Below are 59136 nucleotides of genomic sequence, written 5' to 3' on the forward strand. Positions count from 1 at the left end.
ATCATGAATGAACTCCCATTCACAATCACTACAAAGAGAATAAAATACCTAGGAATACAGCTAACAAGGGATGTGAAGGACCTCTTCAAGGAGAACTACAAACCACTGCTCAAGGAAATAAGACAGGACACAAATGGAAAAACATTCTATCCTCATGGACAGGAAGAATCAGTATCATGAAAATGGCTACACTGCCCAAAGTAATTTATAGATTCAGTGCTATTCCCATCAAACTACCATGGACATTCTTCACAGAATTAGCAAAAACTATTTAAAATTTCCTGTGGAATCGGCCGGGCACAGTGGCTCATGCTTGTAATCCCAGCACTTTCAGAGGCCAAGGCAGGTAGATCACTTGAGGTCAGGAGTTTGAGACTAGCCAGGCCAACATGGTGAAACCCCACATCTCTACTAAAAATACAAAAATCAGCCAGGCATGGTGGCGTGCACCTGTAATCCTTGCTACTGGGGAGGCTGAGGCAAGAGAATTGCTTGCTCCCGGGACGTGGAAGTTGCAGTGAGCCGAGATCACGCCACCACACTCCAGCCTGGGCAACAGAGTCAGACCCATCTCAAAAAAAAAAAAAAAAAAAGTATATGGAATCAAAGAAGACCCCATATAGCCAAGACAATCCCAAGCAAAAAGAACAAAGCTGGAGGCATCATGCTACCTGACTTCAAACATACTACAAGGCTACAGCAGCCAAAATAGCATGGTACTTGTACCAAAACAGACATATAGACCAGTGGAGCAGAACAGAGACCTCAGAAATACCACCACACATCTAAAACCATCTGATCCTCGACAAACCTGACAAAAACAAGCAATGAAGAAAGGATCTCTGATTCAGTAAATGGTGCTAGGAAAACTAGCCAGCCATATGCAGAAAACTGAAACTGGACTCCTTCCTTAAACCTTATACCAAAATTAACTCAAGATAGGTTGGTTGAAGATTTAAATGTAAAATCCAAAACCATAAAAACCCTAGAAGAAAACCTAGGGAGGCCAGGCACAGTGGCTCCTGCCTGTAATCCCAGCAGTCTCGGAGGTCAAGGTGGGTGGATCACGAGGTCAGGCATTCGAGATCAGCCTGGCCAACATAGTGAAACCCTGTCTCTACTAAAAATACAAAAAAAAAAAAAAAAGAAAAGAAAACCTAGGGAATATTACTCAGGACATAGGCGTGGGCAACAACTTTAGGGCAAAAATGCCAACAGCAATTGCAACAAAAGCAAAAACTGACAAATGGGATCTAATTAAACTAAAGAGCTTATGCACAGCAAAATAAACTGTTCTCAGAGTGAACAGGCAACCTACAGAATGGGAGAAAATTTTTGGAATCTATCCATCTGACAAAGGTCTAATATCCAGAATTTACGAGGAACTTAAACATATTTACAAGAAAAAACAAGTAACTCATCAACAAGTGGGCAAGGGATATGAATAGACCCTTCTCAAAAGAAGACATTTATGCATCTAACAGACACATGAACAAAAACTCAACATCACTGATCATCAGAGAAATGCAAATCAAAACAATGAGATACCATCTCATGCCAGTCAGAACGGCGATTATTAAAAAGTCAGGAAACAATAGATGCTGGTGAGGCTGTGGGGAAATAGGAACACTTTTACATTGTTGGTGGGAATGTAAATTAATTCAACCATTGTGGAAGACAGTGTGGCGATTCTTCAAGGATCTAGAACCAGAAATACCATTTGACCCAGCAATCCCATTATTGCGTATATACCCAAAGGAATATAAATCATTCTACTATAAAGACACATGCACACGTATGTTTATTGCAACACTACTTACAACAGCAAAGATGTGGAACCAACCCAAATGCCCATCAATGATAGACTGGATAAAGAAAATGTGATATACATATACACACACACATATATACACACACACACATATATATATTAAAAATACTATGTAGACATATATAGAACACTATGTAGACATATATAGAACACTATGTAGACATAAAAAGGAATGAGATCATGTCCTTTGTAGGGACATGGATGAATCTGGAAGCCATCATCCTCAGCAAACACAGGAACAGAAAACCAAACACCACATGTTCTCACTCATAAGTGAGAGCTGAACATTGAGAACACATGGAAACGGGGGGGAACAACACACACCAGGGGCTGTTGGAGGTTGGGGGGTGAGGGGAGGTAACTTAGAGGACAGGTCAATAGGTGCAGCAAACCACCAAAGCACACGTATACCCATGTAACAAACCCACGTGTTCTATACATGTATCCTGTTTCTGTTTTTTTTTTTTTTAGAAGAAATAAAAGAAAAAATAAAAATTCTGTTCTAATTTAAAATGAACAATTCTCCGATCAATCATATGGCAAATCCTTGCCCCAAGAGTGCAGAGAAAGAAAGGTACATACATAGACCCAAAACTTACTAGAGTAGAAACTCATGAGCACAACATCTTCATGAACCAGTACATCTATAGGAAAACTGAAAAGTGTAATTGGCAAATTGTTTAAGGCTCAGTGTGAACATGATTGACAGTAAGAAATAACAGGAAGTGTCAAGCTGGGAACTGCTTAGGGCAAACCTGCCTTCCATTCTATTCAAAGTTACCCCTCTGCTCACTGAGATAAATGCATATCTGATTGCCTCCTTTTGGAGAGGCTAGTCAGAAACTCAAAAGAATGCAACCATTTGTCTCTTACCTACCTATGACCTGGAAGCTCCCTCCCTTCAAGTTGTCCTGCTTTTGCTTTGAGTTGTCCTGCCTTTCTGGACTGAACCAATGTTCATCTTACATATGTTAATTGATGTCTCATGTCTCCCTAAAATGTATAAAACCAAGCTGTGCTCTGACCACCTTGGGCACATGTTGCCAGGACCTCCTGAGACTGTGTCATGGATGAGTCTCCTCAACCTTGGCAAAATAAACTTTCTAAATTAACTGAGACTCATCTCAAGTTTTCATGGTTCACACCACTATGTAATACCCTTGTCATTTTAAATCTTTGTTGGTTTAAATCTGTTTTGTCAGAAACTAGGATTGTAACCCCTGCTTTTCTGTTTTCCATTTGCTTGGTTGATTTTTCTCCACCCCTTTATTGTGAGCCTAGGTCACTGCACAGGGTCTCTTGAAGACAACACACCATCAGGTCTTGCTTTCTTATGCAGCTTGCCATTGTGTGCCTTTCAAGTGGGGCATGTAGCCTGTTTACATTCAAGGTTAGTACTGATATGTGCGGATTTGATCCTGTCGTGTTGTTAGGTGGTTATTATGCTGGCTTGTTTGTGTGGTTTCTTTATAGTGTCACTGATCTGTGTATTTATTGTATTTTATTGTATTTTATTTATTTTATTGTATTTATTGTATCTGTGTTTTTGTATTGGCTGGTAGCAGACTTTTCTTTCTATATTTAGTGCTCCTTTCAAGATCTCTCGTAAGATAGGTCTGGTGGTAATGAACTCCCTCAGCATTTGCTTGTCTGAAAAGGATCTTATTTCTCCTTCACTTAGGAAGCTTAGTTTGGCTGGGTAGGAAATTCTTGGTTGAAGAGTTTTTTCTTTAAGAACGTTAATATAGGCCCCCAGTCTTTTCTGGCTTGTACGGTTTCAGCTGAGAGGTCTGCTGTTAGCCTGATGGGGTGACCTTTGTAGGTGACCTGCCCTGTCTAGCTGCCTTTAATAGTCTTTCTTTCATTTTGACCAGGAAAATCTGATTATTATGTGTCTTGGAGATGATTTTCTTGCATAGAATCTTACAGGGGTTCTCTGGTTTCCCTGAATGTGACTGTTGGCCTCTCTACCAAGGTTGGGGAAGTTTTCATGGATGATATACTAAAACGTTTTCCAACTTGTTTGCCTTCTTTCCATCCCTTTCTGGGATGCCAATAATTCATAGATTTGGCCACTTTACAAAATACCGTATCTCTCAGATGTTTTGTTCGTTTTTTATTCTTTTTAATTTTTGTCTGTCTTATTTCAGAGAGCCAGTCTTCATGTTCTGAGAGTCTTTCCTCCACTTGGTCTATTCTGCTGTTAATACTTGTGATTGCATTATGAAATTCTTGTAGTGTGTTTTTCTGCTCTGTCAGAACCATTAGATTCTTTTTTATATCATTTATCTTGTCTTTCAGCTCCTGCAGTTCTTAGTTTTTTTGGATTGGGTTTTGCATTCTCCTGAATGTTGACGATCTTCATTCCTATCCATATTCTGAATTCCATTTCAGTCATTCCAGCTAGCTCAGCCTGAGTAAGAACCCCTGTTGAAAAAATTGTGTGGTCATTTGGAGGACATGTAACACTCTGGCCATTTGAGTTACTGGAGTTCTTTCAATGGTTCTGTTTCATCTCTGCACGTGGGTGTTCCTGTAACTGCAGTGTAGATTGAGTACAGTCAGTACACTTTTTTTTCTTGATGTTTTCACAGAGCCGAGGCTTTGTGCAGCATCTTCATTTGTAGCTCACTTGTCTTTGGTCTCACAGAGGGGAATGACAGCAAGGTGTTTTTGGTGTTGGAACTTTGGGATGTGATCCAGTAGGTGGTGCTTAGGCATACTGGTTAGTTGGTAGGCTCTTGCTTGGTCATGTGGCTCCCCTATATTTTCTGACAGTTGCAGTCATGCTCCTCTCGATGTTCTGAAAGTGCAGGCTTCTCTCCCACTTGAATGCTGGCTATAAATTGCAGCTTGGCACCCTTGGGCTGCCCACCACAGCTCTGGGGCACTCTCAGGGTTTATGTTCCTCCTCTGGCTTGGAGGCAGCAGAGGAAGGGACCTTAATAGTGGTTGTGGCCAAAGGTCCTTTGCTTGTCTCCTGGGGGCTCCACCCCAGAGGTGGCAGTTAGCAATTGCTAAGTGCAATCAGCCCAGGATGGAGGGTCTGTGCTGTGGGCCCAAGCCCAGGGTTTCCTGTCTGGTGACAAGCAGGGGTGTGGGTGGAACCTGTGGGAGATGAACTGGCCTTCTCTCCTTGGGTCAACTGCAGTTTGTTGTAGGTGTGGATAAGGCACTTAAGGTATTTGTTCATTCATTTGTCTGAGGATAGCAAGGGCAGTTCCACTGCAGTGGTAGAAAGGCTTTTGGTTGCTCCTGGGGGCTCCGCCTCCAAGAAATACAGAACCACAGTTACTGGCGGTGTTCAGCTGGTGGGTGGGGCAGCTGCACTGCTGGCATAAGCTTGGGGTTCCACTTGTTGGGGAGCAATGGGATGAAGGCTCACAGGGAGAAAAGACTAGTCTCCTCTCGGTATGGTGGCTGTGGTGGTGTGCTGCAAGCTTGGGTGTAGCTCTCAGGTTCTTTGTTTCTTCCCCAGACCAAAGGCAGCAGGGATAGAACCATTACTGTGGCAGTGGCAGAGGGGCTTCCATATGCCTGTCGGAGCCTCTCCATGGGGAAACTCCAGGCCACTACTGGTGGGTATGCTCAGCCATGGGAGAGGTGACTGTTCTGTGTTCATGAGCTGGGGGCCCTACAGCAGGAAAACTGAGAAGACCTGCGATGCCTGCCATAGTGGATGCCCAAGGGTCTGCACTGGGTGCAGCAAGCAGCCCATATCTCAGTCCCCAGGAGATCACCTGCTGCCACTTCTGAAAAGCCTGATGACCTCTATGCTAAGTCTGAGGCCACTTATCAAGACCTAGCTCAGACACAAGCACAGTAGGTCCATTCTCTGCTGACCTGGGAGCAGCTCTCTTAGCTTGCCAGCTCTGGGGGCCTCTGTGCTGCAGTACAGATCTTCTACACCATGGACTCCCAGGTGGCCTGTGTTCCCTGCTGAGGGCTGGGAATCTCAGCCACACTGACTTGTCCCAGGGTCCAGCCCTGGCTGGAGAAGTGCAGAGCTCCTTCTGGGAGAAAGACAGGCCCAGCCCTTTTTTGGACCGAAGGTAACTCAGCCTATCTACAGATGAGAAGAAGCTTGACCGGGGGGTCTCCTGACCCTATTCAGCAAAGAAAACAGGTCTGGGAGTGAAAACAAAGACTTGCTGCTTCTCAGATTCTTCCGGATGACCAGCAGTGACAACTTCAGACACACCATGTTAATAACAGAACCTGCGGTGGTTGTAGAAAAGGAACTTGAACAATACACTGAAAATGGTAAACCCCATTTTCTTTAGGGCTGATTACTGACACATTTTGTATTTCATATAAGACATCTCACGTCTTATGACAGTCACGCATTTCTGTAAATCAGAAAATACATTAGGGTGTAATCATTTGTATATTAAAAGAGTAGCAAAATGAATCTATATTTATATCCTCCCTACTGGAACTCAGAAAAGGCGGTGGCTCTTCACTCTCCCAGGCCGAGTCCTCAGAAGCCTGATATTCACCAACCTTTAATAGCATATTCTCTCTGCAGAAATGCTTCTATTTGTTCAGTTTGATGAAATCGCCATGCCATTGTTATTTACTTTTCATTTTCTTACATAGAATCTAAGACAAGGTATATTAAATGCTTATTGATCCTATTCTTTTTTGTTGTTGTTGTTGTTGAGACGGAGTCTCGCTCTGTCGCCCAGGCTGGAGTGCAGTGGCCGGATCTCAGCTCACTGCAAGCTCTGCCTCCCGGGTTTACACCATTCTCCTGCCTCAGCCTCCCGAGCAGCTGGGACTACAGGCGCCGCCACCTTGCCTGGCTGGGTTTTTTTAATATTTTTTAGTAGATACAGGGTTTCACCGTGTTAGCCAGGATGGTCTCAATCTTCTGACCTGGTGATCCGCCCGTCTCGGCCTCCCAAAGTGCTGGGATTACAGGCGTGAGCCACCACGCCCAGCCCATTTGCCTAATTTTAAACTTTCTTCTACTCTAAAAATTTCAATTCATTTTTTTTTTTTAATTATTATACTTTAAGTTCTAGGGTACATGAGCATAACGTGCAGGTTTGTTACATATGTATACTTGTGCCACGTTGGTGTGCTGCACCCATCAACTCGTCTCAATTTATCTTATGTATTGTAGGAGATTTTAAATCTAATACAGATACTGTCTTTTGTTTTTACATATATTCTATTGGCATTTTACACTGGGATCACACAATATTTCATTATATAAATTATTTAATGTTAATGTAGAAAAAAGAAAAGTATTTTGGTATTTGTTTTGTTCTTTGCTCTGTAATTTCCATTACACACTGATTAGATAATTTTTTGAGTATTTTACATTTTAGGTAATTATGCATTTTATCCATAAAGAATCTGCATGTGGTATAGAGAGCTGTTTTCTCCACTCTTCTATTTCATCTCCATCCTGACCTCCCCAGAATCCTCAGCTCTTGGTGTAGTTGGAGGACAGCAGTTGATAATTCCAGTAAATGGGCCTAATTCAATATACCACAAATCAGTTTGAAGCAGGACACGCCTTCAAAACACACCCAAATGCCTACATATGTATAATAATACCAACTTATAAGTTACAATTGATGTGAAAAATAAAATTACAAAAGGATTGTAAAAGTAAATTCAAAGGGAAATCAGGCCTAAAAAAATCCCTGAGGAAATGTGTGATCAGAGGCTTTCCCAGGCATACACTGCTCTACAGCCCCACCACACAGGTTTAACCAAGAATCTGACCCTGGAAGGTGACTCAGGAACGTGTGTCCTGGGATTCTGATCTACAGAAATCCTGCCCTCTCTTAGTGATCCATCCAGAGCTTAAGATCGTTTCTAGATTTACTTACTACACACAGACTGGAAGCTTTTGACAGAAGCTTTGAACTGGGACCCTGCCCTGTTCCCCCAGCTTCTCTAGAATACAATGTTCTAATCACTCCTGAGAGACTCCATCTGAGGGGATGTCTCTGAGCCAACAAGATTTCAAGTGAGAAGAGGAACAAGGCAAGAGTCGGGCTATGTCTAGGGTTCCCTTACCTGACTTACGTCTTTGGTTTACCCAAGTATTGACAAGATTCGTCTCTAGATGGTAGAAACTAGATGGAGGAGCTCTAGCTCACAGAAGTAGACAATGGGATCAATGCTCCATAGATCCAGCTTAAGCTCGGCCATGATACACTAAATCTCTCAGAAAAAAAAGTAATAGTTCCCTATCGTCTACACCTGTAGCCTCAGTGAGGCAGTGAGCATGCACGCTCAACAAAACTCCACATCCACATCACAGAGAGACGGAACAGTCCCAAAGGACCTGAAGGGTGATGTGGAGAGACCAAAAGGATATGAACCCACAGCGCCTGCCCTACCATCTGCTCCAATACCAACCCTGTCCTTTCCTAAGATGATTTCCAGATTTTTCTTTGGCCCTCACTAAGGGTGATTCAGAAAGACAAAAAGTTATTAATGCCCTCCATTCTCCATATCTCCTGAGGTCTGAGTTGTGTACTCTGCAGGTTTCGGGTAGCTATCCCTCCCCAACTATACCCACAAAATTAGTGTATCTCATTCCAGCACCAAGAATTTTACCTTGATTCTGGTCACTTCCTACCTTCTCCTAGACATTTTATCTAGAAAAGCCAGATGAAATAGGGACAAAAATGTTCACATAAAACTCAACCACAACTAAGTTGGAGTATCATAATCCCACTTTGGGCTAGGCTGCCGCTCAGCCTACTACAAACTAGGCTTGGAGCAGTTAGGGGAAAGCTAGCGTTTAGTTAGAGTGATGTGGAAGTCAGCTAAAAGCTTGTTACAGAGCTCCTGTCAAGCTGAATCCTAACCCAAGGAGGACTGAGGGCTGTGTAGCTCTATATTCCACGTTTGAGGTGGGTCAATTGGATGGAACTCTATGAAAGGCTGCAAAAGACTAGCTCTAAACCCTAGTCTAGTACAAACTAAGCTAGGGCTGCATTTAGGGGAAAGGAAGATGTATTCTCCTCCCCTTCCCTCCCCTCCTCTCCACTCCCCTCCCCTCCTCTCCTTTCCCTTCCCTTCCCTTCCCTTCCCTTCCCGTCCCTTTCCTTTCCCCTCCCCTCCCCTCCCCTCCCCTCCCTCCCTCCCTCCCTTCCTTCCTTCTTTTTCTCTTTCCTCTCTCATCTCTTTTCTTTCTTTTCTTCACTCTGTCTCCCAGGCTGGAGTGCAGTGGCCTGATCTCAGCTCACTGCAACCTTTGCCTCCCAGGTTTAAGCAATTCTCCTGCCTCAACCTCCTGAGTAGCTGGGACTACAGGCGTCCACCACCATGCCTGACTAATTTTTGTATTTTTAGTAGAGACGGGGTTTCACCATATTGGCCAGTCTGGCCTCGAACTCCTGACCTTGTGATCCACCCGCCTCGGCCTCCCAAAGTGCTGGGATTATGGGCATGAGCCACCGCGCCGGGCCAGTAAGATGTATCTTTTCAAGTAGTCAGCGTGGAATCTCAAATTTGGGAAACAGATCTCTACAGCCCTCAACCATTTCATTCTTATCCTGGAGACAGTCAGAAAGAGATTATTCCTTTTTAGAAAGAATTACATTCAATCAACAAATTGTAACATATGGATCAGGAGAAGGAAAAGATTTTGGTAAAACCAGTCAGCCAATTTCTAGTAGATTTGATGATAAAAGACACAATGTTGTCAGTGCAAATGGTTCTGAAATTTGAAAAGGTGACAGAGATTAGTTTTGAGGGACACACGGTGTGTCTGGAGTCAGTTTTTATGCTGATGGTGTGAGCAGTGATGAGGTATTAACAATACCTTCTGAAGTGAGTCAAAAGGTCGGTGAAGTCATTCTGTTGAGAACAGTCGGGGGCCCCACATATTGTGAGCTAGAAAGATCACCTTTCACCAAGAACTACAAGTCTGGCCGCGGTGATGCCCTCAGCATTAGAGATGGATTCAGACTCAATCCACAGCCTGGTAATAGTCAGTCTCTTCAGAGAACAGGCTCTTATTAAAAACTTCTGGTTTTTTTTTTTTTTCTTTTTTGAGACGGAGTTTCACTCTTGTCACCCAGGCTGGAGGGCAGAGGTGCATTCTCGGCTTAGTGCAACCTCTGCCTCCTGGGTTCAAGCGATTAAGCGATTCTCCTGCTTCAGCCTCCTGAGTAGCTGGGATTACAGATGCCTGCCACCATGCTTGGATAATTTTTGTATTTTTAGTAGAGACAGGGTTTCACCATGTTGGCCAACTCAAACTCCTGACTTCAGGTGATTCACCCGCCTCAGCCTCCCAAAGTGCTGGGATTATAGGCATGAGCCACCGCGCCCGGCCTAGGTGCAGGCTCTTTTTGTCAAAGGCTCCAAATGGCAAAGTGATCACGTTTTTCTTGACGGTTGGAAGAATTGAGCAATGAAAATATGCCCACTTAGCTTCACTAAACCTTATTTGGAAAGCGGAACTCTGGATTTTTTCAGGTCTTCTTGTTATTGAGAAAACAGGGCTTACTACCCAATATGCTAGGGGCCAATACATTCAGTTGTCATTGGTTTTTTGTTTTTGAGAAAAGCTTTATATTGAAAGTTTGCTCCCAAAGAGACAGGAGTCCCAAGCTCGAATCTGTCTCCCTCTGTTGGCATCCAGGCAGAATTTCTACTAGAGAAGCTACGGGGGTAGCTTCTGAGCTTAGGAGGTGACTAGCAGATGGTAACGGGAGGTCTGGAACACCCATGGGCATGCCCACTTCTTCATTCTTGCTCATGAGTCATATGTGCAAATTTTGGGGGAGTTAGTAGGAAACGTGGTAGAAATTCAGGCTATGATGTCAGCAAGCTCATTCTGTGCAGAGTCCCATTGGTTATATTTGTTCAAACCAATTTCAGCCAGTTACTTTATCTCATAAGTGGAGAGAATTTCAGTGTTTTAGGAAGTTGTGTGTGTGTGTGTGTTTTATTTTGTTTTGTTTTAATTTGCCATCCTGTAAACTCAAGGATTTCTGTTAGTCATCGGCTTAACTTTTTTTTTTTTTTTTTTGAGACAGAGTCTTGCTCTGTTGCCCAGGCTGGAGTCCAGTGTCCTGATCTCGGCCCACTGCAGCCTCCGCCTCCTGGGTTCAAGCCATTCTCCTGCCTCAGCCTCCAGAATAGCTGGGATTACAGGCACGCGCCACCACGCCTGGCTAATTTTTGTGTTTTTATTAGAGATGGGGTTTCACTATGTTGGCCAGGCTGGTCTCGAACTCCTGACTTCATGATCCATGTGGCTCGGCCTCCCAAAGTGCTGAGATTACAGGCGTGAGCCACTGCACCTGGCTGCTTCTTTAACTTTTTGAAGCACAGTTTCAATTATCAGCTACATCTACTAGCAGAGAGATATTACCATTCTAGACAGGAGCACTGAGACAGAAACCTCTGTCTTTGCAGCTAACAGCTCATGCAGGGTGAACATTTTGGACATCAGAGTGTAAAGGTTCTCATGATAAAGACTGACCTGCCCTCTGTGGCAAATGGAGAAGTCTGTCTCTCCCACACTCTTCCACCTGTCTCTCACGCAGGCTGGAATAATCCCCTCCGGCACTCAGGGGACAGGGAAGCACAAACACAGGTAACACAATTCTAACTGTAAAGTTTGGTGTAGAAACACAGAGGACATTGAGTTAGCCCCACAGGCCCCACCTCCATTGTTCTGTGGCATTTCTGCCTTCATGATGAACCCTGCCCAAGCCCTGTCAGTGGAGTTTTGGTATCAGCAAGTACATAGAGTGACTCTCTGCTTATAAGCAAGGTACCAACACCCACATTTTCTTTTAGTTGCTAGCAGCCTGTTGACTGCTTTCAGCAAAACCACAAGAACTTACAATATTTTCTATTTATCCTAAGTCCTCTATCAGCTTCGGGGACTCCTCATTGTTTCCTACTTTGGCTAGGAGAATGAACATATGAGGCACATTTAGACTGCTCCTTTCAATTCTCCCTCTCACACAACAGCCTCGCTAACAGGTTGGAGAATGGAGGGATCTTACTCTCACTTCACTCTCATTTGGGTGAGAGAATTTGCTGCTTGTTCCAGGAAGCCTTCTCATACGCCCTGGCCAGGTCTGGGAAGAATCTTTCTACGTTCCTCTTAAACAAACTTACAAGGTTATACATCTCTCAGAATCAATCTCATCATCACCCAAGCTGTCAAAAATGTGAACATTCTTGGATTTTTTTTTCTATTTGCAAGCCAAAAAATTAAGACTGTCAACTTCATGGATATTAGAAGAAGGCATGAGATTCCTGGGCCTGACGAAAATATTTGATGACTCACCACACTAACGAAAGCAAGAGCTCCATATTTGCCTTTGTTCCCCATTCCACTCCAAGTGACAGGGATGATACAAAGAGACCCAACTGGATACTTTCTGCGCCTTAGATTTTGATCACAGCTGAGGAATCTCAAGGTTAAGAAATCCCAGTGCTTTAACATGTGTTTCAAAGAAAACCTGCCAACCAGTGCCTCAGAGAAAGGCATAATCTTTATGCAGTTGTCCAGGTATTTATTTCCAGACCTGACGAGACACATCCTTCAAGCCTGTTTCTTTCATTTAAAAAAATCCTGAAAAAGACAGCCCGGAAGAAACGCTTACACAAGATGCGGGAAAATGAAGTGAGAGATCCACGAAGAATTGTCTCCCAAAAGGGAGCAACATTCCCTTACATATATGAGAACATTGATACAGCTATTATAAAAAACAGTAAGGCAGCTCATCACAATACTAAAATAGAACTACCATATTATCCAGCAAGCCCACGTCTGGGTATTACATCCAAGGGAAATAAAGTCAGTATCTCAGAGAGACTTCTGCAATCACAGGTTTATTGCAGCATTTTTCACAATAGTCAAAGACATGGAAACAACCTAAATGCCCATTAATAGGTGAATGGATAAAGAAATTGTGAGATGTACATATACACACACACAATGAAATATTATTCAGCCATAAGAAAGAATAAAGTCTTGTCATTTGTGAAAATATGGATGAAGCTGGAGAATGTTAAGTCAAATAAGTCAGATACAGAAAGGCAAATGTTATATGATCTTACTTACAGATGGAGCTTAAAAACATTGAACTCATAGAAACAGACTACATAGTGGTTTCCAGGGGCTGGAAGGTAGGGGATATGGGGAGACATTGCTCAAAAGGTACCAACTTTCAGTTTTAAGATGAATAAGTTCTGGCAATCTAATGTACGGCACGGGTGGCAACAGATGTTGTCTCAGTCCATTCCTGCTGCTTTAACAAAATACCTGACTAGGTAGTTTATACATGACGTACATTCATCGCTCACAGTTATATAGGCTGGGAAGTGCAAAATCCAGCCATCGGCAGATTGGCTCTGGTGAGGACCTTGCTCTCTGCCTTCAAGATGACTCCCTGAATGTTACGTTCACAGATAGCAGAAGGTCAGAAAGGGCAGAACTCACTCCCTCAAGTCCTCTGATGAAGTCATTAATCTCAATGATGAGGGCACAGCCTTTATGACCTCACCACCCGCTAAAGGCCCCACTTCTTAATATTACTGTTTTGGAGTTTAAAGTTTCAACACGAATTTAGGTGGAGGACAAACTTTTAAGTCATGGCAGACATTGATTTTGTATCAATTACCACACAATGTGTCTTTGGAGATAGCTTGAATATATCCAATATTATCTGTCAACTAATATTTTAAAATTAAACATACAAATAAATAAAATATGAAAATAATTTATCCATTGAGCAAAAAAGGCCCACTGAAGATTTCTGACCAAAACCAATGAGTTATTTCAAACCAATGACTCTGGTGCTGTGGGGCTGCTGAGAACTGAAAGACAAAGAAAGGAGCAGGATTATACGTCTTCACCGAAAAGCCAGCTCTGAGGGTGAGATGATATTAACTTGGGTGAGACAATGACAGGTGACAGCAAATAAAAAAGAATTAATTATATTTTGTTAGCTTATTGGAAAAAAATTCCTGGCCACAAAAAAAAATCTCAATTCTGAATAAACTGCTAAATCAAATTTTAAATATACATCCTGATTAAAAAGACAAAAACAAAATTTCTGTGGCCTTAAATTAGAGAAAGATTTCTTAAATAAAACAAAAAAATTTAATATGCTGGGGGAAAGAACAAATAACATTCTATTACAATTAACAACTTATCAAAATACAGAATAAATTATATTTTGTTAGTTTACTGGAAAAAACGGAATTCCTAGCCACAAAAACACTAAATTCTGAATGAATTGCAAAATAAAATTTTAAATATACATCCTCATTTAAAAAACAAAATCTCTGTGGCCTTAATAAGAGAAATATTTCTTAAATAAAAAATATTTAATATACTGCGGAAAATAACAAATACAATTTATTAAAATTAAGAGCTTATCAAAATACAGAAAGAGAGACTGAGAGGAACACCAAAGAAAGGACTCTTACCCAGCTTCATGTAAAGAACTACCATAAATCAAGAAAAAGAGACCCTTAAAATAGTGGGAGATAAGCAAAATAAGTCTTCAAAATAGAGGTTATTCAATAACTAAAAAGTGTGCTGAAATGTTCAAGTCTGTTAGCAATCAGAGAAATGTAGATAAAGCCTGAGACCATCACACAGCAACCAGAAGACTAAATGAAAATGACAGAAAATACCATGTGTTAGGCTGGGCACGGTGGCTCATGCCTGTCATCCCAGCACTTTGGGAGGCTGCGATGGGTGGATCACGAGGTCAGGAGATCGAGACCATCCTGGCTAACACGGTGAAACCCCGTCTCTACTAAAAATACAAAAAATTAGCCGGGTGCGGTGGTGGGTGCCTGTAGTCCCAGCTACTCGGGAGGCTGAGGCAGGAGAATGGCGTAAACCCGGGAGGCAGAGCTTGCAGTGAGCCAGGATGGCACCACTGCACTCCAGCCTGGGCGACAGAGCGAGGCTCCATCTCAAAAAAAAAAAAAAAAGAAGAAGAAGAAAAAGAAAATACCATGTGTTGGCAAGGATGTGGGTACCCTAGTAAATTCACACATTACTTGTTGTACACCATTTAAAGTGTTGCTGCAATGTATTCATCACTGTTATGATGAGCAGCCATGTAGTAACTTTCTATTCTTCACAAATCTATGAGGTAGGTGCTGCCATTATCAGGATGAAAACTTAAACATGGAGAGGGTAAGTGATTTGTCTAAATTCAGACACTGGACAGGAGTAGAGTGGGGACTTGATCCTGTCTGGACTGAAGTCACGGAGTGCCTTTAACTGACATGCTCTATTATGATTGGTGAGTCATCTGCTATTAGATTTTTGGATGTGAGCACATCACATAACTAGCCTTCTCCTTTCTCGCTATAACAATTGCCTTATAACATTTTGGATTTCTACTCATGTAAAGTTACAGGTTTCAGGTACTATCGCTACCTGGTAACAGACAGTGTAGACCATCTGTGTGGTTAAGGGAAAGAGTTCAGAAGCCTGGCAACCCACGGTGGAGAAGATCACCTAAGCCTCCAGTGAGGTCTACTATATCTTGCTGAAGTTAGCGTCCATAAGAAGGTCATTTTGTCTAAGTTCATCAAGCCTTGTGGTCACAGGAGAATGCTGGTGAGCAGCAATGCTAAGGAAAGCCCACACTTTGGCTAGGAGTTTACTATTGGGAGGGGTACTCTCCCATACTTTGGGAGGGGATAATATAAAATGATTATTTCCCTTCTCTTTGCTCATCTGCACCTAAACCATGAGAAACTATGGATATGCACCTCATCAGAAGAGTGCACATAACGGCAGCAAGAGAAAAAGCAGCACAGAAAACACAAGGTCACTAAGTTTTCCTACACAACAATCACTTGTCAGGCAACTGTCTGAGATACATAATTCTCCCCAGAGTGGATGTCTCCTTGTACACGCACATGTGTGACACACACACAGATATAGTTTGGCTCCGTGTCCCCACCCAAATCTCACCTTGACATGTAATAATCCCCACATGTCAAGGGCAAGACCAGGTGGAGGTAACTGAATCATGGGGATGGTTTCCCCCATGCTGTTCTCATCATGAGTGAGTCTCATGAGATCTGATGGTTTTATAAGCATCCGGCATTTTCTCTGCTTGTACTTCTCCTTCCTGCCACCTTGTGAATTTGTGAAGGTGCCTTGCTTCCCCTTCACCTTCTGCCAGGATTGTAAGTTTCCTGAGGGCTCCCTACCATGCTGAACTGTGAGTCAATTAAACTTCTTTCCTTTGTAAATTGCCCAGTCTCAGGAATTTCTTCATAGCAGCGTGAGAATGAATAAACTACATATATACGAAATAATACTATATAGTACTATACAGTATACTATATAGTATACACCACTATCAACTACGCTACGGTACCCAAATTTCATTCAATATAGATGCAAAAAGTCTCAAAAGATACTACAAAACTGAATTTACCAACACATAAAACGACTTATACTTCATTACCAAGAGAGATTTAATCCCCCAAAAAAGCAATGTTGTTTTTGCATGTAAAAGTCAATTTGGCTGGGCACAGTGGCTCACATCTGTAATCCCAACACTTTGAGAGGGCAAGGCAGGAGAATCACTTGAACCTAGGAGTTTGAGACCAGCCTGGGTGACAAAGTTAGACCCAATCTCTTACTTTAGAAAGTCAATTAATGTAATACACCATGTTAACAGAATAAATTTCAGAAACCACAAGATCATTCCAATAGATGCACAAAAACCATGAGAAAAACTTCAACAATACTTGACAATGAAATATTCAATAATAATGGACAGCAGGAAACTTTCTCAATCTACTTTAAGGAATTTATTTTAAAAATCCTCAGCTAACATCATACATGATGGTAAGACTGGATGCTTTCTTTCTCAGATGAGACACAAGACACTGTTCGATCACAGGTCTCTCTCCTTAAACCAATGTGACCGGTGCAAATAGCCAAAAATAATGACAATGTAAAGAACAACAGATGAAAATAATAATTCACGTGAGAATATACTCTATAATAAACTTTACATACTTACAAATGGACAGCAACTCTATTAGCAAAGAAAATAGACTCATTTATCAATTAATAACAAAATAATTAACTATACAGAAGTTAAACCTACATACATGTTACACATTTCACACATCTACTATGTAACCCACAAAAATTTTTTAAAAATATTTTTAAAATATTTTATATTTTAAATATTTAAAACATATTTTTTAAAATGGCTATGCAAGATAAAAAAGGAAAAGAAATACATTTCAATTTACCCATATAACCAACATACTTTAAAATGGGGAGAAAAAGGAAATTTATTTACCAGCTTAAAAAAGAAGAACACATATTAACTTGTACTACTGCTTGAAGATTACTTACAGAAGTCTTGCCTCAGCCGGGCGCAGTGGCTCACGCCTGTAATCCCAGCACTTTGGGAGGCCGAGGCGGGTGGATCACGAGGTCAGGAGATCAAGACCATCCTGGCTAACACGGTGGAACCCCGTCTCTACTAAAAATACAAAATATTAGCCAGCTGTGGTGGCGGCGCCTGTAGTCCCAGCTACTCAGGAGGCTGAGGCAGGAGAATGGTGTGAACCTGAGAGGTGGAGCTTGCCATGAGCCGAGATTGTGCCACTGCACTCCAGCCTGGGCGACAGTGAGACTTCATCTCAAAAAAAAAAAAAAAAAAAAAGAAGTCTTGCCTCAATGTTTTTTTTTTTTTCAAAAGAAGTGAAAATCTATATTCTAGAGACTCTCTTTAAAAATTAGCAACTGATACATTCAATTTATTCATAGCTCCTAAAACATCTCATTCACATAGTGAATTTTCTTGAGAACTGTACTATAATTATTTTACATAAGGTTTTGCGTAATACTTACATTTACAGGATTTATTTCCAGTGGGAGTTTTCACACGACTTTTAAAGTAATTGTTAAAATTCAGAATTTTCTGTATTTCCCAAACTACCAGGGTTTCAATCTGGTGGGCATTCTTTTCTTTGTAAGGTCAAACTGCAGTATGTGTTACCATGTGTCTCTGAGTGAGTTATAGGATAAATGAAGGCATTCCCACATTCAATACATTCATAAAGTTTTTCTCTAGAATGAGTTATTTTATACCATCAGATACCACTGGAACAACTGCAGGCCTTACCACATTTTATACATTCATACGGATTTTCTTCAGTGAGTCCTTTCAAGTTTTCAAAAAGAAATGGAAAATTGAATGCTTTACATTATTGCTTATAGTCACAGGGTTTAGCTCCAGTTTGGTTCCTTTCATGTATTTGAAGAAATCTGGGGAAATTAAGTACTTTCGTACACTTTACATTCAGAGTTTCTCTCAAGTATGTGATCGTTCATGTTTTTGACAAAAACTGTAGTGATTAAAGCCTTTATATTTTTTTACATTTATAGGGCTTTTCTCCCGTATGACTTTTTTTATGCTTCCAAAGAGTACTAGCACGACTAAAGGCTTTACCACATTTCTGACATTCATAGGGTTTCTCTCCAGTATGAGTCCTTTCATGGTCACGAAGGGAACTGGAACATCTGAAGCCTTTACCACAACTGTGACACACATAGGGCTTCTGTGCAATATGAGTTTTCTCATGTTTCTGAAGGGAACTGGCATATCTGAAGGCTTTCCCACACTGCTTACACGGATAGGGTTCTTCACCAGCATGAGCCTTGATATGTCCTTGCAAGGAACTGAGACAACTGAACGCTTTGCCACATTCCAGGCACACGTAAGGTTTCTCTCCAGTGTGAGTTCTCTCATGGTAGTGAAGGCAATTGGAATAACGGAAGGCTTTCCCACAGTGCTGACATTCATAGGGTTTCTCTCCAGTGTGAGTCCTCTCATGGTCTCGAAGGTGACTGGAACGACTGAAGGCTTTCCCACACTGCTTACATTCATAGCGTTTTTCTCCCGTGTGAATCCTTTTATGTCTATTAAGAGAACGGGAAAAACCTAAGGCTTTCCCACATTCCATACATTCATAGGGTTTCTCTCCAGTGTGATTTCTCTGATGCATCTGAAATGAACTGGGAATATTAAAAACTTTCTCACATATTGTACAACTATAATGTCCATTTCCAGTGTGCATTACTGTGTCTCTTTGAACCCTTGTGACAGAAAGGGAAGTTTTCTGACATTGTTTACATGTATATTGCTTCTTTCTGCATTCCTCACACCCATACGGGTTGTTTCCAGAGTGAGAGATGATGTGTCTATGAAGGGATGAATGACGTACGAAGAATTTTTCACACGCACTGCATTCACGTGGTTTTACTCCAGTAGGAATTATTTTGTTCAGATTAAAATTTGGCATCTGAAGGTTTTTCTACACTGACTGACTTAATTTTACATAGTATGTCTATCATATGACTTCTACGAAAAATGACAACCCCATCATTAATGGCTTATTAGTTATTTTCTTTTATTACTAAGTCTGAACTTACACTGCTACCAATATCAGAGAAAGTGCACTTAAGTTAGAAAGTGGTTTTCTAGGCCGGGCGCGGTGGCTCAAGCCTGTAATCCCAGCACTTTGGGAGGCCGAGACGGGCGGATCACGAGGTCAGGAGATCGAGACCATCCTGGCTAACACGGTGAAACCCCGTCTCTACTAAAAATACAAAAACTAGCCGGGCGAAGTGGCGGGCGCCTGTAGTCCCAGCTACTCAGGAGGCTGAGGCAGGAGAATGGCGTAAACCCGGGAGGCGGAGCTTGCAGTGAGCTGAGATCCGGCCACTGCACTCCAGCCCCGGCGACAGAGTGAGACTCTGCCTCAAAAAAAAAAAAAAAAAAAAAAAGAAAGTGGTTTTCTAACATAAACAAACTGAACATAAATGGATTGATGAGTCTACAGCATAGTTCCCTCCCCTATAGCTATTAACAAAACAGTAACATTCTTATATGCAGTTTCTTAGTATTGAATACAGTTTGAGCATTTACTCCCTTCCAATTTCATGCTGAAATGTGATCCTCATGTGGGAGGTGTGACCTGGTGTGAGGTGTTTGGGTCATGGGAGCAGATTCCACATAAGGAGTGACTTCTCACTCTATTAGTTCCTGAAAGATCCGATTGCTTTAAAAAAAAAAATGGCCGGGTGCGGTGGCTCACGCCTGTACTCCCAGCACTTTGGGAGGCCAAGACGGGCGGATCACAAGGTCAGGAGATCGAGACCATCCTGGCTAACATGGTGAAACCCCGTCTCTACTAAAAAATACAAAAAACTAGCCGGGCGAGGTGGCGGGCACCTGTAGTCCCAGCTACTCGGGGGGCTGAGGCAGGAGAATGGCGTGAACCCGGGAGGCGGAGCTTGCAGTGAGCTGAGATCCGGCCACTGCACTCCAGCCTGGGCGACAGAGCGAGACTCCGTCTCAAAAAAAAAATAGCCGGGTGCGGTGGCTCATGCCTGTAATCCCAGCACTTTGGGAGGCCAAGGTGGGCAGATCACTTGAGGTCAGGAGTTCAAGAACAGCCTGGCCAACATGGTGAAATGCTGCCTCTACTAAAAATACAAAAATTAGCTGGGTGTAGTGGTGTGTGCCTGTAATCCCAGATACTTGGGAGGCTGAGGCCAGAGAACTGCTCGAACCTGGGAGGCAGAGGTTGCAGTGAGCCAAGGTTGCACCACTGCACTCCAGTCTGGACACCAGAGTGAGACTCCATCTCAAAAAAACAAAACAACAAAAAACAAAAACTGTGGCACTTCCTTTCTCTCTTGCTCCTTCTCTCCCCATGTGACACGTCAGCTCCCCTTCCCCTTCTGCCATGACTGGAAGCTTTCTGAGGTCCTCATCAAAAGCAGATGCTGGCTCTATGCTTCTGATAAAGCCTGCAGAACCATTAGCCAAATAAAACACTTCATTACAAATTACTCAGCCTAGATACTCCTTTATAGCAATGCAAGTAGACTAAAACAATACTGTTTTCAAGTGAACTATTTTGCAAACACTTAACATCTATGTTACATTGACGTATGTATTTTTGGTAAAAACTTTGGGAATAAACTGATGTTGTCTTTAATTTATTTTGTTTGCTTGGTTATTTTTTTCCCTGAGATGGTGTTTTGCTCGTTTCCCTGGTTGGAGTGCAATGGCGCAACCTCGGCTTGTTGCAACCTCCGCCTCCCAGGTTCAAGTGATTCTCCTGCCTCAGCCTCCCAAATAGCAGGGATTACAGGCATGCGCCATCACACCAGGCTAATTTTGTATTTTTAGTAGAGATGGGCTTTCGCCATGTTGGTCAGGCTGGTCTCAAACTCCTGACCTCAGGTGATCCACCCACCTCAGCATCCCAGAGTGCTGGGATTACAGGTGTGAGCCACCATGCCTGGCCTTGTTTGCTTTAAACATATGATTATATACTACAATTGTCCCCAAAGGGGACTGCTTCCTTTTATGAGTGCAAATTACCTTAGATTTCTTGAAGAATTTTTGTACTGATCTTCAATGCTCTGGTCTTTCCCTTTGTTTCCTAAAATGTAGACCCAGAAATAGATTACAAATTATTTGAAATGATAGAAAAATTACAGATTCTAGGTGCCATGTTGGGGATATGGTTTGTACCCACCAAAGTGAATGCTGTCATTTGGTCACCAATGTGGCAACGTCATTCGTGTTATGGGTACAGGTTCCTTATTAACAGATTAATGTCCTTGCTTGGGAATGCATGGTTTCTCTCACTCTTGCAAGACTGAATGAGCTGCCAGAGGGCAGGTTGTCACAAAAGCAAGTTCAGCTGCCAAGCATTACTCTTGTTTTCTCACTGTGTGATCCCTTTGCAGATGCCCACTCGCTTCTGCTTCATGCCCTGAGCTGAAGTAGTACCAGGTCCTTACCAGACACAAACCTGGACTTTCTAGCCACTAGAATCATAAATCATTATAAAACTATTTTTGTAAATTACCCAGAATCAGGTCTTGTTAGAACAATTAAAAAACAAACTAAGAAACAAGAGTCACTGCATGCTGGGTCCATGCCTCATTCATTCATCAACGTGTTCCCTTTGCATATTCCAAATCATGGAATGACATTGCAAACCATAAAACACTTATTCTCTGATTGAGTAAGTAAAGAAATACTGTGACTCTTACCTATGGAAGCCAGATTCCTGAAGGTTTCCTGCATCACATCTCTATAGAGGTTCTTCTGGGAAGGATCCAACAAAGCCCACTCCTCCTGGGTGAAGTTCACAGCCACATCCTCAAAGGCAACCGAGTTCTAAAACATTTCACATTTTTGTAGAGATGGATGAGACTGAAAGCACTGGAAATCTGTAGTCAATTCATAAGATGTTAACCTGATTCTGTGGTGAACACTGATTCCACAATTTGGTCCCTAGAACTATGACTCCGTCTACACTTACTTTCTCCCACACAGCAGTCCTTTTTTTTTTTTTTTTCTTTTTTTGAGATGGAGTCTCACTCTGTTGTCAGGCTGGAGTGCAGTGGCGCGATCTCAGCTCACTGCAATCTCTGCCTCCCGGGCTCAAGTGATTCTCCTGCCTCTGTCTCTCAAGTAGCTGGGACTAGAGGCACGCATCACAATGCTCAGCTAATTTTTGTATTTTTAGTAGAGACGAGGTTTCACCATGTTGGCCAGGATGGCCTCAATCTCTTGACCTCGTGATCCGCCTGTCTGTGCTGGGATTAAAGGCGTGAGCCACCGCACCCAGCCAGCAGTTCTTATGCTAAAGTTGAATTATTCAGCAAGGCAGCAGCAGAGAAGGAACACCCTTCTTGTTGGTGGGTCCAGGGAATAATATTTGCTGTTATGATTTTTCTTTATAGAATATACCTGTAGCACATATCATAACAAAGTCTTATTATCTGGTGTGCAGAAGAGAGTTAATATTAGCAGTCACAAGATTACTTATCCTTAGAAATACCTGCTACAGAGTTCAAACTTTGCTGGTATCAGGGCACTTACATTTTAAGAGGCATCCCAACAACCTAAGTGATAAAAGTGGCTCACTGTTGCTAAATAGTTTATTTAAACAATCTGGAATTTGCTAAACTCCTGTTTTCCTTCCAAAAGTCTATTATTTTGTTTTACTGTAGCAGTGGTGCCTCAGGGATCAGCCTCAATAAACAAACAAAAACACACTGTGAGCACTCAGTATCTGATGAGCTTCCCTGGGAGACAATATCTCACATATGATGTCACAACTTTTTAATTGGGAAATTGAGCCCAGGCCATGTGGTTACACCAAGAGAAAACGTGTAGAAGCTTAGAAGTGGTTCACTCAAGCCCAAATTTAATCAAGAGGTAATTAACACTAATAATCAACATTCAATAATCTAAAAATAATTATTTTACAATTTCTATTGAAAAATGTCAAAGCAGAATGGAATAAGTGAAAAGGTATGTGTTCAAAGAAAAAAGCTCAATGTCATCTAGATGTCACCTCTTACAAATGATATTCATGTAAAATTTTGTAGATGCCTGAAACAGACTTTCTAGCAGTTCAGCAGAAACTACTTTTCAAAACCTACAGAAATAATAAACGCTTAACAACCATCAAAGTCTTCTGAATAACAGTATGATGGCTTGCCTAATATACATCAATGATTTTCAAATGTAATATTCAGGGCAGTGTAGTATAAGCAGAGGATAAAGAACTAGGCCAAGAGAAAGGCATATAGTCTTTAATGAGCTGAAATTGATATGGAAAGTTGACTAATAACAGAGGAGGCATTGCAGGACAGTGAAGGAACTATCAAGCACTTTAAACATGGAACAAAGCTGTTATTTAATTGGAAAAAAAATGGATTGCATTGCCCTCTATTAGGTGGACAATAATCAATTTGTTGTATATTCAAACGTAAGAAGTACAAATAGCCCGCTTGCAGAAGTCACAGACAAGGTTTCTTCTGACAAATGAATAGGAGAAAAGGAGCAAACAACAGAGACTGACAAATTCTAATATATTAAAATTAGGGGAATTAAAAGACAAAAAACAGCAAAATAAAAATCTGCAATACATGTAATATAAAATAAATTAGTGTGCACAGTAAAAATGAATGAAAACATGATTTAAAAATGGGGAAAAAATAAGCAAAAGACACATAACAAGATAAAAGACCATTTATGGAAAGAGATCCATTTCCTTGGTAATAAAATAGCCAAATCATATGGCATATAGATTACAGTTCACATTCTTTAGAAGAATGAAAATTAGACCATCTCAAGTGGTGATTACCACACCAAATAAATACGCAGAAATGAAGGCCAAGGCAGTGGATAGACACCATTGCTATTTCCAGTCATTTGAACTTTATCACAATCTACAGTCCAGTAATATTTCTCTAATGTCCAGAAAATGTATTGTGCCTTATCAGGGTTTATATTCGGCATTCTTAAGGAAAAGCAATTCCAACCATGAATTTCTCATCCAGCCAAAATAAGCTTCATAAGCGAAGGAGAAATAAGATCATTTTCAGACAAGCAGCTACTAAGATAATTTGTTACCACTAGATCTGCCTTATAAGAGGTCCTAAAGGGAGTGCTAAATATGGAAAGACCATTACCAGCCACCACAAAAACACACTTAAGTACATAGACTAGTGACACTATAAAACAACCATTCAAACAAGTCTGCATAATAACTAGCTAATGACACAATAACAAGATCAAATCTACACATATAAATAGCCCAGGAGTTCCAGACCAGCTTGGACAATATAGTGTAGTGAGATAGTGTCTCTACGAAACAATAAAAAAATTAGCCGGGCCTGTTAGCACCTGCCCATAGTCCCAGTTACTCGTGAGGCTGAGGTGGGATGACTGCTTGAGCCCAGGAGGCAGAGGCTGCAGTGAGCCGAGATCATGCCACTGAACTCCAGCCTGGGCAGAACAAGACACTGCCTCAAAAAAAATAATAAAGTGAAAAGAAAATAAAACAAAACAAAAAAAAACAGATGCTGGTAAGGTTGTGGAGAAAAGGGAATGCTTATACACTGCTGGTGGGAATTCAGTTCACTCATTTTGGAAAGCACTGTGGCGATTTCTTAAAGAAATTAAAACAGAACTCCCATCAACCCAGCAATCCCATTTATTGAGTATATATCCAAAGAAATAGAAATCATTCTACCATAAAGAAATGCACATGCATAGGTTCACTGCAGCATTGTTCACAAATGTGTATACACCACATTTTCTTTGTCCAGTCTACTGTTCATGGGCATTTAGGTTGATTCCATGTATTTACTATTGTGTACATGTACCCCTGAACCTAAAACAAACATTTACAAAACAAGCAGAATACATATACAAGAAGAGTAAAACACATATAAAACAAATCTGTGTCTTAAATCTTCTGTAAAACGTCTCTAAGGGCACACCAGCAAGCTGGATAACATTGATGAGGTGAACGAACGTCTAGAAACACAGTGTACCAAGACTGAATCATGAAGAAGTAGAAAATCTAAACAGACTCACAGTTATATGACATTGACGTAGTAATCAGAACCCTAAATTACAAAAACCCAAGACCAAATTGTTTTACTGACAACATCTATTGAACATTAAAAAAATTAATACCTGGGAGCGGTGGCTCATGCCTGTAATCCTAGCACTTTGGGAGGCTGAGGCAGGCAGATCATGAGGTCAGGAGATCAAGACCATCCTGGCTAACATGGTAAAACCCTGTCTCTACTAAAAATAAAAAAGAAAATTTGCTGGGCCTGGTGGTGGGCACCTGTAGTCCCAGCTACTTGGGAGGCTGAGGCAGGAGAATGGCGTGAACCTGGGAGACGGAGGTTGCAGTGAGCCGAAATTGTGCCACTGCACTGCAGCCTGGGCGACAGAGCAAGACTCCATCTCAAAAAAATAAAAAAAAATTAACACCAAGCCTCCTCAAACTCTTCCAAAAAAAATGAAGAGAAAGCAACACTTCTAAACTCAGTCTATGAGGCCAAAAAATTACACTTACACTAAAGATGGACAAAGACACTACAAAAGCTACAGAAGTAACTATAAAATAGTTATATAAAGTACAGTTATAACTACTAACGCAGAACTCTTCACTTAAGTACTAACGCAGAAATCCTCACTTAAGTACTTAATGCAGAAATCCTCACTTAAGTACTAACCATATTTAGCATCATAGTAAAAGGATTATGCACCAAAACCAAGTGAGATTTATTCCTAAAATAAAATGGTTCGATATATGAAAAATCAATCAGTGTAATACATAACATTAGCAAAATGACTGAAATATCTTAACTATTGCAACTGATGCAGGAAAAGTATTTGGCAAATTATTAAGATCCATTCATGATAAAAACACAATAAACTAGGACTAAAAGGAAACTATAATATGAAAAACCAGCACTAACATCACCATCAATGCTGAAATACCGAAACAAACAAGCAAAAAACCCTTTTCTCCCAAGATCAGGAAAGAGCTGTAGAGAACACCTGCTTTTATCACTGCCATTCAACACAGTATTGGAAATCCTGGGCACAGTGATCGGGCAAGGTTGTTGTACAGATTTAGCATTAATGTGCCAAATGCAGGCAACAGAAAATAGCACAGACTTATCCACTCTAACAAATTCTTCATCCTGCAAGAAATAAACTGATATTTTGGTTAATTTTTGTAATTCACCAATTTATGTACCACACTTTTGTGTGTGGAAAATATATTCACTTTTTGTAACCATAAAGGAAGAGAGATTTTTCCTATTTCTCTTCCCTGGTATGATTCCTGATTAAAAGCCCTAGAATTTCGTTTGAAATTACCCAAAAGAAGAGACCTCAAAAAATTACTACATATGCTCAGAGGAATGAAAATATATCAAAAAAACTCTTCTAAACTTTGGCTTAGGCAAAGAATTCATGACCAAGACCCAAAAGCAAATTCACAAAAACAATAATAAACAAATGGTACCTACTTAAATTAAAAAGCTTTTGCACAGCAAAAGAAATCATCAGCAGAGTAAACAGATAACCCACAGAGTGGGAGAAAATCTTCACAAACTATGCATCCTACAAAGGACTAATAACCAGAACTTACAAAAAACTCAAACAAATCAGCAAGAAAAAATTCCATCAAAAAAGTAGGCAAAGGGCCGGGCGCAGTGGCTCACGCCTGTAACCCCAGTGCTTTGGGAGGCCGAGGCGGGTGGATCACAAGGTCAGGAGATCGAGACCATCCTGGCCAACATGGTGAAACCCCGACTCTATTAAAAATACAAAAGTTAGCTGGGCGTGGTAGTGGGTGCCTGTAATCCCAGCTATTTGGGAGGCTGAGCCAGGAGAATGGCTTGAACCCGGGAGGTGGAGGTTATAGTGAGCCAAGATCATGCACTCCAGCCTGGCAGAGGAAGACTCTGTCTCAAAAAAAAAAAAAGGCAAAGGACATGAATAGACAATTCTCAAAAGAAGATATACAAATGACCAATTAATATGAAAAAAATGCTTAATATCACTAATTATCAGGGAAACGCAAATTAAAACCACAATGAGATACCACCTTACTCCTGTAAGAATGGCCGTAATCATAAAATAAAAAATAATAGATGCCAGGATGCTGGTGTGGATGTGGTGAAAAGGAAAATCCTCTACACTGCTGATGGGAGTGTAAACTAGTACAACTGCTATGGAAAACAGTATAAAGATTCCTTAAAGAACTAAAAGTAGAACTACCATTCAATCCAGCAATCCCACTACTGGGTATGTACCCAAAGGAAAAGAAGTCATTATATGACAAAAACATGGCTGGGCACAGTGGCTCACACCTGTAATCCCAGCACTTTGGGAGGTTGAGGCAGGTGGATAACCTGAGGTCAGGAGTTCGATACCAGACTGGCCAACATGGCAAAATCCTGTCTCTACTAAAAATACAAAAAAAAAAAAAAAAAAAAATAGCCGGGCGTGGTGGTGCATGCCTGTAGTCCCAGCTACTAGGAGGCCGAGGCATGAGAATTCCTTGAACCCAGGCGACGGAAGGTTGTAGTGAGCTGAGATGGTGCCACTGCACTACATCCTGGGTGACAGAGTGAGACTCCATCTCAATTTTTAAAAAAAAGAGAAAGCAAGAAAAAAACACTTGCACACACGTTTATAGCAGCACAATTTGCAACTGCAAAAACATGGAATAAACCCGAAATGCCCATCAACCAATGAGTGGATCAGGAAAATGTGGTGGATACTACTCAGCCATAAAAAGGAATGAAATAGGCCGGGCGCGGTGGCTCAAGCCTGTAATCCCAGCACTTTGGGAGGCCAAGACGGGCGGATCACGAGGTCAGGAGATCGAGACCATCCTGGCTAACATGGTGAAACCCCGTCTCTACTAAAAATACAAAAACTAGCCGGGCGAAGTGGCGGGCGCCTGTAGTCCCAGCTACTCGGGAGGCTGAGGCAGGAGAATGGCGTGAACTCGGGAGGCGGAGCTTGCAGTGAGCTGAGATCCGGCCACTGCACTCCAGCGCCGGCGACAGAGTGAGACTCTGCCTCAAAAAAAAAAAAAAAAAAAAAAGGAATGAAATAATGGGCTTTGCAGCAACTTGGATGGAGTTGGAGGCCATTATTCTAAGTGAAGTAACTCAGGAATGGAAAACCATATGTTCTATGTTCTCACTTATAAGGGGGAGCTAAGCTATGAGGACACAAAGGCATAAGAATGATACAATGGACCTTGATGATTTGGGGGTAAGGGTGGGAGGGGGTGAAGGACAAAAGACTACATACTGGGTAGAGCATACACTGATCAGGTGACAGGACCAAAATCTCAGAAATCCCCACTAAACAGCTTATCCTTGTAACCAAAAACCACCTGCTACCCCAAATTTATTGATATAACATTAAAACAATTTTTTCTAATTAAAAAAACTATATATATATAAAGTGGATTTAAAATATTGACATATGTGTATATAAAATACCCACATACAAATGTAGATGTTTTAAATCCACTTCTTTCTTTGCCTCTTTGTAAATATTTTATCTATAAAGCTCTGTTGATGAAATACACTTCACATTTATCTAAGGCACCAATAAATGAACAAATCTTTGCAAGAGGACAGCCCAGGAAGGAGCAGTGCTCACTGGAACACAGGCACGTTTGACTCACATGTCAAGTAAGACCATGTCTAAAACAGGAGATTCTCTGGTCCCGTTCTCCTCCTCGGAGACTAGGTACTCAAGACCACCTTCCCAGTGCACTGCGCTGTGGCCCACTGTGTGCCTAAGGTACAGTTTGCTTGGCAGGTTTTTGTGTTATCTTCCCGGGTATCAGCGGAACCCACCCCTGATAATTCAACGTGAGTCCTTTTCTATTTTCCCTAAGTGTCGGCTGGTCTGAGAAATAAAGGGAAAGAGTACAAAAGAGAGAAATTTTAAAGCTGGGTGTCCGGGGGAGACATCACATGTTGGCAGGTTCTGTGATGGCCCCAAGCCGCAAAACCAGCAGGTTTTTATTAATGATTTTCAAAGGGGAGAGAGTGTGCAAATAGGGTGTGGGTCACAGAGATCACATGCTTCACAAGGGAATAAAATATTACAAGGCAAATGGAGGCAGGGCGAGATCACAGGACTGCGGCAAAATTAAAAATGCTAATGAAGCTTCGTGTCCCACTGGGCGCACATTGTCACTGATACCATCTTATCAGGAGACAGGGCTTGAGAGCAGACAACCAGTCTGACTAAAATTTATTAGGCAGGAATGTCCTTGTCCTAATAGGCCTGGGAGCGCTATGGAAGACCCCGGGCTTATTTCATCCCTTATCTGCAACCATAAAAGACAGACGTTCCCAGAGCAGCCATTTTAGAGACCTCCCCCTAGGAACGCATTCTCTTTCTCAGGGCTGTTCCTTGCTGAGAAAAAGAATTCAGCGGTATTTCGCCTATTTGCTTTTGAAAGAAGAGAAATATGGCTCTGTTCCGCCCAGCTCTCAGGCAGCCTGACCTAATGGTTATCTCCCTTGTTCCCTGAACATTGATCGCTGTTATCCTGGTCTCTCTTCAAGGTGCCCAGATTTCATATTGTTTAAACAATTTGTGCAGTTAATGCAATCATCACAGGGTCCTGAGGCGACACACATCCTCAGCTTATGAAGATGATAGGATTAAGAGATTAAAGACAGGCATAGGAAATCACAAGAATATTGATTGGGGAAGTGATAAATGTCCATGAAATCTTCACAATTTATGTTCAGAGACTGCAGCAAAGACAGGCGCTAAGAAATTATAAAAGTATTAATTTGGGGAACTAATAAATGTCCATGAAATCTTCACAATTTACGTTCTTCTGCCACGGCTTCAGCCCGTCCCTCTGTTCGGGTCCCTGATTTCCCGCAACACTGGGAAGAAATTTTCTTGTTCTTTAAAGGTTGTTTTTCTCCCTTCACAAGTGTGAAAGAATCCAGAGGGCAGGAATCATTTCTGTCTTTCCCTCAAAATACCAGCACTGGATTGGATGACACCAGTGTCTCTCCCAGGAATAAAAACTGGGGTTGAGCCTGTATGCCCAGCTCCAGTGATAATGCACACCTGGAAAGAGTGAAACAGGAGACTCTGAAAGAGATGAGGAACAATGCACAAAGTCACAGAGGAAGTAACTGAAGGCTTTGTGCAGGAGCTGAGGAAGCGGGATTCTTCTTGACCACAGGGATCCAGAAGACCCACATCTCCTTTCTGCACACCCCGCCTGTCACCCTGCTTTCCTGCCTCCACTTGACTTGAAACTGGCTGAACACTGCACAGGAATGCATCTTCCCCACACCCCATTCCACGTGAAAAACCCCAAGTGCATGTGGGTTTCCTGGCACAGCTGCCCACACTCATACTGGCTGCTGATTGGATGGGGAGTCCTCACCCTTTGCTTCCTTCCCTTCTGCCATCACCTGGGGGCTGGTCCCTGGCTTAGGATGCACTAGTTAACCCACAATGACGGGGAAGGAAGGAGGGAATTTCACATTTCCTTGTTTCAGAATCACTTTAATGCTTAATGCTTCCAAATTTGTTTTTTGTCCCAGAAAAAAAAAATTATACATGTGCATGTGTATATATATATGTGTGTGTGTAATTATATATGTGTGTGTGTATATATATACACATATACACACACACATATATATAATTTATATATATTTGGGTCTCAGAGAAAAAGGGATTTTTTTTGTTTGGTTTTATAAAATGGGCTGCGGAGTTTTTAAATGCTATAGGCCCGCCCCATTTGAGGCAGCTAGTTAAGGGGAGGGGGTGTTCCACCAGCTTGGGGTGCCTCCCTCAACTCCAAGGACTCCCTTTCCCTCTGGCTCCTCCCCCTTTTCTAAGTGAAATTAAAATGCTATAACTTTTTGGAACCTCAGTTTCCTCGTGTTTTTTGTGGGGTAGGTTTGAGGCTCCAGGCCATTTCTTTCTTTTTTTTTTTACCTTGTGGAGAAAATAAGATGAGGGAGAAAGGAAAAGGGGAGGAAACTTCTCTCCCACCTTCAGCTTCTTGAAAATGGGCCCCTGTGGAATAAACCTGCCAGTTTTTATTTAAAAAGAAACAAAAAGACAAAAAGCATAAAAAACGGGTTGAGGAGAGACACTCGGATTGTCCTAAGACATGAGCTTCTTAAATGAAGGGCACAGCAGCTCCAGGGCCTCCAGATGACCCCCTGTGAGGCTCCACTCCCATCACTCACCTGTCCGTGGAGGTGACTCATGGTCTGGCTTCCCTGGATGCTGCAAGGTCATGGCCACTGTGGGCTCCTGGGTCATTACCAGGGAGTTCTGAAGCCCAGGACCATGAAAAGACAGAAGGGTGGCTGAGGCCACATCACCGTTGTAGTTTCCAAAAACAACCCTCACCCCAAAGACACTCTGATAAAGTATCTGCACTTAGGGAAGATAAAAAGAGGACAGGCAACTAGATCATTTACAGTGCAAGAGTGGGAGATGATTCTCTGCTTCCCCTGCACGTGCAATGTTCACAACCAAAAAGCAAATCTTAAAAAGTAACATCCACTACGTAGTGAAAAAATAATAAACAATTAAAACTATGTCTGTGTTTGAAATATATAATAAAGGACAAATAGTGGATAATGTTGTGAATTAATGAAGTCTAACTCAAATGCAACTCTTGTAAATTACTCACAAGAAAATTCAGGTTTAACCAACCACAAACCTCCAATTAATCTCTGCAAGTATCTACGGAATAGTCCAAATAAGAGGACTACATAACTGCAACCAATCAGCCACTCTGTAAAAGCCTTCCCATCAGGCCCCTCTGGTGGACCCTCAACTCACAAACCATGGCCAGGTGCTCCCTCAACTCACAAACCATGGCCAGGTGCTCCCTCAACTCACAAACCATGGCCAGGTGCTCCCCGATGTATGAATCACTGTTTGTTCAAACAAACTCTTGAAAATTGAAAGGTGCCTCTGTTTAATTTTTGACAGGAGAAAGGAGGACTGAGAATCCCAGGAACCACAAGCTCCTGCCACACATGAACACCCTTCCCCAGCAAGCAGGGACTCTCCCCGATGACCCTTCTGTTATCCTTGCAGGATGCCCAGGTCCCCACTGCAGACCCAGTCCCCGCCCTACAGCCAGGGGATACTGAGGCCAGGCTGCACCAGCAAGCAGGAGGGGCTGCAGACTCCGGAGCTGACTGCAGGGCGGCCTGGGTCCTGCCACAGCCGTTTCTAGCAGGTTTTACCCACACCTCGCCCACTTCTTGGGAGGTCTGGCTCTGCACATTCCTGGCTTCTGGGGTATCCTAAATTTCTTCCTAGGGCTCTTCCAGTTCCTGCAAGTCACGAGGTGACAGAGACCGCAGCAGAGTCACCCGGGGCCTCCTAGAGCCCAGGAAACAGCCACGGAGATCAGACCACAAGCTCAGCCGGCAGGCACAAAGACAGCGGCCCAGGCAGATTGCCTCCTCTCTGACTGTGCAGCTGACTAGACAGTTCCCAACTCAGTGCCCCTGACTGTACAGGACTCCTGGCCCTGCCCCCTCCATCTGTGAGTGACAGGGGATGCTACCAACCATGTGACTAAATTAGGTCTGAATCCCAGGGTTTTGGCTACAGCTCTACTCAGGCAGGGCTTCCACCCTGAGAGCTGGGGGAAGGGCCCCAACCAGGGGACGTTTGCCTGTAAGCCAAACTTGGTCTTGGCTTTCCACAGTGGGCCCTGCTGTCTTCCTGCAGTCCTTAAACCTTCCTGCTTCTTCCTCCTGAACGCAGGATCACGCATGTGCACAGGGAAGCACAGACTCAGTGACCAACAGAGCCATCCTGACCTAAGGAAAGGATGGTTTCCTGGACCAGAATTTGGGAGGAGGCTGCTGGCCCATAGCCAAGGCTTCCTCAAACCCCATTCCTCAACCTGCTCATATTCGGCCAAAAAAATAAAAAGACACTGACAAAGAACTAAATTTATGAAATACATGGAAAAACTAGAGTTATATGGCAACAACAGTCTATACAGAAATTAAAAGAGAAGAAAAGCAAACGTTTCAACTGGCTCAGAAGAGGAGTCTGCTTCACCCACAGTTCACAATGAAAACCCACATTTGGAAAGTTAAATATATTTCAAGCTTGGAAGCCAGACTCTGACTTCAGTGGGGACTGTTCCCTGGTGATGAGGCAGGGAGACCCTAAGAGTTAACTCTGCGAGCTCAGCAAGCCCTCCTATCTAGCAGGTTCTTATGTGAGAAAAGAAAGCCCCAAAGAAAAGACCGACAAGTTTGACGGTTCTAAAATTAAGAACTGTCCATCAACTTGTAGAATGAAGTGAAAAACAAAATGCAACCTGGGAAAAAGTATTTACAGTCTTTACAAATGAATATGGATTAGTGTTTGGAGTGTGTTTTACAAAAACATACACACACACAAACGACAAAAGCAATAAACATGCAAACAGGTAAAATGTGAGAAAATGATGAAAAACTATTTGAAAGAAGATGAAAGACCACACACAAATGCTCAAAGCGAATGCTAATTAGCAAGAAGCAATATATAACCACACAGAAATAAACGAGAATAATTTTTTTTAAAGATGAGGTATCTCTGTCACCCAGGATGGAGTGCAGCGGCTCCATGACAGCTCACTGCAACCGCAAACTCCTAGACTCCGGCAATCCTCCTGCCTCAGCCACCCCAGCAGCTAGGCAGGTGCCGCCATGCCAAACTCATGTTTATTTTATTTTATTTTTTTGAGACGGAGTCTCGCTCTGTCACCCAGGCTGGAGTGCAGTGGCCGGATCTCAGCTCACTGCAAGCTCCGCCTCCCGGGTTTAGGCCATTCTCCTGCCTCAGCCCCCCGGGTAGCTGGGACTACAGGCACCGCCACCTCGCCCGGCTAGTTTTTTGTATTTTTTAGTAGAGACGGGGTTTCACAGTATTAGCCAGGATGGTCTCGATCTCCTGACCTTGTGATCTGCCCGTCTTGGCCTCCCAAAGTGCTGGGATTACAGGCTTGAGCCACCGCGCCCGGCCTCGTTTATTTTTTATTTTTTTGTAGAGATGGGGGTGTTGCTATGTTGCCAGGCTGGTATCAAACTCCTGCCTCAGTCTCCCAAAGCACTGAGATTACAGGTGTGAGCCACCACATCTAGCCTGAATAAATACTGAAAAGGAACAAAAGCACAGGCATGAATAGTCAAGCAGCAAATCTGTACATTCCACTGGCAGTTCCTAGTAAATCTGAATGTATCCATCATCTACAACCCAGCAATTTTTTCCCAATAAGTAATACATTTATAAACTGTTAGCACTTGGGGACAAAACCAAGAATAACATCGTCAACCACATTAAAAACAAACTTGAAACAACTCAAGTCCCGTAAGCAATGGAATGGGTGAGTAAACTGGGTGACCCCCCCCCACCCTCAGGCAGCAGTATGTGTGCAACAGATTGAGGCAAAGAAACCACAAAAAGAAGCCACAAAGAATAAAAAAAGAGGCCAGGCACAGTGGCTCACACCTGTAATCCCAGCACTTTGGGAAGCCAAGGCAGGCAGATCACCTGAGGTCAGGAGTTTAAGACCAGCCTGACCAACATGGTGAAACCCTGTCTCTACTAAAATACAAAAACTGGCCAGGCATCGTGGCGGTGCCTGTAATCTAAACTACTCAGGAGGCTGAGGCAGGTGAATTGTTTGAACCCAGGAGGTGGAGCTTGCAGTAAGTCAAGATCACTCCAGCCTGGGCGACAGAGCAAGACTCCCTCTCAAAAAAGAAAAGAAAAGAATAAAAAAAGAATCAGGGCCGGGCGCGGTGGCTCAAGCCTGTAATCCCAGCACTTTGGGAGGCTGAGACGGGCGGATCACGAGGTCAGGAGATCGAGACCATCCTGGCTAACATGGTGAAACCCCGTCTCTACTAAAAAATACAAAAACTAGCCGGGCGAGGTGGCGGCGCCTGTAGTCCCAGCTACTCGGGAGGCTGAGACAGGAGAATGGCGGGAACCCGGGAGGCGGAGCTTGCAGTGAGCTGAGATCCGGCCACTGCACTCCAGTCTGGGCCACAGAGCAAGACTCCGCCTCAAAAAAAAAAAAAAAAAAAAAAAAAAATCAGGACTGCGATCACCTCTGTGGGCAGAAGACAGGTGGGATCAGGGAGACACACCAGAACTGCCCAAGGCCTCTTTATTCCCCACGTGGCGAGTCCATGACTCTTCACATTCTTATTATTTGAATTTAGCATAAAACAATTTATTTCAAGAATTATCTTTGCTTTTCCACATCACATCTATTAATTGGATTTGGATTTTCAAACAAGAAAACAAAAATCTTATATATGCACGTTCATAAGCATGGGGATCACCCTCACTGTGCGGAGGCAGCCCAGGGTGGCTCAATCCTAGGCAGTGAATGAGGAAAACCTGAGCAGCCACAACATTCAATGCTGGGAGCTCCACACTCCTGACTGTCCCCTCCTCACAGGGTGAAATGCTCCTTCCTCCAGGGTCTCAATTCTCACCAGTGACCAGTCACTGGGAATCAGTTTGAGGTTCTGACATGTGATGTCTTTTCTTCTGACACTAAATGTGTGAAGTTTGCTGAACACCAACCAATTCTCCAACACAACTGAACGTGCAACTCAATTCGGAACCACTGGGGTCGGCGCAGACTCCACATGTTTGGGGCTCAGTCCCACAACACTGCCCCCACTACAGATGCTTGTCCCAAGCCCCAGGGCCATTTGTACTTCTGAGCTACTATGAACTACAAACTTCCACAACCCCCTCCCCAAGTTTAATAATTGGACAGAACGACTCACAGAACTCAGCAAATCACTTTATTTATGTTTACAGTTTATTATAAAGGACACAACTCAGAAACAGCCAAAGGGAAAAAACGTGTAGGGTGAGCAAAAGAGGCAGGGAAAGGTAGGGTGGGTGGGTAACCCTGGTAAACAGCTGTGATTTAAGAAATCCGCTATCATTTCCATGTATCAAGAGCAGCTTACTGCAAAGAAACATCCTTTTCATTGTGACTTAGATGATGCTTCCTTTTTTACCTCTCACAAAGCCAGACACAAACTGCAAATTCTTTTTTTTTTTTGCCTCATAAACAATTAGATGAACATTTTTCTCTTCAGTAGTCAGAACAAAATATCTCTTATCCAAACTTTGCTTAACTTTCTCTCCTACCTCCAGGCCCCCAAACTCTGACTCTTACTTAGCCTCAGCCAACATATAACCCCTCTTTACATCTTTCCTAAGAATAGGCTGACTTCAGGGTGAAACAGTCTCTGATCTCGGATCTGATTTTGCCACCTCCATCCTGCTCTCTCCCTCCCAACTCCTTTCTAATCACGTTTGCTCCTCCCTATGAAAGAAAGGCCTTTTCTGCCTAACCTTTGAGATGCTTACAGATCTTATATTTGGTCCTTTTCCATATTGCAATATTCCTTTAGAATAAAGTTACTTTTAACCTAAATTTGAAATTATTTGATAAATAATAAGTTAATAATGGTGTAAATAGGAGAAGGGAAGCTGGAGTTTGAGAGTGTGAGGAAGGAACCGGAAATATAGAATTTTACTGCAACAGTCCCGGGACAGTAACAATTATACCCTTAGAAAGGGCATCACAACCCTCCTCCTATCCCAAGAGCAGCCACATCTGCCTGTGGATCCTCAGCTCTCCAGGGCCTTATAGCTTCTGTTAGTATAAAGGGCTCCTTTCATGGTTGGTGTGAGCAGGACAGGCTCCCCAGGAAGAAGGAACAGGCTCTTCAATAGCCTCCTCCCACAGGCTCAATAGCCTCCTCCTACAGGCTCAATAGCCTCCTCCTGCAGGCTCAATAGCCTCCTCCTACAGGCTCAAGATTGGCCTTAGCTGTAAGTCACTAAGCTCATGTTTCTGCTCTCTAGTCAAGGTTATTCATTTTTTAAACCATAATAATAATTATATTTAATAATATTGTTATGTTAATATATCAATATGTATATTATGATTTAAAAACAATAATTATGATTTAAAAGAATTGTTATTATTCTTTATTATTATATTGTTCTTGAGACAGGGTTTCAATATCACCCAGACTGGATTGCAGTGGTGCAATCATGGCTCACTGCGACCTCAGCCTCCTGGACCCAAGCAATCCTCCCACCTCAGCCTTCCAAGTAGCTGGGACTACAGGCATGTGCCACCAAACGTGGCGTTTTTTCTATTTTTTGTAGAGACAGAATCTTACTATGTTGCCTAGGCTGGTCTCAAACTCCTGGGCTCAAGTGATCCTCTTGCCTCAGCCTCCCAAAGGGGTGGGATTACAAGCATGAGTCACCACATCCAGCCCACATTTTATTTATATTTTATTTTATTTTTTCAGACGGAGTCTTTCTCTGTCACCCGGGCTGGAGTGCAGTGCCATGATCTCTGCTCACTGCAACCTCTGCCTTCCAGGTTCAAGTGATTCTCCTGCCTCAGCCTCCCAAGTAGCTGGGATTACAGGTGTGCACCATCACACCCAGCTAATTTTTGTATTTTTAGGAGATACGGGGTTTTATCACGTTGGCCAGGCTGGTCTCCAACTCTTGACAAGTGATTCGCCCACCTCGGCCTCCCCAAGTGCTGGGATTACAGACGTGAGCCACCGTGCCCGGCCCACATGTTGTTTCAAATGAAAAAATACTCAATGTTTGAAGAGTCCAGCAAAATCACTCAAACTCAGTTTTTATGTTTGTTAGAAGGAATAAAATTGTAAAGGCGCTTACACTTTATACCTCAACAGGAAAAGCATAAGTATTTATTTCATACAATAAACAAGTCACTTAAGTATTTCCATGATAACAAATTATTTCATAAAGAAATTATTTCTATGTTAACACATCTAAAAATGCCAAGTCCCCACCCACAGATTTACCATTAAACTTGGACATCCAGGTAACAGGAAACAGAGCCATCTACTGTCACAAAATCTCCGCTCGGCACAAAGGTGGAACTGATGCTTCGGTGAGTGTTATTCACTAATTTATTTACTATACTTTCTTGTGAAAACGTATTTTTCTGCAGCCATAACGGAAGACAGTGTCCCTATTTTTCCCTGGTAGCATTCCCAAAGCTAAGCCCTGGAATTTGGGTTGAAACTATCCCCTAGAAAAGAACAAACCTGTGAAACTTACTATACTCCCTCCAGGGAAGAAAAAAGGCATTTAAGAATTTTTAACAAATGAAATATATGACTAGATATCTAATATTTTTCTGATATACACCTCTTTCTTGGCCTTTTGAAAATATTTTCTTATTTCTCAATCTGTACTGATAAAATGTATTTTTCAATCAGTGAAAAACTGAAGTTAAAATAAGTGAACAAATATTTTCAAGGTGACAAACACAAGGAGTAGCAGTACTGACTGACACGGACGTGGCTGACTCAAGGGTCAAGTCAAACCATCTCATCACCTGAATCCTCCCACCCCATCCTGCTCAGAGAAGTACTCAATGCCCACCCTCCCACAAAAAACTGCGCTGTGTCCCCACTGTGCCCTCCCACCCCATCCTGGTCAGAAAAGTACTCAATGCCCACCCTCCCCCCCAAAAAACTGTGCTGTGTCCCCACTGTGCCCCAAATGCATTTTGCTTTTTAGGTTCCTGCCTCACTGCGGTGAGTGGCGGGTAGGGGGTGTTTCCTTGCACTTTGGAATAGCTGTTCTCCCTTCACAAGTATGAGAGAATTCAGAGGGCAGAAATTATTTCTTCCCTTAATACCAGTATCTGATTGCCTGACCAGCATTTTGTCTCTAAGGAGTGATAACAGGGGTGAGAGAAAAAAAAATCTAAGTCCTACTGGATTAGCTTTTTAGAGGAAGAGTATAGAACAGTATCCCAGGAGACTCCTCTCATTTCCAGGGGATTCATGCCATCCAGCTGCTCCTCTGAGAGGCTCCACCCCTAAACCTCACCTTGTCTTCTGGGAGAAGAGGACTCAACGGCTGACATTCACTATTTATGACACTCCAAGAGACATGGCCAGTGTGGGCACATTAGGTCATCCTCAAACAGTTTTTGAACCCAGGACCCAGAAAAGACAGGAGGGTGGCTGAGGACACATCACCACGTGAAGGTTCCAAAGGGAAACCTCCATCCAAAGACGTTCTGGTAAAGTGTGTGTGCCTAGGGAAGACAAAAGGAGGAGAGGCACCAAGAATTTTTCTAGTGGACTGGATCAGGTGATTATTCTCTGTTTTCATGTGAAATGTTCAGAAACAGCTCCTCACTGCTCAGTGAAAACATGATAAACCATTAAAATACTGCATCTGGTTCAAATGCACAATTAAGAACAAATAGTTAATAATGTTGTAAATTGGAGAGGGGAAGTTGGAGTTTGAGAGTATGAGGAAGAAACTGGAAATTTAGAATTTTACTCAAGTTCTAGAAGAGTTAGGCTGGGGAATATGGTCATGGATTTGAGACCCTGCTTGCCATACATTTGGAAAATGCAGGGGAAACCAGTACCCCTGTGGAAATAATTAAATAGGAAGAAATTAGACTGAAGTTGTAGCAGGACAAGCTGCAGACAAAACCCCTCAGACACCGAGTTAAAGAAGGAAGGGCTTTATTCCGATGGGAGCTTTGGCAAGACTCACCGAGCTCCCCAAGTGAGCAATTCCTGTCCCTTTTAAGGGCTCACAACTCTAAGGGGGTCCGCGTGAGAGGGTCATGATCGATTGAGCAAGCAGGGGGTACGTGACTGGGGGCTGCATGCACCGGTAACAGAACAGAACAGGACAGGGACTTTCACAACGCTTGTCCATACAACATCTGGAATCTATAGATAACATAACCGGTTAGGTCAGGGGTCGATCTTTAACCAGGCCCAGGGCGCCGCCCGGGATGTCTGCCTGTGGATTTCATTTCTGCCTTTTAGTTTTTACTTCTTCTTTCTTTGGAGGCAGAAACTGGGCATAAGACAGTATGAGGGGTGGTCTCCTCCCTTAAAGTGACTACAGTGCCCTGAGTTCCTCACCCAGAAAACCTAAAGGAACTTCATGCCTTTGTTGTAAAGTAACTCACTTGAAGAGAAACAAAACTTAACCAACTCCAAATCAATTTACCTCTGATTACATAACCGGGAACCATCCACCTAAATAATCCGAATAACAGAACTACATAATTACAACCAATCAGTTATTACATTGGCGTCGCTTTGGGCTGGGCGGGGTAATCCCAGCACTTTGGGAGGCTGAGACCAGGAGTTCAAGACTAGCCTGGGCAACACAGAGAGACCCCCCCACCAACCCGCCCAATCATTAAAAGAAAAACTAAATTTGGTTTGCTTCCTTACACACTTTAGAAAAACCTTTCCATCAAGACCGTCCGGTGGCCCACAAACCAAAAACCGTGGCTGGGTGCTCCCCTACTCATGAATCACTGTTTGCTCAAACTCTGCAACGCTTTAATTAAACCTCAGTTTAATTTTCAACAGGATTAAAGAGGGACTGGAAACGCCAGTGGCCACAGATCCTCGCAGGCGCGAGCTCGCACCCCGCGCTGGGCCTCTCCCCTGAGGACCCTCGGGTCTCACTGCAGGATCCCGGGGAAACGGCGCTGCGGGTGCGGGGCTGGAGAGGGAGCGGATTCGGGCAGGACAGAAGTCGCCAAGCAGAGACGGGACGGGAGCCCGGGGTGCCGCTGCCCGCCCAGCCCTGCTGGGCGCCAGAAAGGACCGAGGGCCGCGCCGCGCCAGCAGGGACCCGGGTCCTCCCTCGGGAGCCGACCGCTGGGAGCCCGGGGCCGGGGACCGCCACAGCCCCTTCCCTTCTCCAGACCCCCGGCGGCGCAACTCACCATTTCCCAGCTTCCGGGGTGTCCCGACATCCTCCCTGCGAATCCCCCAGTACACGCAGGTCACAAGAGGACCCAGGCTGCGGCAGAGCCTCCTGGACCCCCAGGAGCGAAGGAGAAGCGCCGCGGCCACTGACCGCGCCACGCACGTGCGGACACGAGAGACAAAGGCCGGACAGACCCGGAAGCCGCCTCGGGTTTTCCCGCGGAGCGCCTGGTTAGGCAGTCCCCGCCCCGGTGCCCCTGATTGGGTAGGGTCTCAGGCCGCGCCCCCTGAGGCCCTGAGTGACAGGTGACACGCTCCCACGCGTGTCTGAATGAGGCAGCGTTTTGGCAACAGCACTTTTCCAGGAGGGCTTCCTCTCTGGGGGTGGGACCCAGCCTTGCCTAGGGGACATTCATTTATATACACTTAACCTTGTATACAACGTTACATCATTTGTGAATAATATGTATGATATTTAAAATAGGAACAATATAATAATAATTCTTTTAACATTTCAGACTTATTGACCTTCATGGCCTCTGGTCTTCTGCGGAAGCAGTCCGAGGAGCCCGAGCTTTGAAAAGGGAAGCAATCCTCCAAAGCAGCAATTTCCATAGAAATCACATGTGAGCCACAGGTGTCATTTTAAAATTTCTAGTAGCAAAAGAAAAGAGGAATAAACAGGTAAAATTGATTGTAATACTTTTTTTTTTTTTTTTTTTTTTTTTTTTTTTTTTTTTTTTTGAGAAGGAGTCTCGCTCTGTCGCCCGGGCTGGAGTGCAGTGGCCGGATCTCAGCTCACTGCAAGCTCCGCCTCCCGGGTTCCCGCCATTCTCCTGCCTCAGCCTCCCGAGTAGCTGGGACTACAGGCGCCGCCACCTCGCCCGGCTAGTTTTTTGTATTTTTTTTAGTAGAGACGGGGTTTCGCCGTGTTAGCCAGGATGGTCTCGATCTCCTGACCTCGTGATCCGCCCACCTCGGCCTCCCAAAGTGCTGGGATTACAGGCTTGAGCCACCGCGCCCGGCCTGATTGTAATACTTTAACTCAATATATACAAAATATTATAATTTAAATATATAATCAATAAAATATTAATGAAGGATTTTTAGTTGTTCTTTGTTTTTTGGTGCTAAATCTTTCAAAGTCACTCTGCGTTTTAAACTTCCAGCACGTACCAATTCAGACCAGCCACATTCTAGGTGCTAAGTAGACCCCTGTGGGCAGTGACTGTCACACTGAAGTGCAGTTTTGAGGGCTCTGGCTCCCCTGACCTCAGGGAGTGAAGGGCCCGAACCCCTCTTTTCTGCTAGAGGTGAGGGAACGCCCTCTTTCTGCTAACATCTCTCCTCGGGCCCAAGGGTGGCAGAGACAGTGCCCGGAGAGAGAAGTAGGCTGCAATAAAGAAGTATCTAGAGGGAGTCTACTATTTCCCACCTGCTCTTGCCAGGGGCCCAGCCTCTTCTATAGATAAGACAGTGAAAAAAAGACGAAGGGCCCCAGGAGAAGAAAACCCGTGTCTTCAGATTTGTCCACAGCCTTAACCTCAGGACTTCAGATGTGGAGGGAATACCTTCGAGACAAACTTCTCATTTTGCAATTTGGCTTTGGCCCTAATGGGCAGGCTGTGGTTTTTTGTTTCCTCCTGTGGTGTGGAATTTAAGTGTGTGAGTTGAAGCACTGATCACATGCATGCATGTCTGCATGCACTTCTGTATGGCTCAACACTGTCTAACCAGAGATCCAACTTTACATAAAGGGAAAAGGAAATCAGTGCATACAGGGTGCCATGTGTTTGCCTCGTAACTTGTAATCAACATGTCACTGAATCCTGGCATCCTGTCTGCACTAGGTGTACATATTACCTATTGCTTCATAGTAAAACTCCCCAAAACTTATTAGATTGACCTGGTCCACCGTTTAGGCTGGGCTCAGGTGAGCCATTCTTTTGGTCTCAGCCGGGTCCTTTCAGGCATGTGTGGTCAGCTGCTGCTTGACTAGGCAATGCTGCTTCTGAGGGTGAGCTGCCTGTCAACTGTGGCACTTTGGTTTCTCCCCTGTAGTATACCATCCTCTAGCAGGCTGACAGGGACTTGTTATCATGGAGATGACACGGTTCTGAAATAAAAAGCAGAAGCGTTCAAGAGCTTTGTGCCTCGGCCCCAAACTGGCACACGGTCATATTCACAGCTTTCTATTGGCCAGAGCAAATCAGGCCAGTGAGATTCAAGGTTTGGGAAACAGATTCTGCCTCTCCATGAAAGCAGCTATAAAAGCATATCACAAAGGGCATAAATACAGGAAGGGATGAAGAACTCCTGTCATTTTTGCAATCAGTATCATGCCTTTTCTTGCAGATGAGGTTTACATAACTTTCCAAGACAAGGAACTTGCCAGATGAGATGGGGCAGTCCAAAGCCTCACAGCTACTAAGAGGCTGGGCTGGGACTCAGGATTAACTTTTCCTGACTCCAAAGCCCATGCACCTCTGTAAGTCACACAAATCAAGCAGCTTCTCTAAACCTTTGAAGTCCTGGAAAGTAATCTTCTGCAATAGAAGTAAGAATCCTGTGAGATTCTGATCCATCTAGTACTCTTCACCATTTGGAACAGTTGCCTCCAGAGAATGCTTCTGAAGCATCTTGGAATAACTTGAAATAATTTGAGGAAATGGTTGATTTCCTAATTTAGGAAACCAATGTTCGATATATATTTTTTATTTAAAAGCAGAGATGAGGCCCTCCACATGAACACAAATTCTATTCATCCCTTTTTATTGTTTGTAGGCTATTTTCAACAAAGACTAAATCAAACCACTGTGTCTGAAATAACCTCTTACTCTGAAAGCAAGTGACATAAAAATAGACCTGCTGGCCGGGCGCGGTGGCTCAAGCCTGTAATCCCAGCACTTTGGGAGGCCGAGACGGGCGGATCACGAGGTCAGGAGATCGAAACCATCCTGGCTAACACGGTGAAACCCCGTCTCTACTAAAAATACAAAAAACTAGCCGGGCAAGGTGGCGGCGCCTGTAGTCCCAGCTACTGGGGAGGCTGAGGCAGGAGAATGGCGTAAACCCGGGAGGCGGAGCTTGCAGTGAGCTGAGATCTGGCCACTGCGCTCCAGTCTGGGTGACAGAGCGAGACTCCGTCTCAAAAAAAAAAAAAAAAAAAAAAAAAAAAGACCTGCTGAGAAAAATTTCTTCCTGCTGCCATTTAACAAAACAGCTGAATACAATTTGAAGCCATCCTTTGATTTTTTTTTTTTTTTTTTTGAGACAGAGTCTGGCTCTGTCGCCCAGGCTGGAGTGCAGTGGTGCAGTCTTGGCTCACTGCAAGCTCTGCCTCCCGGGTTCACGCCATTCTCCTGCCTCAGCCTCCGGAGTAGCTGGGACTACAGGTGCCCACCACCACGCCCTGCTAATTTTTTTGTATTTTTAGTAGAAATGGGGTTTCATCGTGTTAGCCAGGATGGTCTCCATCTCCTGACCTTGTGATCAGCCTGCATCGGCCTCCCAAAGTGCTGGGATTACAGGTGTGAGCCACCGCGCCTGGCTCATCCTTTGATTTTTAACAAGGGAAGGTTGTTTTCCAAGACCTCACACAGATCATGTGAGTGTCAGGGCTACTATATTGACTCAGAAGGTGGACGAGACCCTCTGTCTGGGGATGGAGTGGTGAGAGGGCACCAGCAGGTGAAGGCCTTAGGTCCATAGGTGGCATTCATTCACCAGGTGTGGTGTTTTAGGGTCCTGATGTTTGTGACAAAAGTTATGTGTATATTACTAAAAGTAAATTGTAGAACATAACAAATAATCGTATATTAACCAAAAATGTCGACAACTACAATTATTATTATGCATCATTATTCTAAGTATTTTTACCACAATAAGAAGTAGTAGCAGTTGTTGCTGCTGCCACTGCTGTTGTAGGAATGGTGATGAAAACATGGACTAAAGCTCTGCTGCCTCATCATGCTGCTGCTCCTATGGCTGCAGATTTGCTAGTCCTGTGCAAACTTTGGACTTCTGTTGTGAAGCTGTAACTTAAGAGACTTTCAGTGCTCTGCTGCGACAGGAAAAACGTTTGAGTCAAGACAGAACAACAATTCTGTGAATTTGAAGGTGGAGGCTAGGATGGGTCCGGAGTGCAGTTGAAGAGGAAGAAGCACACATCACTGAAGGAAGGAGTGGAAGCCTATGGCGAATGGCAGGGCTTGGCCATGAAGCAAATTATTGGATTTTACGACTGGTTACTCAGTGAAACTGACACACCTGCAAAGCGGGAAATAGAGGACAAATAAACAGGTGATGTGTCCAGCAGCAGACAGGAGGGTCTTCTCAGAACACACCTGCTCCTTCACCCAGAACTTCTTCCTACAGCTCCAGCAGACATTCTCGTGGAGAAAACCACCATGTGATTTCACCACGTTCTGACTCCACGTTCTGACTCCACGTTCTGACTGGTACAGTATCCTTTTCTCCATTCTCTTATCTTCCCCTTCCTCATTCCATTATTGCACATAAAGCATCTGGGGTAGGCACACGAGCATATGCTGTTTTTGTGTGCTTGTCTGTACTAAATGACACATGTTGATCAGCAGCCAGATGAGATGGGGCAGAAAAATACTGGCCCTGTGAAGACTGTTTCTCCACCAGTGGCTGCTCACTCGGCTCTTATCTCTGTATTTCAGGACTTTAACAACAATAACAAAAAAAAAAAACATAATACCCTTGCATAGACTGTTTGATTGGTGAATTTTAATGTTTTTAATATAGCATTGTAAAACCAAAAACAATTTCATAACTTTTTTATCTACATAGTTGCTACACATAGGGCGAATCTGTTCATACACAGGACTAAATGACATTTGAAAGAAAAGAATGAACCTCAAATACTTTTGCCTTCAAATCCAGTGTCTGATTGTTTAAATACACATTTTGCATATAATGAAAAAAATATGTAAAAATTAAAATGTAAGGTTTGTCTCACCATCCAGCATATCAGTTGGACCACAAGTGAGGAAAAAGAGGCATCTGTCTGCAGGAAGTTCTAAATTCTCCTGGGAGCCCCAGAACCACTTGCGCCTCCCAAGAGGACCCCGTCCTTGGCCTGTTGCCACTGGCAGGGCATCGTGGTGAGGTTTCCATGTCTTGGCGCAGGAGGCACAGGGAGGGTAGGAGGTTGTCTGTCTCACAGCCAGGCCAATATCCCTGACCAGGGCCCTCTGGAAGAAGATTCTCAAGGTCCCTGTCAGCTTTCAGAAGGGTTATGCCATTCTAGAGAAATTATAAATGTTCTTGGGGGTTGACCCATCGGTGAGCTGGGCATCCCTGTGCTCTTGGGAGCTGGAGCAGGCAGGAGCCCCACCCCCCTGGGCGCAGCCGCCATGGCTGCAGACCCAGGCATCTCTGAACTCTGGAGGGTCCAGGGAGGTCCCCCTCACCCCCACAGGCTCAGAAGTGCTTGCTCCCACTGTCTGGCTTCTCCTCACTGCTGGCATCCACTCCAATCACAGAGAAAAGGGGAGTCTGAGCCCATGCACCTATCAACCCACCACCTAGGTATTAAGCCCAGCATGCATTAGCCATCTCCTCTTTGACTTTTAACGTGAAATTCTTATAATCATTTTATGTTATCAATGACCAGTCATAGGTTTTAAAATGCTGGCTGTTACTTGCGTATAATAACAATGACATTTTTATTAATGAAACAAAACACGGGATACTTTTATCATAAAGATTATATTCTTAAATGACCACAATGATCACTGTACAGTCATTTATAAAATGACACCATCTATCACAAATAACAGTAAAAATTATATATTGTAATAGAGTTGAGGAGAGAGTTCTCAGCAAACTTTTTTTTTTCAAAGAACACATTAGTTGCCTGTAAAAGTTGCATGTAAAATTGCTTCTGGATTTGTGTAAATGGCTTTTTCATTCTAGTATGCTCCTCTTTTCTTCAGATGTGTCGATTAAGCTCACAGACTTTATCATCAGTCTTTTGTGCCTTGTTCACTTAACGGTAAATTTTTCCCATCATTATTCATAATTACGTAAATACCTGGGACTTACAATACTTCGAATAGTCTGAGGTGAAAAGCCAACGTGAGGATGAACTTGATTTGCATTATCTGTTTCTTGAGAGGGCTCGGGAGCTTCACCCTCAGCCCCAGCCACCCATGGCTGTCACTTCTCACAGGGAGGGCTGAGATGTGCATTACATTGATCAGTTTTCAATGTATCATGTAAGACCCAATAGTCCTTTGCACTGTGATCCACCTATAGATACACTCTCTGCTTATGTTCTTCTATATTGTTTCTCCCAGGTCAGTACCATATTATTGCAAATCCTGGGATTCGTAGTGAAGTTGCCAGATTCATCAAGTAAAAAATAGGACAGAAAATGAACTTTAAAATTTAAATAAATGACAAATGACTTTTGGGTACATATACATGTCTTTGACAATGATCAGCAGTTAGATTCTGAGAGATAAATTTCCAAAAGAAATAATGAAAATAAATATACTTTAGCTGTCAATTCTAATCCACAGTATTATGATCCTTTCTTGTGTAGTCTCAATACCAATGACCTCAAGAGACTTGTTGGAGAGACTCCATCTGATGATTCAGCAGATAAAGTATTTTTCAGCATGTGATGGTTATTTATAGAGAAGGGTGCGAAATACATGGGGTGAGCTAAATATATCTTAGGGTAAGAGAATAAAACATCAGATTTCCTATTTTATCTCTTTTTGTTATATGGCTTACATGTGTTTTATTAACAAAATTATGTGGACATGTAGTTTATAAACAATTGCACATATATTTATAGTCCATGTCCAAGTATTCTTTTACTGGAGCTATACTCCTCAAAAGAGAGACCATTAAGCCTTTAAATCAATGATATCCTGGCTCTTTTCCTGGTTTTATCATGACAGCAAAACCAAGTTGTGCTGAGGGTAAAGGTGCATGTTCATGGAACTGTCCGTTGTTTGGTTCTGGAAGTGTGTTCCTTTACTAAGATTTTGAAGAATTATTAACAATCATTTCAACATATGAGGTTGAAATGATTAGCTCATACATATGAGGCTGTTTTAGAGAAATTTTCTACCTTAACCATTAATTTCTGAGTAAGAGGCAAAAATACTAATTGTCACCATTTCTGCACTGAGACATCTACATCTATCTAATCTATCATCTATTGCTCCATATATACATGGGATGATACTGTGATAAGTGACCTTTAAAATATAATTTTGACAGCTGTCATCTCAGAAAAAAACTGAGTGGTGTGGAATGGTTTTCTAATTTTTTGTGTTGTTAAGTTGACTTGTTCTAATCACTAGATTAATTTGATAAAACAATTATGCCTGCATCTTGGCCAATAACATTAGAGAGTCATTTCAAAATTGCTCAGTGAAATTATGCCAGGTGTTCTGATATTACAGGTATCCTAACAAAACTAGAGGGAAATTACCTTTATTATTGGAGAAGTAAGTGTTTCCAAAGCAAAAGAGGGGATCTCTCTATTAAGTGGAATCTCAAGAAAAGGATCAACATTTGATCATTTCGATGCAACTTTATGGTTGTCATAAAGTGATTACAACTAGTGTTATTCTCTTGACAATTCAGAGCTGGACATTGGGGATCCTCTGTTGAGACGTAGATAATTTATTTTTGAGATGGAAACTGAACTGTAAGAGAGCCAGAGCCATTTTTATGTGATACAGCTCACAGGGTTTGGTGAGCACAGTCATGCCCTCCAAAGGTGTCCATGTTCTAACTCTCAGATACAGCAAATACACACTTCATGGCAATGGGTATGAGAAGTTGCACATGGGATCAAAATTGCTAATTAGTTGGTGAAAAATAAGGATACTATCCTGAATTACTATGGTAGGTTCAAACGTCTAATCACAAAGGTTCAAAATGTGAGAGACAAAGAATTAAAAGCATTGAAAGGTCAGCATGTCAGAAAGACAACTAGATATTATTTCTTCAATTGTTTTGGTGATTCTTTCCCTATTAGCATAAATTTTATTCAGTTGCACTGTGCACATACGATTGGGTAATTTTTTTTATTTGTAGCATCAATGTGATAAATATAAAATGAGAATGCAGAACAAAGATACAATTTCTAAAGAGGGATGCCCAGGTACCATGGGTAACTATACCCAGGAATAGATAGTGTGCATCTCATAAGAAATGTGTTGGTATTTCATATACTAATTGGTGTAGAAAATAATGCAGAGGCTGGATTATCAATAATTTATATGAGATAGGGCTTATCAAGGTTAAGAGGGTAAAACAATAAAAGTGATTCGTGATAATTTTCACTAATGCAGAATTAACAATGATGATGTGAGATCTTTTGGGATTTTTCTGATGTAGAAAGCCAATTTCTGGCCAGGTGAAGTAGCTCGCACCTGTGATTCTAGTGCTTTGCGGGGCCAAGGTAGGAGAATCACTTTAGGCCAAGAGAGCTCAAGACAAGCCTGGTAGCATAGCGAGACTCCAACACCACTACAATTAGCTTCACCTGGAATCCTAGCTGTTTGGGAGACCGAGGCAGGCGGCCACTTGAGCCCAGGGGGCCCAGAAGGCAATGAGTTATTATCGTACCACTGCACTTCAGCCAGGGTGACAGACCAAGACCCTGTCTTGAAGAAAAAAAAAGTAAAACATGAAAATACATAAAGTTCATTATTAAGAACACTTTATTTTCAAGCTGACATTGCAGTCCCAGTCAACACCTTTCTCCTTTTCTTCTTCATCTTCACACTCCTGGATCACAGGCTGAAGCACACAGACCTGATCACCTGTCACTTGACTTTTGTTCACTCAATGACGCACCCCACTGTAGTGGATTTTTTTCTCTTTAGACAGTGTTTGAGTCACTGAATTTTTGGGAGGACCTCAAATGTCAAGCACTATTTATTCTACATGAACAGGGTGATGAGGGGTCTGGCCATCACCACCACCTGCCTCCTGAGCATGCACCAGGCCATCACCGTCAGCCCTAGCATCTTGTGGTAGGTGAGACTTAAACAAAAACATAAATTATCTTCCAGTAGTAGCATGATCATCTGCACTGTAGCTTGTTTCAGTGTGACCCAGACCAATTCAATTTACCGAGTGTCAGTGACTTCTGCTCACTTTCTCCAATGAGCTCCATCCTCAGGGGACTGTTTTTTATTCTAATATTATTTCAGAATATTTTCTTTGTAGGAATCATGCTGCTCTCCAGTATGTACGTGGTCATTCTCTTGTTCAGGCATGAGAGGTGATACCGGAGCCTTCGCAACACCAGCCGTTTCCCAAGAGCCTCCCCAGAGAAAAGGGCCACACAGACCAGCCTGTGTCTTCTGGTGAGTTGCTCTGTGGTCATGTACTCAGTGGACATTATTACTTCATCCTCCTTAACCATGTGATGGGTTCATGGCCCAGTCATCCGGGATGTCCAGATGCCTGTGGTCACTCTCTGTGCCACCGTCTGTCTTTTGGTACAAATCAGTCCTGACGGAAGAATCATCAATAGTCTAAAAAATATTTCTATCAAAGTGCCCCACCCATTTTTAACAAGGTTGTACTGGGACAAAAATCTTCTGAAGAGAAATAGATTTTTCTGCCAGCAGTTAAACTACGCAAATAGCACAGGATTTGTTAACTGACTTAAATGCAATCAATTAAATAGCAATTGCATTATATTTAAAGAGTTTACTTGATGCTGCCAAAGTCTAATTTCTTTAGTTCAATGTCCATCAGGGTTTGATATTTCCAAATCAAGTCTCTTACACTTTCTTTTTCTTTTCTTTTTTTTTTTTTTTGAGATGGAGTCTCACTCTGTTGCCCAGGCTGGAGTGCAGTGGCGTGATCTCCGCTCACTGCAACCTCCACCTCCTGAGTTCAAGCGATTCTCCTGCCTCAGCCTCCTGAGTAGCTGGAATTAAAAGTGCGCACCACCACGTCTGGCTAATTTTTGTATTTTTAGTAGAGACGGGTTTCACCATGTTGGTCAGGCTGGTCTCGATCTCGACCTCATGATCCACTTGCCTCAGCCTCCCAAAGTGCTGGGATTACAAGTGTGAGCCACCGAGTCTGGCCACACTTTCATTTTTAATCTTATACACAAAACATTATTTTTTCTTCTTGAAGTACACTTTTAAAGAGCTCCGGCCGGGCGCGGTGGCTCACGCCTGTCATCCCAGCACTTTGGGAGGCCGAGGCAGGCGGATCACAAGGTCAAGAGATCGAGACCATCGTGGCTAACACGGGGAAACCCCGTCTCTACTAAAAATGCAAAAGATTAGCCGGGCGAGGTGGCGGCGCCTGTAGTCCCAGCTACTCGGGAGGCTGAGGCAGGAGAATGGCGTGAACCCGGGAGGCGGAGCTTGCAGTGAGCTGAGATCCGGCCACTGCACTCCAGCCTGGGCGACAGAGCGAGACTCCGTCTCAAAAAAAAAAATAAATAAATAAAATAAAAATAAAAATAAAAAATAAAAAGCTCCTATTGGTAAACAAATCACTCAGGGCTTTTTTTTTTTTTTTTTTTTTGAGACGGAGTCTCGCTCTGTCGCCCGGGCTGGAGTGCGGTGGCCGGATCTCAGCTCACTGCAAGCTCCGCCTCCCGGGTTCATGCCATTCTCCTGCCTCAGCCTCCCGAGTAGCTGGGACTACAGGCGCTGCCACCTCGCCCGGCTAGTTTTTTGTATTTTTTAGTAGAGACAGGGTTTCACCGTGTTAGCCAGGATGGTCTCGATCTCCTGACCTCGTGATCCGCCTGTCTCGGCCTCCCAAAGTGCTGGGATTACAGGCTTGAGCCACCGCGCCCGGCCTGGGTTTTAAAAATATATTTTAATTTACCCTTTTTTGTTAAAGGTATTTTAGCCTAGTATCTACTTCTAGCTTTAATAAATAATTTCTCTTAGCGCCATTCCTATTTATGTTTTGAGATTTATAAAAGCTGTAGAAATTTTGCTCTCATCATTACACTGATTTTTAGTATTTTTCTTCTCTTTGGCGTTATCCAGCTTATTTCTTTTAAGTAATTTTTTTTCACTTTTTGACACACTGCATTTCTGAATTCAAGGATTTACGTCTGGTTTTCAGTATAGAAACTTACAAACCACCAACTCTTAAAGGCATTATTCAAATTATTTTAATATATCCCATAAAAAAAAAAAGAGATTTGTCCTATTCCTTCTCATTCTAGCCTTCTAGTCTTCATAGATATATGTATTTGTTTTACGTTTTCATTTTTTGAGATGGAGTCTTGGAGTGTCACCTGGGCTGGAGTGCAATGGTGCAATCTTGGCTCACTGCAACCTCCGCCTCACAGGTTCAAGTGATTCTCCTGCCTCACCCTCTGTAGTAGCTGGGATTGCAGGTGCCCACCACCACACCTGGCTAATTTTTCAGTATTTTTAGTAGAGACAGGGTTTCACTATGTTGGTCAGGCTGGTCTTGAACTCCTGACCTCATGATCCGCCTGCCTTGGCCTCCCAAAGTGCTGAGATTACAGGTGTGAGCCACCGTGCCTGGCTTGCTCCTTTCTTTTCTTTCTTTTCCTTTTCTTCGTATTCTTTATTGCTTCTTTCTTTTTTCGGGCGGGAGGTGGGCTTTCGTCGGGGAGGGCGGGACGGAGGAAGGCAAAGAGGAAGGGCAGCCAGCCTCCATACTTGTTTCTTCTTGCTTCCTTCTTTCGCTCTGCTCTGTTCTAGGTCCTCCGCCTCCTGTTCTTCCTTCCTCCTTTCTCTCTTGCTTTTCTTTCTTTCTTTCTTTCTTCTTCTTTCTTTTTTTTCTTTTTCTTCTTCTTCTCTTTTCTTTCTTTCTTAACAAATATTTTAGTCTTATTTGTAAATCATTTACACATATTCTTATGAAGAAAAATAAATTTCAGAAAGGAATCTTGGGACCATGGCAGTTAAAATATATATGTATATATGTCTGATCATTAGCCACTGAAGACAACGCAAGAGGCTTAGCAGTCATTTCTGGGGGTTAGTGTATCTCCCCATGCAGGGGACAATTGAGAAGAATCCAAGCTGCTCCCTCATCTTCCCTCAATTTTCACCTTCTGAAGACAATATGGGGGAAGGGGATTTTCCAGTGCTTTCCCCTAGAAACATTTCAAGAGGTACAGCAAAGGCTTATGGTAACACTGAACCTGCTCTTTGCTGGAAATCTGGCAAGATTGCAATCTCTGAACCAACCTAGTAGAAGAGTTAGCCCAATTCCTATTCACAGGTACTTCTAAGAGGAGGAGGGATTGCTGCATTCATCACACCCCCTTCCCACTTGCTCTGTTCTCCCACCAAGGCCCCAGAACAGAGCTCTTGATATCATCTGATCTAGTCCCTCCCCACTCCCACCCCCCTCATTGACCCCACACCCAGACACTCTGTAACAGTTGGCCCTGGCAGCTCCTGAGGACTGCTGGGATGATGACACAGCATTTTTGCATCAGCATCGTACTCACAGGGAATCGGAGCTCAGCCAGGAGAGGTCCAAGAATGACAGAACTATGAGCACCCCTACCAAACCTCAGCTCTGCAGAGCCAAATAAACAATTCAATCTGACAGGCCAACTCCTAACACCCGATCCCAGACAGTCATCATTAGAGGCCACAGCAGATGAACCTCCTACTTACACTGAACTATTACCAATTCCCAGTAACAGTGGGGAAAGGAGAGACATGACAAATGTGGTAGACCCTATCAGAAATGGCAGCTGATGACAACAGTTAGCCTACATCTTTGGGTCCTACCCAAAAAGCATCCTCAAGAACGATGAGCAGAGAGTTCTGTAGCTGGATGTACAGCCCTTCAATTATGAAGGGACGCAGAGAAAACAAGCCATGTTTTCCTATGATTATGTAGGAACTAGAACACGGACTACCCAGCCCTATGTTGAGGCAGCTTCTGAAAGGCCTTACCACTTACAGTCATCAGCCCACCCGCTTGGTAGGTGCATTTGGGGAGAGGGACTCACATCACATCCAGAGGGGGGAACTGTCTAGGCAGACTCTCACAGGGCAGCCCATCCCACTGTCACTGGGGCAGGCTAAACATGGTTAGGAGGGTGAACAGATCCCGGGTATCAGCCAACCCACAGGTGTCGCTCTGGCCTTCACACAGAATGCGAAACGCAGGGTGCTCCAAGTGTTCTCTGACATGGCACCTCCTTCACCCTGAGGGCCCTGGCTTTTCTTCCACATGTTCAGGGCCTCCAGAAAGTGCTCTGCAGCCTGCCAGTGAGCCCCAGGGTTGATGCAGCTGATGCCCAGGTTACAGCGAGACTGGATACAGCCAGGCTGGAGCTCAAGGGCCTGGCAGTATGCAGTTACTGCTTCTTCACTCTGGTTTCCATTCCACAGCAAATAGTCATTGGGACGAACACTGAGGGTAGCCGTGAAGCAGTTCATGGCCTTGTCATGCTCTCCACTCAGGTTGAAAAGGACCTGCAAGCCACACTGCACAGTGGGGTCAATGGATATAGGGTCCAGTTGCACAGTTGCTAGGAAGAGCTCCTTCATTTCAAGAAACAGGGAGTCAGACAACAGAGATCCCAAGATATGCTTGCTGGCGCCCAGTCCTGCCCCATCAGCCCCTTCTTCAGTAGGTGTCACCAGATAGGCACAGGCTGGTGTGTAGCAGGGTTTCACAGGCCTGCTGCTGTAGGGGCTCATTGGTAAAGCCTGCAGCCAGCGCCATCAGTACTGTCAGTTATCTGGCTTTAGCTCCAGACACCTCTGCAATGCTCTGATGCCTCACAGTTCTTGTTCATTCTCTGCCTGGGTGGTACCCAGGTACTGCCAAGCTTCCATATTCTTAGGATTCTGCTGCATAGCTGCCTCAAAAAGCAGCACAGCATTTGGCAGGGACTATCGGGGGAACCTGTCTCTATAATTCAACGTGAGTCCTTTTCTATTTTCCCTAAGTGTCGGCCAGTCTGAGAAATAAAGGGAAAGAGTACAAAAGAGAGAAATTTTAAAGCTGGGTGTCTAGGGCAGGCATCACATGCTGGCAGGTTCCATGATGCCCCCCAAGTCACAAAACCAGCAGGTTTTTATTAGTCATTTTCAAAAGGGGAGGCAGTATACGAATAGGGAGTGAGTCACGGAAATCACATGCTTCACAAGGTAATAAAATATTACAAGGCAAATGGAGGCAGGGTGAGATCACAGGACCACCGGATGAGGCGAAATTAAAATTGCTAATGAAGTTTCGGGCATGCATTGTCATTGATAACATCTTATCAGGAGACAGGGTTTGAGAGCAGACAGCCAGTCTGACCAAAATTTATTAGGTGAGAATTTCCTCATCCCAATAGGCCTGGGAGCACTACAGGAGACCCGGGCTTATTTCATCCCTTATCTACAACCATAAAAGACAGACGTTCCCAGAGCGACAATTTTAGAGACCTCCCCCCAGGAACGCATTCTCCTTCTCAGGGCTGTTCCTTGCTGAGAAAAAGAATTCAGCGACATTTCTCCTATTTGCTTTTGAAAGAAGAGAAATATGGCTCTGTTCCGCCCAGCTCTCAGGCAGCCTGACCTAATGGTTATCTCCCGTGTTCCCTGAACATCGATTGCTGTTATCCTGTTCTTTTTTTCAAGGTGCCCAGATTTCATATTGTTTAAACAATTTGTGCAGTTAATGCAATCGTCACAGGGTCCTGAGGCGACATACATGCTCAGCTTACAAAGATGACGGGATTAAGAGATTAAAGACAGGCATAGGAAATCACAAGAATATTGACTGGGGAAGTGATAAATAACCATGAAATCTTCACAATTTATGTTCAGAGATTACAGTAAAGACAGGCATAAGAAATTATAAAAGTATTAATTTGGGGAACTAATAAATGTCCACGAAATCTTCACAATTTATGTTCTTCTGCCGTGGCTTCAGCCCGTCCCTCCGTTCAGGGTCCCTGACTTCCCACAACAGGGCCCGCTCCTGAAGTCGCTGCAGCCCTTCTTTGAAAGGCTGAGGGTGATCACGCAAGGGGTTCTCCTTCTCCAACTGGTACTCCTTATCAAAGGAAGCTGATGTGAGGTCATCATAGCCAGAAAGCTAGGGGTGAGCATCAGCATCTTGTTTTGCCATCTCCTCCAACTCCGCCTGCAACTCTATAGCTGACTTGGCGCGTTCAAACTCCCTATCAAGGGCAGTTGTGTTTACTGCTCTTGTGAATGATCAACCCAGGAATCTGATGTACTCAGAATTAGCCAATTTGGGGTCATCCCCTTTGGCCACAAAGTCATTGGCCATGTGCTGCAGATCCTTCTCAGGATGACATTCATGGTCCAACTGATCAGCAGCTGCTGCTCCCTTAGGCTCTCCCAACCACAGCTTCTCCCCTGATTGCTCCAAATATGCCTCAGCCCAATGCGGGGGGGGGGGGGGGGGGGGAACAGCCAAGGGGTCTGTAACTTCAGAAATGAATGATTGGGACCAGTCTGTCTCATTACAATCCTGAATTACATCCACAGCATCTCCAGCTGCAAAGACACTCTGGGCCCAGTTCTCAGACAAGGCCAAGTCAGCCACACCAGGGGCTCTCTGGGGAGGCGGGAGGAAGTTTGACTCTTCAATCTGCTGCATCTCAGCCAGTTCATCCATCGTGAATGTCTGAGGGGCGTGGGATACAAGGGGTACATTGTGGTCCTGCAGGAATTCAACCACCAACTCATCTTCAGAAGCTACTCCCAAAGGCTTGGAGACTGCCTCAGAGGCTCGGGCTCCGGGCAGGGATGGAGGGCAGGGACCAGGCCTCAGACCTTCTGCTGAGGTCGGGGGGTGTTTTCTCTTTTTACTGTGTTTAACTACATTAATCATGCTCAGTATTTCGGTTCACTAATCTCATCAGCTGAGACAAGTTTAATATTTAACCCATACGTTGTATATTAAGTAGGTTGTTTGTATTTGGCTCTTTTTCAAATATGGCTTGTCAAGCTTGTAGTCTTTTGCTCTTTAATATTTTTTTTTCCTATTTTTCTCATTGTGTTGACTTAAACATTTAAAAAATAAGTCCTATAACTGTGTGTAACGTAAGTTTTAACTTTCTTTTCACTTATGGGAAATATCACATTTGAGACATCTGCAGTTTATGTCTGTTTTTAAAATTTGCTTTATGGCAAGTTTGGCAACCCACATGGATTTGGCCACTCTGACCACCCGTATCTAACAGGGGCGCTTACTTCTCAGTCGATTATTCTCCTAAATGACTTCTTTGGTTTGCTTCTCTAGTTGGAAAATTCTCGTATTTTACTTTCACTTTCAATGCTATACAGTCGTTTAAAGATTCTTATAACTTTCTGAGGATTTTAGCTTTCTACATTTAAAATGTGTAGAATTGATAGTATTTTTCCAACAAGCACAAATGTCAACAGTGCACACATGAAATATATTTTACACAACTTTGTTTGTAACAGACAATAAATCTCAAGTTACTTTATATAGAACATACCCTTTTCTCAACATACTGTAAAGTAATAATTTGTAGAGTTTAACTTTAATACTAGGGAACTGATTTTACATTTAGCACACATTTCTGAAATAAATGTACTCTAAACAGTACCTATACATGGCCAAAACTACTGATTTTCTACACCACTGAGAACATATTGACAGAATTATTTACCTGAATTCAGATTTTTGGCTTCAATCACCAGGCTTCCTCATTAGCACTTCCCTGAATCCATGAAAAGAATCTGTTTGAGTCTTCCATTTGAACTACAAATTAAAAAATTTCATTGCAATTTTCATGTGGTGAGATAGTACTTGCTGGTAACATTTTAGTCAATAATTTCTATTGTTATTTACAATGTTCAGAAAATATGACCTGCTGCGTTTCTGGGGTAATAAATTCAATGACATATTTTAGGCCTAAAACTTTGCCACCTAAAATACTCATATCTAATATTTGAAAATAATGGGCATCCTTTGTTTACTGGCAAAAATAGCTGCCATTGATTCCTATGCCTAATTAGTATAACTTACTCACAAAGTTAACATTATTGGCCGGGCGCGGTGGCTCAAGCCTGTAATCCCAGCACTTTGGGAGGCCGAGACGGGCGGATCACGAGGTCAGGAGATCAAGGCCATACTGGCTAACAAGGTGAAACCCCGTCTCTACTAAAAAAATACAAAAATCTAGCCGGGCGAGGTGGCGGGCGCCTCTAGTCCCAGCTACTTGGGAGACTGAGGCAGGAGAATGGCGTAAACCCGGGAGGCGAAGCTTGCAGTGAGCCGAGATCCGGCCACTGCACTCCAGCCTGGGCGGCAGAGCGAGACTCCGTCTCAAAAAAAAAAAAAAAAAAAAAAAAAAAAAAAAAAAAAAAATTATTTATGTTCATTTAGTTGTGGGACACCAAAAAGTTAATTTCTATAATGACCTTAATGTTACCTAATATGAATGAAAATGTGACAGAGGCTAGGAGATGGAGTGAATAAAAAGAGGGGAAATGTTCTTCAACGTGTACCAAGTTTCAATTAGGAGAAATAAGATTTAGTGATCAACTGCACAGAATGGTGACTATAATAAATAATGTGTATTTCAAAACTGCTATAAAGACTATTTTCAATGTTTTCACCACAAAAATTATATGAAGCTATAAACATTAACTTGATTTAATCATTTTACAACATAAACATATATCAAAATATTACACTGTAGATATATACTACTATTTTTCAATTAAAAATACAATTTTTTTAAAATTCAATTTTTCTTTTTCAATGAATCTTTGATTTCTTCACTTTAAACTCTTAGGTATTAAGCATACAAATGTTTAATGGCTTAGAATAGTACCTAACACATTATATGAGCCATACACTAACTACTACTCCAAATTATCTTTTTCACAGCATTCTTCAAATACAAGATTATTCTGTATATCTTATTAAAATCGATTTTTCTGTCTTATCTAAATATTGATAAAAATAGAAGGTAGGGCATTTGCCTGTTTCACACATTCCAAAATCAAAGGGCAGTTTCACTAATTATTTTTACATTCAGTAATTCATTTGTCTCACACAGTAAACACAAATATTATGTAACAGAACTATATTCATATTCTTCATC

At 43.0% G+C, this 59136-nt stretch overlaps 1 protein-coding gene and 1 pseudogene across 4 annotated transcripts; both read right to left on the minus strand.

Annotated features, from left to right (window-relative positions):
• Positions 1-16611: 16611 nt before the first annotated feature.
• ZNF124 (zinc finger protein 124) lies at positions 16612-41258 on the minus strand. 3 transcript variants are annotated; one of them, XM_010387328.2, is made up of 4 exons: positions 41060-41258; positions 21918-22044; positions 21238-21298; positions 16612-18847 (listed from the first exon to the last, which is right to left on the minus strand). In XM_010387328.2, exons 1-4 carry the CDS (start codon positions 41087-41089, stop codon positions 18784-18786), a joined length of 282 nt encoding a protein of 93 aa, XP_010385630.1. In that variant the 5' UTR covers positions 41090-41258; the 3' UTR covers positions 16612-18783. The 3 variants fall into 3 exon arrangements, with proteins under 3 accessions (XP_010385630.1, XP_010385629.2, XP_030791308.1); XM_010387327.2 differs by having other exon boundaries at positions 16612-18857; XM_030935448.1 differs by having other exon boundaries at positions 17500-18857; positions 21918-22097.
• A 12837-nt stretch (positions 41259-54095) lies between these two features.
• On the minus strand, positions 54096-58165 carry LOC104681122 (annotated as a pseudogene). Its single transcript, XR_004058687.1, has 2 exons — positions 56001-58165; positions 54096-54928 (listed from the first exon to the last, which is right to left on the minus strand). The product of XR_004058687.1 is annotated as a peroxisomal targeting signal 1 receptor-like (transcript).
• Positions 58166-59136: the final 971 nt, after the last annotated feature.

This window comes from Rhinopithecus roxellana, chromosome 8, assembly GCF_007565055.1.
Source record: "Rhinopithecus roxellana isolate Shanxi Qingling chromosome 8, ASM756505v1, whole genome shotgun sequence".
NCBI classification, from domain to species: domain Eukaryota; kingdom Metazoa; phylum Chordata; class Mammalia; order Primates; family Cercopithecidae; genus Rhinopithecus; species Rhinopithecus roxellana.

Coding starts and splice junctions, on each gene's coding strand:
- ZNF124 (XM_010387327.2), bottom strand. CDS start 41,089: ATGTCGGGACACCCCGGAAGCTGGGAAATG. Junction 22,045..41,059: donor ACCCCGGAAGCTGGGAAATG/GTGAGTTGCGCC, acceptor GAAATGTTTTAG/AACTCGGTTGCCTTTGAGGA. Junction 21,299..21,917: donor CAGGAATCTGGCTTCCATAG/GTAAGAGTCACA, acceptor TCTACATTTTAG/GAAACAAAGGGAAAGACCAG.